The sequence below is a fragment of the Watersipora subatra genome, chromosome 7 (genome assembly GCF_963576615.1).
Source record: "Watersipora subatra chromosome 7, tzWatSuba1.1, whole genome shotgun sequence".
In the NCBI taxonomy this organism is placed as follows: domain Eukaryota; kingdom Metazoa; phylum Bryozoa; class Gymnolaemata; order Cheilostomatida; family Watersiporidae; genus Watersipora; species Watersipora subatra.
In genome coordinates this window covers 16,816,118-16,888,206 of record NC_088714.1, presented here as the reverse complement: position 1 = coordinate 16,888,206, position 72,089 = coordinate 16,816,118, and the positions used below count along the sequence as shown (strand labels likewise).

The window sequence follows — 72,089 nt, the reverse complement described above, 5'->3', positions numbered from 1 at the left end:
TACGACTCTCATTTTAGTTTAGTTGCTACTGTGTGAAGGAGATGGCATGCAGTCATATCACAAGGACTGGCTAAAAATGTATTTAAAGCTGCTGCTCTGAGTACATACTATTTGTTACTAAGTGGAATATAGATCTAAATCTGGAGAGTACCATAGAATTTAGCACTGCGTTAACAAAAACTGCTTCTTACACTAAAACAACAAATTTATACAGCATGTTTGCAAGCATCCAACCCTGATTGGATTTGAATGTCATAACTCAAATGGTTGCTAGTAACTATAGCTAAGGAGAAAGGTAAACCTTAATGAGGCACCCTTGGTCCATCGTACATTTAGTACCATGAATCTAATTATTTTGGTGTTTTGTAGAACCAAAGATGCCTGTGAAGAGCAATGCTAGAAAAGGCAGACTAAAAAAGTAACCCTCCAGATTTACAACTTGGAATATGGCTTGATAATGGTTGCTTGTTGCTGTGTTTAATATGGCCACTTTATTTCAATAAATGCCTCCAACTTTTACTACTCTGAAATATATATTATTCAATAAATGGGAGATGACTCTGTACTTAACTTTTCTTTCAAATAGTATTAGCAAACATCAAACAACATGTCATCAAAGTATTATACAGTAAAAACTGTAATTATAACAGCAGTTTTGAATACTCATGGCAACATGCTAAATGAAACCAGGTGTAAAACAGCCAGTCAAAAATGAATTTAACTCTTGGTTGAACTTAAAGAAACTTTTAGTATAATGCTAAATAAATTAAAAGCAGGTTTTAAAATTCAAATTCACTAATATGCATCCCTACTGAAAATAAAATGAAAAACTTCAAAAAACCACAAGCTTGAACATCATCAGTAGAATGACAAGTTTATATATAGACATCTCAGAGGGTACTTCAAAACAACCTCGAGATTTGTATGGCGTTCCAGAGAGAAATAAAAAGTATTTGTTCATAGCGAGAGCACAAAATTGCAAAATGGTTGTTATGTAGAGCATGCTAAATCCACACATGACTTTGCAAATTCACCCTTTCAGTTGGGCATTTGGCTAATATAGTTTTACTTTGTTGCATGTATTGATAGGGAGTAGTAGAAAGTATTACACAATATAGCCCTCGAAGACCTTGATACAAACGTTTGCCTTTGGTGAGCTATAAATTATAGGGATATGTTGATGCAGTGTTGTAGTAGATGTAGACATGTACATTCAATCCAAAGCTTTTGTGTTAACGACGAAATTTTCTCAGGTGAATTAATCATCTACCCAAGAGTTGTCCTTTTCATCCCAAAATGTACTATAATATAAAAATAGTTGATATTGAAGGCTTGTTTTGAATTTTTGATTTTAAAGTTTTACGACACATTAGGGTAGCAGTTTTAGATCAACGTACATACTAAATGTAATTGTAAATATTACTTATTCTCAAATGAAATAAAATATTTTCTGATGCACAACTCTCTCCTTCGTATTATTTATTAATATACAATTTTGAAGCTCCAATTACTTTACCTATAGTTTAAAGGATCCTTAATATGATTCAAAATTAGCAAAGAGTAGCCCATAATAAGAAGTGTATGACTGTCTGTGGTAATGACTAGAATATCCAGTATAGCCAGTTGGCCAGTCGATTAAGTTAGCCAGTATACCTTCATGGACATTGATTTAGCTCTTTGAAAGAGTAAGTGACTATATGCTCTCGTAACATTTTTTTTCCATTCTGTCCAGCTCATATATTAAGCTCATTTTCTTTAAAAAAAATAAATTTCAAACAATAATTTCATTATCTTTTTGTTGTGTATTTTGTATTTTCTTTTCTAGTTGGACAATTATTTAATTTAAGGAGTTATATAATGTGGCACTGAAAACTACTATATATACAGCCGCCATAAATTTATTTAGGAAGTTATACAGCGTGACCCTTGAAGACTACTAGATATACAGTCGCTATACATTCATTTAGGAAGTTATACAGTGTGGCACTTCAACACCACCAGATATACAGTTGTTATCCATTCATTTAGTAAGTTATACAGTGTGACACTTCAACAGTACTAGACATACAGTTGTTATACATTCATTTAGGAAGTTATACAGTGGAACGCTCAAAAACTACTACAAAAACTACATGTACATTTATTTAGGAAATCATATGGAAGTTATTTTGTTTCTGTGGCATTTTTTATCGAGGATTTCTAGATCTCAGTCAAATTTATAAATATTTCAAATAAAAAAACATGATATTGTTCCAAAAAGGTTTTCTAGGAAGCTGGCTTTTAAATTGTTAAACTTAAACATTGTTGTGAATTTTATCATTTTTTCTGTCTAAACATGAAAATGTATTTTAATATATTATGGTATAATCACACAGATAATTTTTTATTATTATGAATGAGGTTTATCATTAAAAAAATTTACATATTATTTATTATGAGTTGTACTAGATTTGCCAACAAACAAGCAGTGTAGCTAAAAATTAGTGAAAGCAGAATGCTGGCTGTTGGCTTTTGGCTGTATATATATATATATACAGCCAAAAGCCAACAGGCTCCCTGGCATATATATATATATATATATATATATATATATATATATATATATATATATATATATATATATATATACATATATATATGTATATATATATGTATCAATGGATCAATCAGTGAGACTAATGCCTTAATCTACAGTACAGCAACCGTCATCTTGGCGGAGATGGATATTAAGCCAATGCCAACAAGGCTTCAAGCCATTCCATCCTGGCAGCTGAGGCTACAAAATAAGATCAAGGACTTGCGCAAGAAAGTTAGTAGGCTCAGTGAGAGATCTAACCCCAGTTTGGAGCGTCCAAAAAGGGAAGCCACAATAGAAGCTCTAGAATCTGCCAAACAGCGGCTAGTAGCACTCTCGGCACGACTGAAGCGGTACACCAAAGAGCGAGATAACAAGAGAATGAACAAACTGTTCATCAATAATCCATCTAGAGTATATTCCCAGTTCAAAGGTGAACTGCAGAGGCCAATGTCTGAGCCTCCCCGATCTAGCACTTCAAAGTTCTGGAAGGACATCTGGGAGAAAGAGACCACTCATAACACCACTGCAAATTGGCTGAAGAGGCTTAAAGAGAACCAACAACACACTGTGGCTCAGCAAGGACTCACCATCAGCAAAGACGACATTAAGTGCAGAGTGCAGCGTATGAAAAACTGGGCAGCACCTAGCCATGACATGATTGAAGCCTTCTGGTTAAAGAAATTGACATCACTTCACACTAGAATGGCTAAGCAGATGGAATACCTAATAGAACAAGGTGACCATCCAGAATGGCTGACCAAAGGACGAACTGTGCTTCTGATAAAAGATCCAAAGCAGGGGCCGATTCCCAAAAACTATCGACCAATAACGTGCTTGCCCACCACTTGGAAACTGCTCTCAGGAATAGTTGCAGACAAACTGGAAGAGCACATGAGTCACTATATGACCAGTGCTCAGAAAGGAATTGGGGGCAACACCCGAGGAGCTAAACATCAGTTACTGGTGGATCGGACGGTCTGTCAAGACAGCAGGAGAAGGCAAACCAATCTTGCCATGGCTTGGATTGACTACAGAAAGGCCTATGACTCAATTCCACATAGTTGGATACTTGAGTGCCTCAGTATGTACAATGTTTACCCTGCTCTTGTGGCATTCATCAAGATGTCAATGACCAAATGGAAGACGGAACTGGAGGCTAATGGCAAAAAGCTGGCGAGTGTACAAATTAAGCGAGGCATCTATCAAGGTGACTCCTTATCACCGCTGCTCTTCTGCATATGCCTAAACCCTCTAAGCAATATGCTGGAGGAGACTCAATATGGGTACCAGTTTAAGAGTGGCACCAAGATAAACCACCTCTTCTACATGGATGACATCAAGCTGTACGCTAACAAAGAAAGGGACATTGATTCGCTCATACACCTCACTCAGGTATACAGCAAGGACATCGGAATGACCTTCGGTATTGAGAAATGTGGAAGGCTAATTCTTAAAAAAGGCCATTCTATGCTCACAGATGGCCTAAGAATGCCAAATGGTACCATCAAAGATATAGAAGAAGGGTACAAGTACTTGGGGATTATGCAAAGCAACATCAACCACGAAGCCGAGGTACGTCACAAAGCCATTTCCGAATACAAGAAACGCCTTCGGCAGGTCTTACGGAGCCAGCTCAATGCCAAGAACCAAATCATGGCAATAAATACCTACGCACTGCCAGTAATAAGATATCCAGCAGGCATAATAAAGTGGACTGAGGAAGCCATCAAAGAAACAGATATAGCAACTCGTAAACTGCTGACCATGCATGGAGCACTCCACCCAAAATCTGATACTATTAGATTGTATCTTGATAGGAAAGATGGCGGTAGGGGGCTCAAATTGTACAGCAGACAGTGAAAGAGGAGGAGCGAAGCATCAAAGCATATGCAGCCTCCATGGCCATCTCAGATAATTTGCTAGCTGAATTTCAATCGGCTGCTCTCACAACGGACCTATGCCCTGATGATGAGGAAATTGACTGGCATACGAAACCTCTTCATGGTGCTTACCACCAACAAATATCTAAGGTTGGCGATCTTCACCAGACATATATGTGGCTGAACAAAGGAAACCTAACGGCCAATACAGAGTCGCTAATCATGGCAGCCCAGGAGCAAGTGCTCCCAACAAGGCAACTCCAAACGAAAATCTATCACACTAGAAACGATCCTAGATGCAGACTGTGCAAAGATGCACCTGAGACCATCCAACACATCATCAGTGGATGCAGACAGCTAGCAGGGAACGCATACACTGAGCGGCATAATCATGTCGCAGGTATTGTGTATAGAAGTCTATGTGATGAGTATGGCCTTAATAAACCACAACACTGGTGGGAAGCTCCTGGTAAGGTCAAGGAAAATGACCGCGCTAAGATCCTCTGGGACTTCTACATCCAAACTGACAAGCATGTCCTAGCAAACCAACCAGATATAGTGGTGGTAGACAAGGAGAACAAGAGGGCTACTATAATAGATATAGCAGTACCCAATGACAACAATATAGCCAGCAAAGAAAAAGAAAAGGTAGAAAAATATCTCCCTCTTGGAGAAGAAATTGAAAAATGCTGGAATGTAAGAACAACCGTAATCCCAGTAGTGATTGGGGCACTGGGCGCAATAACACCGGCGCATAAAATGTGGCTTGCCCAAATACCAACAACAATCAACTCAGGTGAGTTGCAGAAAAGTGCGCTATTGGGAACTGCTAAGATCTTGAGACGAGTGCTCAAACTCCCAGGTCTCTGGTAGGAGACCCGAGTTAGAGCAGAATTTACCACCCATACGGGGTATCCGGGGTGAGGAAACAATTTTTTTATATATATATATATACATATATATATATATATATATATTTGAAAAATTATTGCGATAAAAGTAAACTTTTAGTATTTGCGTTACAAATCTGTTTCGTGCGAAGCACTCCTCAGACGCAATTGTACTAAAATCTATATATAAAATTTGTATATATATATATATATATATAGATATATATATATATATATGTATATATTTATATATGTTTATATGTATATATAAGTGATACTAAAGGTATGTATGGAGCAAAATATCAAACAAAATGATATTCGATAACTTATTACCATATGCTAGAATGATTGTTCTGCAACTGTATGTGGTGATATAACTGTAAGCTTTGCCGACTGTTTTGCTAGAGTCATTCCAGACTTGATGAATGTGTGAATCTATATATATACAGTGAAACATGGATAACTCGCCCTCGGATATATCGAACACATGGTTAACTCGAATGGATTTGCTTGGTCTGTTCCCACGCAATGATAAATGGCCTTATATAACTCGACCTCGGCACCGTTAACTCGAACAATTTTTTGCCGAATTCACAAACGTGGTTCCCGTTCAATTTATTTCAAAGGAGTTTCCACTAGTTGCGGAGCTGAGACTACTCTGCTTTCTTAACAAAAGTGCTTTTTATACGCGTATAGTGTACATATAATTTCTCCCGTACCGTATAATGGAACCGAAAAAGAAATCGTATAAAAATGATTAATAGGGTAGCTAAGACGTTCGCTTAGTTACGGCCAAGCTATAAACGTTAGAAGGTATTAGCGATAAAAATTTAATAAAGATACACACAGCCAGGGCTGTATTGTTCTATGAAGCAGCCTCTGCTGTGCAGAGGCAAATTTTCAGCACCCAGAATGGCCAAACGGTGATTTTCTTGTTGTTTAATGTCGACAATGTTCGGACAAAAGTGCGAACGTATCGTGCAGAGCCCGTTTTCAGGATATTACTAGTGGTTGCAAACCTAGCGAATCCATTTCGGCACCATTTTTTACTGCTGAGAAGGGAACGGAAAACAGACGTTTCGGTTTTGTCGATTCTTGATTCACATATTTAATGATAACGATTAAGTTTAAATGTGCTAGATGCTGTTGAACAGATGAAGAGTTTTGATTTTGACGACTACCATAAGTTCGTGTTTTCAAAACATTTACTTCCATTTAAGATGAATATTTTGATAGTTATTGGAAGCCAATTACTTATGGGATCATGTAGAGTAATTCTTGGTTGGCTTTACTAGTCTTATTGCAGTTTTACGAAATATTCTGACGATAGTCACTGGACTGATTACAATTTACAAATGATATTTAAAATGTTTTCTTTGTTATTATTGTTATATTGACGCTGCGCGAAGCAGACGTGTTTAGAACTTGAAATCTTGTAACTTCCAAGAAAAAAAGAATTTTTGCCGCGAACTTTCTTCTTATTGCTCATATATCGAGTATGCTTGCTAATTTTTTCGCACTATCTTTACGTAAAACCATCTACTTCATTGCAAAGAAATCAACTCAGGATTTTCTGAGGCTGCATACATGTAACAGTTGATTTAAACTTTTCGTAATTTTGTGTTTTTCTTTCTTTAATATCTGCTTGACAAGCTCTAGTCACGTATTATATGTCTATAATTTATTTAGTGAGCTATGTTATTATTTATATTTGCATGGAAATATTTATTTTATAGTTTCTATTTTATGCTCACTCGTTGAACCTGTTTATCCATGCGTAAAGGTTGTACCATCAGCATCAAACCTGATCATCCAAGGCGTGAGAAGAATCTCTAACTTTGTTATATTCAAAATCTACCATCTTCAAATTTAAATAATCTTTAGGAAAGAACTCTGATATCACATTGAACTTTGAGTCACTCAGTGACTGGTGCTCTTATTATAGATCTAGGTAGCTTAAGTTAGTTTCATTGTTCTACTATTATTTCTTCTCAGCAGAATCACAAACCTTCTAATATTCAATTTTAAATAATTTTTAGTCTTTTATTTATACATTTGCTGTTTAGAGTTTATTATCAAATCTTAATCAATAATCATAATATTTTTCTTTCTTACCCCTGGCACAAGTTTACATACCACATGACATTTATTCAATAATGCGTACGAAAGGTGATACACAGAAATCTTCATGATTTTTGAGAAATCTTTTTAGTATTATGCTTGCTTGTATAAGTTGCAATAATACAATTAAAACTGCTCTCAAATTGGGTTTCTTGTGTTCTGTAAAATTTTTTCGATATTTTTGGTAACCCATCCCGCTGGCTGCTCGGGTCTACAGCCCTTACGAGTCGCCTAAGGGGGCTACTCAAGATATTGGCAGAGGCATCCTAAAAATGAAAAATACAGCCCTGGACACAGCATGCAAAATACATATTGTAACAGTGATTATATGCGGATACATAAAGATGAAATGTCACAAATAGGCTCGTGGCTTGGCGTCCGCTACCACAGACACCCGCTTTACGATGGCATCACGCAAGCAAAGAAAAGCATGGAAACCTTCTGACAAACTTAAATTACTCGCGGAAATCGAAGCAGGACAAAAGCTATCAGCATTACCAACAAGAGAAAATCTTCCAAAAAGTACAGTGTCAACATGGATTAAACAAAAAGAAAGAATAAAATCGTTATGTGACCAAAATTCATTAAGGCTAAGAGATCGTTCAACGTCGCATGATGATTTGGAATGTGTATTATTGACTTGGTTTAGACAAGTGCGTAGTGAAGGCGTACCTATCGATGGGCCAATTTTGTCAGAAAAGGCCAACAAGTTTTTAAGGACTATAATAACTGTTTAAAATGTATTTCTACAATATGTCACACTGTTGATCTTTGTCAAAAAAATACCTTGTCACAGACTACAGTTGATAAGTTTTTTAAATGAAACAACTGATCAGATGTAAAGCATGCTTTTTTACATTGGTCATAAATGTTTACTTATGTCCAGTTTTAAAAATTATCAGAAAGAATAGATATTTTTCTATTGGGCTGAGATTTGTTTGCAGTTTTAGGTGATGTGACTGACAAAACGTTTTAAGATTAAAATTGGCAAAATTGATCTCGAGTAAAATACTCAGAAGAAAAAATGTCTTCTGAGCGTTTTAACCGCGATTAGGTTTTGCCAATTTTAATCTGAAAAAGTTCTGGCAGTCACATCACCTAAAACAACACACAAATCTCAAGTGTATAAAAATATCTATACTTTCTGACAAATACTTTAAAATTCTACATCAGATGCCCTTTAACTTACAACAAACAACCTATACTTTAGTTTTATATATACATGTAGTTTGTATATGTATCTACTGATAAATACATTCACTTGTGACTGTGCTCTGATAACTGGAACGCTCTGATAACTCAAACACTTTCGCTCGGTCTTGTGAAGTTTGAGTTATCCATGTTTCACTGTATTTCTAAAAGTCGGTGTGTGCGTCCAAATATAGATATAGCTATAGCTATAGAGCTAGCTGTATCTATTATAGCTATAGCGCACACTGATTATTTTACTAATGCGGCCACACGGTACGATGCCCTTTTTAAAAGGTATTTTTCGTAAGGTTCACTTACTATATCTGGGGTTGACGCTAATTCTTCTCGGGCGGACAACTACATTGTCTCGGTGGGAAGAGTCTGCGTAGAATAGAAATGTCTGCGTATTCAAAGTTTTGAAGGATAACATCTGGTAGAGCAGTAACCTTTTTTATACACACTCACTTCTATGCAAAAATTGTTATTATTAATTCAACATATTCAGGATTTTTATTTTGTATTCTCAGTTTATTTTAATTGTATTAATATTGCATCATCTTTTATTGTAATCGTAGCAAAACTGACTTAATTTAGCTATTACTTGCTAATTATTTGAAATTTACATCTAAATTCCTCGTTATAGCCGTTTTATTTTTTAAAATTTATTTGACCTGCAAGAAACATTTTCTTCATGATATGAGAAAATGTGAGTTTAAAAGTTGTTCAACCAAGTTTGAAAACCTCTACAGTTGTTTTAATTTTCTCTCCTAATTTATTTCAATTACACAAAACACTTTTCCCATTATATATAGTTTGAAAGTTAGAATGGCAAATGTTGTTATATGTTAAATACAAATCAATTTTCTGATCAAAAACCTTTTTATTACTCGGGCCACGACGGGTAGCACGGCTAGTACTAAATATATTGGTAGTATTTCCAAAAGTATAGAATTATCTTCGCTTCATTAAATAAAATAAACTTGATAATGCAAATTATAGAGATGTATATTTCACAACCATAAACCTCTTATATAAAACAGTGAACATGTTTGAATCTGTCTGTTTTCACACTCGTATTCATTTCTAAAAGCAAATAAATATTAAAGTTCATCACTCCGGTAAATATTATTACTAAGTCTGCTTACTTTAGTCATTTCATAAAAATTAGAAGCAGTACACTTTGGCAGTTATCAATAGCCAACCATTTATTTCGAAACAACAAATAAAAACCAAAAGGAAAAATTAAAAACAATTCGTGATACGACAGAAAAAACTAGCTCAAGTCAAAAGTTAAAAACAATTTCACTGGCTGCAAACAAAACCAGTTAAATTCGTGGTTTAAATCTTCACCTATCGTTGTTGGTGTTGCCATAGCACCCGCCGTAAGTAAACATCTCACACCTCTGTGTGTCTTCATTATATATAGTAGTATCTTTGGACGTATGACCTGCAGGGTCCAGAGTCAGATTTCATGGTACACATCGGTGCAACTAAAATAACAATGGTTTGTTATAGACTATAAATTATAATCGAGAGCTTATCATTTAGAATTAAATCATTGAATTATGTCTAAACCAAAATATATAGTTTTGTACCTTCCGCTACTTCACTTTCTTCATCAGATTTGTCCTCTCCTTTAACAACTGCTCCAGCCTCTTGCTGTTCAGCGCTTTAAACAAGCATGAGAGTGTCTCTCTCTTTCTGGTATTGTGCCAGATCTGAAGACATTTTATTATAGGGGTGAAATATAAAAGAAATTAGGCTTGAGAGAAGAAAAACTTGTCACAGAAAAAGCCTTTCTATTGTGACACAATATTTGCGCTTAACATTTCGATCTCGCAAAACTTTTGTTTGACAACTTTATCTAGTACCTAATTTTTAATGCACTAATAATATGAAAAATGCTTCCATTGAACAAGTTTTAAATTTTTTTAATCAACAAACTAGTTTTACTTAAAAAGCAGCAACAAAGTGTCGAGTTTACTAGAACAGTTTAATTAGAGATCAAACGTGGAATCATCAGAATACTATAAATATCATATAAATACATTACACCTACAATTAAATTAATGTTATTATACTCAAAGTCTTAGAGATATAATAAGGTGACACGTGCATCATGTTTGTTCCTTTAATTCCATAATATTGGTAATACCTGTTATGGTGGTCTGGCCACACAAATCATTCTCATAATTCCTCAATTTCTCTCATAGAAGCTTTAAATGGTGACACGTTGAAAATAGGGAGGTAAAAGTATTTCATCATGAATACTTCACACTTGTTAGTCTCAGAGTTGTGAAACCATCTGGCTACAGCACCGATACAAGAACCCTTCTCTTTAGGTAAAATGCAGGTATCATCACAGGATGCTTGACATTCCTGCATAATCCTAAAAGAATAAATCAATCGTCTCTGAATCTAAATAAATTGGTCTTCTCTATTAACAGAATAGAACAACTCTTAATTACAAAAAAATATGTAGCCATGCACATATGTTTATACACTTACTCATAGACCTAAAATGTTTATAAAAAATCATAAACATATTCAAACTAAGTTGTTTGCCTCTTAACAAACTCCCAAAAGTCACTATTAGATAGCGGCTCAGTTATGTCAGACAATACGATAAAGTGAGTAATAGAAGATCGAGTAAGACATCTGATTTGCATAAAGTTGTTGCTGTTCCCTCCACATTCACCATAATAGAAAAGCTGACACCTTCCTGTGGCGGAGTTAAAATAGTAACAGGGAAGACGAGCTGAACAGTATCCAACGTTGAGAGGTCTGCTACACTGGTTCATACAAGAGTTTTCACACTCATATTTAGTTCTAAAATGAAATATTTAATGAAGTTTATAACTTCAATCAATACTACCAACAAGTCTTTTATTGCTTTATTTACGGTATAAAAATATGAGAATTATTGTTTTTAGCATTTATCAAAGATCCGCCAATAACTTTGTAATAAGTGCCAAAATATGAAGAAGGAAAAGTTTAGACAACAAGGAAAATGACTGCAAAAGAGACTAGCTCGAGTCACTCTCTACCTGAAGCTGTTGGTGTTTCCAAGGCATCCACCATAAACAAACATTTCACACCTCTGTGTGTCTTCATTATAGTAGTATCTTTGGACATATGACTAGCAGGATCCAGAATCAGCTCTCATGGCGCACATCGATGCAACTAAAACAACAATTGTTTGTTGTAAACTCAAAATTATAATCAGGAGCTTATGATTTGAAATTAAATCATTGAATGATGTAAAAACAAAAATATATAGTTTTGTACCTTCCATTTCTTCACTTTCTTCATCAGATTTGTCCTCTCCTTCAACAACTGCTCCAGCTTCTTGCTGTTCAGTGCTTTTAGCCACCATGAGAGTGTCTTTCTCTTTCTGGCATTGTGCCAACTCTGAAGCCATCTTGTTATAGGCCTAATGTATAAAAATGACAGGCTTGAGAGATAAATAATGTGCCACAGAAAAAGCTCTAGATTGTCGCACAATACTTGTAATTGACATTTCATTTTCGCAAAACCATGGTTCGAAAACTTTACCCAATTTCTAATGCTATAACATTATTAAAAATTTTATCATCAACCCAGTCTTAGATTTTCTTATCAATAAACTAATTTCACTTATGAGGCAGCAATAAAATTTTGAGTTTACTAGGAGAGTTTAACTAAAAAGTGTGGAATTGTCAGAGTATTATAGTATTATATAAATATATTACATTTATAAAAAGAATAATACTATTATACTCACAGTTTTGGGGATATAATAAGGTGACATGTACATCATGTTTGTTCCTTTAGATCCATAATATTGGTAATAACGATAGTTGTTGTCTGCAAATAAAACATTCTCATAATTTCTGAGTTTCTCTTACAAGAGCTTTAAATGGGGACGTGTTGAAGATAAAGATGTACAAAGATTTAAGCATGTTAGCAAATTTCGTTACAGGTCAACACTATAGTAATCTAATATACTTACCATTTTGATAATTTGATATGGATTCATCTGCTCCTTTTCTTTCAGCCACACCCTATAATATATGCACCCCTTTTGTTATTAGTTGTGTTATGCTTGCAAGCCTTGACTTTAATTTAGCTGCCATAAAAACTAAGTAATTTTTTGTTCTAACATTGTCTGATGAATTACACAACTAACTGCTTTACATAATTTTTTGTTTATACTTTTGTATCAGCTGGCATAAGTTTTTCTAAGATTACCAATGTTTAAACTATTCAAATATCCATGATTGTAATTAGTAAAATAGATTAGTCATTCTAAATTTTGATAGTGCTGCTTGACCTTTTAAACTTCTTTAAGGTTTGAGTTATCGAGGGGAAGCCAAAGACATCTAAATAGAGTACAGCAATTATGTGCTGACGGTAGGCCAGAGAAGGGTCACTTTCAATTTAATTTAATCAGTTTACTTTGATGTCACAGTTTAATAAATTACACTGTTAAATTCAGTGGGCTTTAGAAACCTACGCACAAGCCCAGACTTTACATTGTAAACCCACTCTTGCATGTTATCTTTTGAAGATTAATAAAACTGGGTGGAGCAAAATGAGATTGATGTCATAGAAACTATCTGTCTCACTTTCACTCTGAATGCATGAATAAAGTTGACATAAACGTGTGTTACAATAAAGTGAAAGAGAGGACAGGGGTACATCTCTCAGCCTTATCATTATCAGCCTTAAAGAAGTCTTTTCACAAAAAATTCATTTTCATTTAATATATGCAACATTACCATTCTAACTTTTAAACTTTATATTGTGTGAAATGTGTTTTGGACAGTTCAAATACACTAAAAAGTACAAAACAACTGTAAGACTGTTTAAACGTAAAATAATTAACAAGTAATAGCTAGATATTCTACATACAAGTTGTATTAAAAGCTTTGATGAATGAAACTAGTACAGATGTGGAGCAGTGAAGCTCTACTCGAGTTAGAGTTTTGAGTTTAGAGTTAGGGTTTAGAGTTACCAGCCACAAAACTTTCAGCTTGGAAACTTCTTTACGCTTCTTTTTGTTATGCTCCAAAGCTTATTGAATAAAAAGCATTACAGCAGATAATACAAAAGTCCGCGTACAAAGTATTTAGCTTTTACAGATTTAGCGATTGACCTTAGTAAGAACCAGAAATATGATTGTAACAGCACATTTAAAACTGAAATGACAAGTTTTAAAAGTACAAATTAAAAAAGGTAATGGATTTTGAAATAGTGTTTGGAAAACTTTAAAATAAAGAAATCCAAAAATTAATATTAACTAATAATAAAAAGTACATATATATTTAGTATGTGCCAGCAGAATAAGGTAGTTGAGAATGATAAGAACAGCTTAGCCTAGTGGCTACGCACCAATGGTTATAGACTTGCGATTTGCATACACGAGTTAAATTCCAGTAACATGAGGACTTTTCATTGTTAAGTTTTAAGTGCAATAACTGGCCACAACTATGACAGTTAAACAAACCAACAAAATACCAACATACAGCAATACTTATATATATAGGTTGGCTATTGTTCGTCCATCTGTTCCCGTTTATGACATGAAGCTCAGGGTATAAGTGCTTATATTTGCAATATTTTTCTTTAGCTGAGGGTTGTGGCTGCTTAGGTCAGTAAGTTTAATCTAGTTTGCTATGCAGAATGTTATAAGTTAAAGATCATACAAAGTAGCTTTTTAAAAACTAGGCACAATTATTATGAGGCTTCAATTCATGGCCAAGAGCTTCGTGCGTCTTTTTACTAAATCTTTGAAATACCTACATGTATGTTGTGTTCATTGAAACATGCTCAAGTTTCACACTGAGTTATTGTATAAATATATTGAAAAACTTACTATTTGTATTACAGCAATTTATTATATTTCTGGGTAACCTTTTATTTGGCGGTGTGCCACAGCTCAAAATAGTTTAAAAACTGCTGCTTTAGAAGACATACTTTCGGTACCAAAGTTTTGTGAACACAATGTGTAATGCAAGTTTTATTCCTGGGATCTATAACTGCCCTTGAAAAATCATTATGTCAATGATGATGGGTGTTTCCATAAGTTATAAATTAAACTTTTATATACATTTGTAGCAGCTTGTTTTCATGACTCTAACCAAGGTGTGAGGCTGCCTACGATATGTGTCTCAAACTGATTAAATAGATAAGGTTGGAAACGCTGGAACTAATTAAATGGAGGATGTGTGACCATTTCTTGTGCTTCCTTCACTGTTGATCATTAATATAGGGTTTCTAATACCTTTCTAATTTTTAAACATCCCAATTATCACAGCTGTGATCGTAAACTGGCGCGTAAAAATCTCAGATTAAAATGATGACGCAGTCTGTTACAATTATAACAGCAACCAGCTATGAGGCTCTACCAAAGTCTAAGAAGTTCTAGATAATTTTTATTTTATTAGCAAAAATGCTCACCACATTCTGCCCAACTGAAAGGATGTACAATATATATGAAGCACCTAATATTTAACAGTTTTGGCTAGAATTACATTAACTACCATATTATTCTAAAAGGAAACTTTTTAGAGATCTTACCTGGTCAACTATTCATTAGCTTGAATATTTTTGGTGAGATAAAAACTGTTTGTTTTGCTAAATCGTTTATTTAGCTAGAATTCTTTCACATAAACTTGTAAGACTGTTAGTCTACCAATATTGATTCTACAGCCTTACACAAGCACTTTACAGTTAACATAAGAGATGATCAAGCTAAGATGTTAATCAACAACCAAGCCAACCATAAATAGTTTGTAGAACCTTAAAAGAACAGCTATAAAATAAAAGATATTTTGATAGGTACTATGTTTATTTATATAACAAAACATGCCGAAAATAAATAAAGGTACATTGTTTTGTATGCTTAAATAATCATAAGAGATGCAACTACATTGGTCTCAACTCTAGATATAATCATAACAAAACTTTATTACAACAGACTTTAGCATCTGAATTGGTTTAATTTTAAGCTCAAGCAAGTTAGAGACCACTTGTTTAATACTTTTTAAGCAAATTTAGCTTAAAAAAGGTGCAGTTTAAAATCAAGACAACTACCTAGCTTATAAATGACTACCTCAAATATACTCTTTAGAAAATGCTATGAGCTGGCTATAACCACTTAGAAAACATGTAGATATAGAGCTGCTACTATGGCTTCTATTTCTTAGCTTGCGTTTAGCTTCTCCTAGTCTTTCAACATTTACGCAAAAACACACAAAAATGGGTTTCAGAATTTACTAGCTATAGGTATGTGGGTAGTTTCCTCCAATTGACCGAATTCAGTAATTTAAATTATTAAACTGCAACATCAAAGAGGGTAGTTTTCTCTATTTGACCAAATTCAAGAGTTTAATTTGTTAAATTGCAACATCAAAATGGGTAGTTTTCTCCATTTGACCGAATTCAGCAGATTAAATTATTAAACTGCAACATCAAAGTAAACCAATAAAATTAAACTTAAAATAACTAACCTCTTTGACATGCCATCAGTACAAAATTATATGAAAGATTCGCCCTCTACATAGCTAACAATGGAGGTTAAAGGTCAGACAGCACTATATAAACTGAAACAGGGAGTCTAGTATCAGTATTTTACAAGTCAGTCAGCCTCACGAGTCAACATGAAGATTCAACTTGTTATTTTAGCTATTGCTGTTATTAGCAGCATCAGATCAGCTCCTCAAAATGAGGCAGCGATAGAAGGTCAAGAAGAAGAAATGGCTGTGGTAAGTTTTATAACTGAGTAGGCTATATAAAAAATTACTTAACTTGCTATGACAAGGAAAATTAATACAAATTTAGGCAGAAATTATAGTAGTTAAAATGGAATCTTGGACTGAAGCATAACACAATTATTAAGGAGGTATATATTTTAGGGTGTGGCCGAAAGAAAAGGAGCAGATGAATCCATATCAGATTATCAAAATGGTAAGTACATTTATATCATCATATTACCGCAGTTTTAACCTGTAAATAGGTTGGCTACACGGTCAAGTCTCGCTACATCTTTATGTTTAGCATGTCACCATTTGAAGCTTTTATAAGAGAAACTCAAAAATTATGAGACTGTTTTATTTGCAGACAACAACTATCCTTATTACCAATATTATGGATCTAAAGGAACAAACATGATGTACACGTCACCTTATTATATCTCCAGGACTGTGAGTATACTGGTATTAACTTAATTATAAATAGAACATATTTATATAATATTCAAATTATACTTTAACTACTTGATGTTTGCTTCAAAATAATGATATACCTTTTTAATTATTTCAGCATGTTTTTGCTGCCGATCAATGAAATTACTGTGTTAATAAAAATGTCACTGTTTATTATAGAGAACAATTCAAGGTATGGCGATGTTTAAAAAAGTTGAATAAAATCATTTGTTAGTGAGAAATGTTTTTTGTCGTTGCCCATTATTCTTGAACTCTGACTTTTTTTATCTGTATTAGGCTTACAACAAAATGGCTACAGATCTGGCCCAATGCCAAAGAGAGAGAGACAGTCTCATTGTTGTTCAAAGTGCTGGGCAACAAGAAGCAGAAGCAGTTGTTGAAGAAGACGAATCTGATGAAGAAAAAGAAGAACTGAAAGGTAACAGGCTATTTATTTTAGTTTTAGTGTCATTTAAGATTTGCTAGCAAAAGATAACATTTTTCCCTATTACATTTGATCTTTTTGAAAACATGAAACAATTGCTGTTGCCTGTTTCAGTTGATTCGATGTGCACCATGAAAGCTGACTCTGGACCCTGCAGGTCATATTTTCAAAGATACTACTATAATGAAGACAGGCAGAGGTGTGAAATGTTTGTTTATGGTGGATGCCTTGGAAACACCAATAACTTCAGGTAGATGTTGACTTGAGCTAGCATTTTTGCTGTCATTTTTCTTGTTGTCTAACGTTTTCTGTCATATTTTAGTGGTTATTTCAAAGTTATTGGTAGATCTTTCATAACTGCCAAAGAATAATAACTTATATATTTTTATACCGTAAATAGAGCAATAAAAGACTTGTTGATAGTATTGATTGAAGTTATAAACTTCATTAACTATTTTATTTTAGAACTGAATACGAGTGTGAAAACTCTTGTATGAACCAGTGTAGCAGACCTCTCAACGTTGGATACTGTTCAGCTAGTCTCCCCCGTTACTATTATAACTCCGCCACAGGAAGGTGTCAGCTTTTCTCTTATGGTGGATGTGGAGGAAACACCAACAACTTTATGTAAGTTTAATAGCTTAGTGCATTTTATTTTGGTTTTTGTGATACACTAATTCAATTTCGTTTTGTAAGAAAGTGCTTTATCTAGTGACTTGAGCAGACTACTCTACATGGAATCAATCATTATTTTTTCATAATTATTTTAGGACTATGCAGGAGTGTCAGGCCTCATGTGATAATACATGTGTGCTACCTAAAGAAAAAGGCTCTTGCAGTGGTGCTGTAGCCAGATGGTATCATAACTCTGAGACTAACAAGTGTGAAGCATTCATCTTCAGTGGCTGTGGAGGAAACGCTAACAACTTCCTGTATGTATACTTGGTTCTTAGAAAAAAATCTTTAGATAAAATCTTTGCTGTTTATATTAGATTGATATGACTATTTAATTTTTATCTCGAAGCATTAAGAAAATCACATAATTCTACTTGGTTATATTGTTCCAGCCACTCTCACTACGATTTGAACACTCCAATGAGTAAGTGTTTGTAAGTTAAAATAAAAAAAACAAAAAGCGATATTCTGACGCATTGTAGTCTTGGGTAACTGAATGTTTATAATTTACGTAATTTTATAATTTATATTTACGACTCTTATTTTAGTTTAGTTGCTGTTGCATAAGAAAGATAGAATGCAGTCATATCACACAGACTGGCTAAAAATACAGTTCAAGCTGCAATGCTGATGACTTGCTAATCTTTGCAAAGTGGAATATATATCTGAATCTGTAGAGTTTCGCAGAATTTAGCATTGCCTTACAAAAACTCTATACAGCATGTTTACAAACATATCTGACTCCGATTGCATTTGAATGTCACAACTCAAATGGATGCTGGTAACTCTAGCAAAAAAACAGGAAATACTCGGTTTGACATACCTTGTCAATATTGCAATATTGCCACTATTATCTACAAAGTAGAATATAGCTTTAAAGTTGCAAAGTACAATAAAATATAGTAATGCCTTATAAACAGGCGACATAAATTATAAAGGTACATCTATTCAGAATACTGAAAAACTTAATTGATGCTGATCATACCGATAGTTAACTATGTATATGTAACCTTAATTTGAATGTTACAACATAAATTAATGCTGGTAACTATAGCAAAAGAGAAAGGTTAAACTTTATATGACATTTCTTATCTATATTGCATTTAGTACTCACCATGAATCTAATTATTTTGGTGCTTTGTAGAACCAAAGATGCCTGTGAAGAGCAATGCTAGAAAACAACAGACTAAAAAGAAACTCTTAAGATTTACAGCTCGGAATATGACTTGCTAATGATTGCTTGTTGCTATTTTTAATAAGGCTACTTTATTTCAATAAATACGTCAAACCTTTACTGTACTAAAGTATATGTTATTCAATAAATTGGCGATGACTCTGGGTACTTGGATTTTCTTTCAAATAGTATTGTAAATATCAAACAGCATTTCATCAAAGTCTTACCTCATTGAAGCTATAGTCATAACAACAGTTTTGATTAATTATGACTAGATGCTAAACAAAACCAGATATAAAACAGCCAGTAAAAAATGAAGTTAATTCTTGGTTAGACTTAAAGAAACTGTTAGTACATTGCTAAATAAATTTAAAGCAGGTTTTTAGAAGTATATTCAAATTCACTAACATATATGTCTGCTGAAACTGTTAGTAATCACTGCTATAATAAACGTCAGTAGATAAAATTGTCAGTAGAGCAAAAAAATTATACATGGACATTTCAAAGTGTACTTCAAAATAACCTTGAAGTTTGTATGGTTTTCTAGAGAGAAATAAAAAAATATTTGTTAATAGCGAAGGCACAAAATTTCAAAATGGTTGTTATGTAGAGCATGCTAAATTCACATAACCTTACAGATTCACCCTTTCATTTGTGCAATTGGCCAATATAGTTCTACCTAATTGCATGCTTTGATAGAAAGTAATGGAAAGTATTACACAAAATAGTCCTTGAAGACCTTGATACAAGCGTTTGCCTTTGGTGAGCTATAAATTATAGGGCTGTGTTGCTGCAGTGTTGTAGTACATGTAGATGTGCACATTAAATCCAAAACTTTTGTGTTTAAAACTAAACTTTCTCAGGTGAAATGGTTATCTATCAAAAATCAAAGTTTTCGTTTTCATCCTGAAATGTACTACAGTTTAAAAAATTTGTTTGCACACATAATTTACACTGAGGACTTGTTTTGATTTCTTGCTTTCAAAATTTTTACTGAAAATTAGGGTTTCAATGTTCAGAGCGGCCTACATACTAATTGTTACTGTAAATATTACTTATCTCTAGTAAAAGAAAATATTCTCTGATACACAATCCTTCTCTCCCTCATATTATTTATTGGTATAAAATTTTGCAGATCCAATTATTTTACCTATCGCTTAAAGGATCCTTATTAGGATTCAAAATTAACAAAGAGTAGCCCATAATAAGAAGTCTATGACTGTCTGTTGTAATGGCTAGAATAATGTAAGCCATTATACCTTAATAGACGTTGATTTAACTCTAATTCATTTTCTTTTTAAGAAAATTAATTAGAGACAATAGTTTCATTTTCCTGTTTTATTTTTTCCTTTTTCTTTTTCCGCTATACATTCATTTAGTAAGTTATACAGTGTGACTCTTCAACACTAATAGACATACAGTTGTTATACACTCATTTAGGAAGTTATACACTGTGGCACTTCAACACTACTAGACATACAGCTGTTATACATTCATTTAGGAAGTTATACACTGTGGCACTTCAACACTATTAGACGTACAGTTGTTATATAATCATTTAGAAAGTTATAAAGTGTGACTTTTCAACACTAATAGATATACAGTTGCTATACATTCATTTAGGAAGTTATACAGTGTAACACTTCAACACTAATAGACATACAGTCGCTATACATTCATTTAGGAAGTTATATACTGTAACACTTCAACAGTAATATACATACAGTTGTTATATATCCATTTAGGAAGTTATACAGTGTGACACTTCAACACTGCTAAATATACAGTTGTTATATATTCATTTAGGAAGTTATACAGTGTGACTCTTCAACACTACTAGACATACAGTTGTTATACATTCATTTAGGAAGTTATACACTGTGGCACTTCAACACTATTAGATGTACAGTTGTTATATAATCATTTAGGAAGTTATAAAGTGTGACTTTTCAACACTAATAGATATACAGTTGCTATACATTCATATAGAAAGTTATACAGTGTGACTCTTCAACACTACTAGTCATACAGTTGTTATATATTCATTTAGGAAGTTATACAGTGTGACTCTTCAACACTACTAGACATACAGTTGTTATACATTCATTTAGGAAGTTATACACTGTGGCACTTCAACACTATTAGACATACAGTTGTTATATAATCATTTAGGAAGTTATAAAGTGTGACTTTTCAACACTAATAGATATACAGTTGCTATACATTCATATAGGAAGTTATACAGTGTGACTTTTCAACACTACTAGTCATACAGTTGTTATACATTCATTTAGGAAGTTATACAGTGTGACACTTCAACACTAATAGACATACAGTCTCTATACATTCATTTAGGAAGTTATAAAGTGTAACACTTCAACACTACTAGATGTACAGTTGTTATACATTCATTTAGGAAGTTATACAGTGTGAAACTTCAACACTAATAGACATACAGTCTCTATACATTCATTAAATTCATACAGTCTCTTACTGTTCAGTGCTTTTAACAAGAGTGTCTCTTTTTCTGGCATTGTGCCAAATCTGAAGCCATCTTATTATAGGCCTAATATATAAAAATCAGGCTTGAGTGACGAACATTTTGTCACAGAGAAAACCTTTCTATTGTAGCACAATACTTGTAATTGGCATTTCGATTCCGCTATAACCTTTTTTTGACAACTTTACCCAATTTCTAACATTATAATAATATAAAAAATGCTATCACTGAACAGGTCTTTGATTTTTTTCATCAAAAAACTAATTGCGCTTAAGAGGCAGCAATTAAATGTCGAGTTTACTAGAACAGTTTGATTAAAAAAGTGTGGAATTGCCAGAATACTACAAATATAATATTAATATATTAAATTTATAATTAAAGTAATGCTATTATGCTCACAGTTTTGGTGATGTAATAAAAGGTAGAAAGATTTAAGCATGTTAGCAAACCTAAATACAGGTCAACACTGAAATAATCTAATACACTTATCATTTTGATAGTGCTGCCTGACCTTTTAAACTCCCTTCAGGTTTGAGTTATTGAGGGGAAGCCAAAGACATCTAAATAGAGTACAGCAGTTGTGTGCTGATGTAGGCTAGAAATGAGTCACGCTCAATTTAATTTAATCGGTTTATATACGTTGATGTCATAGCTTCAGTGGGCTTTAGAAACCTACGCACAAGTACAGACTTTACATTGTAAACCCACTTTTGTATTTTATCCTTTGAAGATTAATAAAACTGGGTGGAGCAAGATGAGATTGATGTCATAGAAACTATTTGTCTCACTCTCACTCTGAATGCACAAATAAAGTTGACATAAATATGTTGGGTGAAAGAAAGGACCGGGGTACATGTTTCAGCCTTATCATTTTCAGCCTTAAAAAAGTTTTTTCACAGAAAATTTGTTTTTATTTAACATATACAACAGTACCATTCTAATTTGTAAACTTTATATTACACAAAAAGTGTTTTGTACAGTTCAAATAAACTGAAAGAATATAAAACAAATGTAAAAATGTTTAAATGTAAAATAATTAACAAGTAATAGCTAGATATTCTACATTCAAGTTGTATTAAAAGCTTTGATGAACTAGTACAAACATATAGCAGTGAAGCTTTACTTGAGTTATAGTTTAGAGTTACCAGCTTGGAGTTAGGGTTTAGAGTTACCAGTTTAGAGTTACGGTTTAGAGTTACCAGTTTAGAGTTAGGGTTTAGAGTTACCAGTTTACAGTTGAGTTTAGAGTTAGGGTTTAGAGTTATCAGTTTATAGTTAGGGTTTAGAGTTACCAGTTTAGAGTTAGTGTTTAAAGTTACCAGCTAAGAGTTTAGAGTTAGTGTTTAGATTTACCAGTATAGAGTTAGGGTTTAAAGTTACCAGTTTAGAGTTAGGGTTTAGAGTTACCAGTTTAAAGTTAGGGTTTAGAGTTACCAGTTTAGAGTTAGGGTTTAGAGTTACCAGTTTAGAGTTAGGGTTTACAGTTACCCGTTTAGAGTTAGGGTTTAGAGCTACCAGTTTAGAGTTTAGAGTTAAGGTTTAGAGTTACCAGTTTAGAGTTTAGAGTTAGGGTTTAGAGCTACTAACCACAAAACTCTCAGCTTGGGAACTTCTTTACGCTTTTTCTTGTTATGCTCCAAAACTTATTAAATAAAAAGCATTACAGCAGATAATACAACGGTCGACGTAAAAAGTATATAGCTTTTACAGATTTAACGATTGACCTTAGTGGGAACCAGAAATATGAGTGTAACAGCAAATTTGAAATTGAAACAGCACATTTTAAAATTATAAACTTAATAAAAGGTAGATGATTTTGAAATAGTCTTTAAAATACTTAGAAAACAAACACAAAAGATAATAGTAACTAATAATAAAAAGTACATATTTAGTGTGCAATCAAAGTAAAGCAGTTGGAAATGATAAGAATGGCTCAGTCTAGTGGCTACGCACTTATGGTTATAGACTTGCAATTTGCATAGTGAGATGAATTCCAGTGAGATGAGGGCTTTTCATTACTAAATTTAAATTGCTATATTCGGACAAAAGTGTGACAGTTAAACAAACCAACAAAAGACCAACATACACCAAAGTTTATATATATAGGTTGGCCATTGTCTGTCTATCCGTTCTCTGTCAGGACATTAAGCTCAGAGCATAAGTACTTGTACTTGCAATATTATTCTTTAGCTGAGGGAGGTGACTGATTAGGTCAATGATTTTGATTCAGCTTGCTACACAGAACATCATAAGTTAATGACCATACAAAGAAATTTTTAAACAGTTTGGCAACACTCTTCTGAGGCTTCAAAACATGGCCTTGAGCTTTGTGAGCCGTTTTACCAAATTTTTGAAACACTTATGTTGTGTTCGTTGAAACACACCTAAGTTTCACTCTGAGTTATTATATAAATATACTAAAAAACTTACTATCTGTATTACTGCATTATAGTGTAATTTTGGGTCAATTTCTATTTGGTGGTGTGCCACAGCTCAAAATAGTTTCAAAGCTACTGCTTTATAAAAGACACAATTTCAGGTAACAAAGTTTTGTGCACACAATGTGTAAAGCAAGTTTTATCATTTGGATATATAACTGCCCTTGAAAAATCATTATGTCAATGATGATGGGTGTTTCTATAAGTTATAAATTAAACTTTTATATACATCTGTAGCAGCTTGTTTGCCTGACTCTAATCAAGGTGTGAGACTGCTTACGATATGTGTCAAACTGATTAGTTAGATAAAATTGAAAATGCTGGAACTAATTAAATGGAGGATGTGTGACCATTTCTTGTTCTTCCTTTGCTATTGATCATTAGTATGGCGTGACTGCTTTAACGTTTCTAATACCTTGCTAAATTTTAAAATCCTGAATATCTGAGCTGTGACTGTAAACTGGGGTATGAAACGCTCAGATTAAAGTGATGACACAGTCTATTACATTTATAACAGCAACCAGCTATGAGGCTTCACCAAAGTTTAACATGTCTTATATAATTTTTGTTTTATTGGCAAAAATGTTCACGACGTTCCGCCAAGCTGAGAGAATGTACAATATATGGCACATTTAATATTTAAAAATTTTGACTAGAATTACATTAACTACCGTAGTATTCAACAAGAACATCTTTAAAGATTTTACCTGGTCAATCATTCATTAGCTTGAATTTTTTAGTGAGATATTAACTGTTTTATTTTATTAAATCATTAATTTAACTAAAATTCATTAGAATCTACATAAACTTATAAGACTGTTAGTCTGCCCAAATTTATTTTGCAACATGCATTATTGTATTTTACTCTTCCCAGTTTTTCAACATTTAAGCAAAAACACACAAGAGTTGGTTTTAGAATCTTTGTATCAATATGTAGTTAGTTTCCTCCAATTGACCGAATTCAGCCGTTTAAATTATTGAACTACAACATCAAAGTGAACCAATCAAATTAAATTTAAAATAATTAACCTTTTTGATGTACCATCAGTACATAGTTATATTAAAGACTCGCTGTTTACATAGCTAACAATTGAGGTTAAAAGGTCAGACAGCACTATATAAACTGAAACAAGGGAGTCTATCATCAGTATTTTACAGGTCAGTCAGCCTCAAGAGTCAGCATGAAGATTCAACTGGTCGTGTTAGCTATCGCTGTTATTGGAACCACCAGATCAGCTCCTCAAAATGAGGCAGCAATAGAAGGTCAAGGTGTAGAGATGGTTGTGGTAAGTTTTTATAATTGAATAGGCCATATAAAATATCACTTATTTGCTATGATGAAGAAAACTAAAACAGATCTAGGCAGAATTTATTGTAATTGAAATAGAATCTTGGTCTGAAATATAACACAGTTAATAAGGAAAGACTTGCATACTTTAGGGTGTGGCTGAAAGAAAAGGAGCAGATGAATCCATATCTGACTATCAAAATGGTAAGTACATTTATATCATCATATTACTGCAGTTTTAACCTGTAAATGAGTTTTCTACACACTCAAGTCTAGCTATATCTCTATGTTTAGCATGTCACCATTTGAAGCTCTTATAAGAGGAACTCAGAAATTAAGAGAATGTTTTATTTGCAGACAACAACTATCGTTATTACCAATATTATGGATCTAAAGGAACAAACATGATGTACACGTCACCTTATTATATCTCCAGGACTGTGAGTATGCCGCTATTAACTTAATTATAAATAGAACATATTTATATAATATTCAAACTATCCTATAACTATTTGGTGTTTGCTTCAAGACCATAATACACTTTTTCAGTTATTTCATTTTGTTTTTGCTGTTCGTCAATGAAATTACTTTATTAATATAAATTTCATTGTTTATATTAGAAAAGAAATAAAGGTGAGGTGATACTTTTGTTCAAAATTACTTGCTAGTAAGAAAATGTCTTTGTCATTGCCCACTATTTTTGTAGTCTGACCTTGTCCATTTGTATTAGGTTTATAACAAGATGGCTTCAGATCTGGCACAATGCCAAAAAGAGAGAGACAGTCTCATTGTTGTTCAAAGTGCTGGGCAACAAGAAGCAGAAGCAGTTGTTGAAGAAGACGAATCTGATGAAGAAAAAGAAGAAATGGAAGGTAACAGGCTATTCATTTGAGTTTTAGTATTTTCTAAAATTGCTGGCTAAAGATATCTATTTTTCTCTATTGCATTGAGTTTACAAAAAACATGAAACAATAGCTGTTGCCTGTTTCAGTTGCGCCGATGTGTACCATGAAAGCTGACTCTGGACCCTGCTTATCATATGTCCAAAGATACTACTATAATGAAGACAAACAGAGGTGTGAGATGTTTGTTTATGGTGGATGCCTTGGAAACACCAACAACTTCAGGTAGAGAGTGACTCGAGCTAGTCTCTTTTGCAGTCATTTACCTTTTTGTCTAAACTTTTCCTTCTTCATATTTTGGCACTTATTACAAAGTTATTGGCGGATCTTTGATAAACGCTAAAAACATAATTCTCATATTTTTATACGGTAAATAAAGCAATAAAAGACTTGTTGATAGTATTGATTAAAGTTATAAACTTCAATAAACATTTCATTTCAGAACTAAATACGAGTGTGAAAACTCTTGTATGAACCAGTGTAACAGACCTCTCAACGTAGGATACTGTTCAGCTCGTCTCCCCCGTTACTATTATAACTCTGCCACAGGAAGGTGCCAGCTTTTCTATTATGGTGGATGTGGAGGAAACACCAACAACTTTATGTAAGTTTAATAGCTTAGCGTAGTTTATTTTGCTTTTTTGTGATACACTAATTCAATTTTGTTTTGTAAGAAATTGCTTTATCTAGTGATTTGAGTCGACAACTTTAAATGGAATAAACTATGTTTGCTTTATAATTATTTTAGGACTATGCAGGAGTGTCAGGCCTCATGTGATAATACATGTGTGCTACCTCAAGAAAAAGGCTCTTGCATAGGTGCTGTAGCCAGATGGTATCATAACTCTGAGACGAACAACTGTGAAGTATTCATCTTCAGTGGCTGTGGAGGAAATGCTAACAACTTCCTGTATGTATACTTAGTTCTTAAAAAAATCTTTAGAAAACTTTTTGGCTGTTTATATCAGATTGATATGACTATTTAATTTTTATCTGGAAGCATTAAGAAAATCACATAATTCTACTTGGTTATATTGTTCTAGCCACTCTCACTACGATTTGAACACCCCAATGAGTAAGTGTTTGTAAGTTAAAATAAAAAAAACAAAAAGCGATATTCTGACGCATTGTAGTCTTGGGTAACTGAATGTTTATAATTTACGTAATTTTATAATTTATATTTACGACTCTTATTTTAGTTTAGTTGCTGTTGCATAAGAAAGATAGAATGCAGTCATATCACATGGACTGGCTAAAAATACAGTTCAAGCTGCTATGCTGACGACTTGCTAATCTTTACAAAGTGGAATGTAGATCTGAATCTGTAGAGTACCGCAGACTTTAGCACTGCCTTACAAAAACTCTATACAGCATGTTTACAAACATATCTGACTCCGATTGCATTTGAATGTCACAACTCAAATGGATGCTGGTAACTCTAGCAAAAAAACAGGAAATACTCGGTTTGACATACCTTGTCAGTATTGCAATATTGCCACTATTATCTACAAAGTAGAATATAGCTTTAAAGTTGCACAGTACAATAAAATATAGTAATGCCTTATAAAAAGGCGACATAAACTAAAAAGCTACATTTATTCAGAATACTGAAAAACTTAACTGATTCTGATCATACCGATAGCTAACTATGTATATGTAACCTTAATTTGAATGTTACAACATAAATTAATGCTGGTAACTATTATAGCAGAAGAGAAAGGTTAAACTTTATATGACATCCCTTGTCTATATTGCATTTAGTACTTACCATGAATCTAATTATTTTGGTGTTTTGTAGAACCAAAGATGCTTGTGAAGAGCAATGCTAGAAAAAACAGACTAAAAAGAAACTCTTAAGATTTACAGCTCGGAATATGACTTGCTAATGATTGCTTGTTGCTATTTTTAATATGGCCACTTTATTTCAATAAATACGTCAAACCTTTACTGTACTAAAGTATATGTTATTCAATAAATTGGCAATGACTCTGGGTACTTGGATTTTCTTTCAAATAGTATTGCAAACATCAAACAGCATTTCATCAAAGTCTTACCTCATTGAAACTATAGTTATAACAGCAGTTATGAATAATCATGACTAGATGCTAAACAAAACCAGATATAAAACAGCCAGTAAAAAATGAAGTTAATTCTTGGTTAGACTTAAAGAAACTGTTAGTACATTGCTAAATAAATTTAAAGCAGGTTTTTAGAAGTATATTCAAATTCACTAACATATATGTCTGCTGAAACTGTTAGTAATCACTGCTATAATAAACGTCAGTAGATAAAATTGTCAGTAAAGCAAAAAATTATACATGGACATTTCAAAGTGTACTTCAAAATAACCTTGAAGTTTGTATGGTTTTCTAGAGAGAAATAAAAAAATATTTGTTCATAGCGAAGGCACAAAATTTCAAAATGGTTGTTATGTAGAGCATGCTAAATCCACACAACCTTACAGATTCACCCTTTCATTTGTGCAATTGACCAATATAGTTCTACCTAATTGCATGCTTTGATAGAAAGTAGTGGAAAGTATTACACAAAATAGTCCTTGAAGACCTTGATACAAGCGTTTGCCTTTGGTGAGCTATAAATTATAGGGCTGTGTTGCTGCAGTGCTGTAGTACATGTAGATGTGCAAATAAATCCAAAACTTTTGTGTTTAAAACTAAACTTTCTCAGGTGAAATGGTTATCTATCACAAATCAGAAAGTTTTCGCCTTCTTCCTGAAATGTACTACAGTTTAAAAAATTTGTTTGCACACATAATTTACACTGAGGGTTTGTTTTGAATTCTTGCTTTCAAAATTTTTACTGAAAATTAGGGTTTCAATGTTCAGAGCGGCCTACATACTAATTGTTACTGTAAATATTACTTATCTCTAGTAAAAGAAAATATTCTCTGATACACAACCCTTCTCTTCCTCATATTATTTATTGGTATAAAATTTTGCAGATCCAATTATTTTACCTATAGTTTAAAGGATCCTTATTATGATTCAAAATTAACAAAGAGTAGCCCATAATAATAAGTGTATGACTGTCTGTTGTAATGGCTAGGATAATGTTAGCCAATATACCTTAATAGACGTTGATTTAACTCTTCGAAGGAGTAAGTGCATATATATTCTTTAAAAAAAATTTTTTTCATTATGCTCAGCTCATATACTTAGTTCCTGTTTTTTTTTAAAAATTAAACTACGAATATGAGCACAGGAAAATCTTTTTTGAAATAAAAAAGACAAAAATGAAATTATTGTTTGTAATTCATTTTTCCTAACTAAATGATAATATACATGTTAATACACAGTGTAAGTCTCTAATTCATTTTCTTTTTAAGAAAATTAATTAGAGACAATAGTTTCATTTTCCTGTTTTATTTTTTCCTTTTTCTTTTTCCGCTATACATTCATTTAGTAAGTTATACAGTGTGACTCTTCAACACTACTAGACATACAGTTGTTATACACTCATTTAGGAAGTTATACACTGTGGCACTTCAACACTACTAGACATACAGTTGTTATACATTCATTTAGGAAGTTATAAAGTGTAACACTTCAACACTACTAGACATACAGTTGTTATACATTCATTTAGGAAGTTATACAGTGTGACACTTCAACACTAATAGACATACAGTCTCTATACATTCATTAAATTCATACAGTCTCTTACTGTTCAGTGCTTTTAACAAGAGTGTCTCTCTCTTTCTGGCATTGTGCCAAATCTGAAGCCATTTTGTTATAGGCCTAATATATAAAAATCAGGCTTGAGAGACGAACATTTTGCCACAGAGAAAACCTTTCTATTGTAGCACAATACTTGTAATTGGCATTTCGATTCCGCTATAACCTTTTTTTAACAACTTTACCCAATTTCTAACATTATAATAATATAAAAAATGCTATCATTGAACAGGTCTTTGATTTTTTTCATCAAAAAGCTAATTGCGCTTAAGAGGCAGCAATTAAATGTCGAGTTTACTAGAACAGTTTAATTAAAAAAGGGTGGAATTGCCAGAATACTACAAGTATAATATTAATATATTAAATTTATAATTAAAGTAATGCTATTATGCTCACAGTCTTGGTGATCTAATAAAAAGTAGAAAGATTTAAGCATGTTAGCAAACCTAATTACAGATCAACACTGAAATAATCTAATACACTTATCATTTTGATAGTGCTGCCTGACCTTTTAAACTCCCTTCAGGTTTGAGTTATTGAGGGGAAGCCAAAGACATCTAAATAGAGTACAGCAGTCGTGTGCTGATGTAGGCTAGAAATGAGTCACGCTCAATTTAATTTAATCGGTTTATGTACGTTGATGTCACAGTTTCAGTGGGCTTTAGAAACCTACGCACAAGTACAGACTTTACATTGTAAACCCACTCTTGTATTTTATCCTTTGAAGATTAATAAAACTGGGTGGAGCTGGATGAGATTGATGTCATGGAAAATATTTGTCTCACTTTCACTCTGAATGCACAAATAAAGTTGACATTAATATGTTGGGTGAAAGAAAGGACCGGGGTACATGTTTCAGCTTTATCATTTTCAGCCTTAAAAAAGTTTTTTCACAGAAATTTTGTTTTTATTTAACATATACAACAGTACCATTCTAATTTGTAAACTTTATATTACGCAAAAAGTGTTTTGTACAGTTCAAATACACTAAAAGAATATAAAACAAATGTAAAAATGTTTAAAAGTAAAATAATTAACAAGTAATAGCTAGATATTCTACATTCAAGTTGTATTAAAAGCTTTGATGAACTAGTACAAACATATAGCAGTGAAGCTTTACTTGAGTTATAGTTTAGAGTTACCAGCTTAGAGTTAAGGTTTAGAGTTACCAGTTTAGAGTTAGGGTTTAGAGTTACGAGTTTAGAGCTGAGAGTTAGGGTTTAGAGTTACCAGTTTAGAGTTACGGTTTAGAGTTAGCAGTTCAGAGTTAGGGTTTATAGTTACCAGTTTACAGTTGAGTTTAGAGTTAGGGTTTAGAGTTACCAGTTTAGAGTTAGTGTTTAGAGTTACCAGTTTAGAGTTAGTGTTTAAAGTTACCAGCTAAGAGTTTAGAGTTAGTGTTTAGATTTACCAGTATAGAGTTAGGGTTTAGAGTTACCAGTATAGAGTTAGGGTTTAGAGTTACCAGTTTAGAGTTTGGGTTTAGAGTTACAAGTTTAGAGTTAAGGTTTAGAGTTACTAGTTTAGAGTTAGGGTTTAGAGTTACCAGTTTAGAGTTAGAGTTTAGAGTTAAGGTTTACAGTTACCCGTTTAAAGTTAGGGTTTAGAGCTACCAGTTTAGAGTTTAGAGTTAAGGTTTAGAGTTACCAGTTTAGAGTTTAGAGTTAGGGTTTAGAGCTACCAGCCACAAAACTCTCAGCTTGAGAACTTCTTTACGCTTTTTCTTGTTATGCTCCAAAACTTATTAAATAAAAAGCATTACAGCAAATAATACAACGGTCGACGTAAAAAGTATTTAGCTTTTACAGATTTAACGATTGATTTTAGTGGGAACCAGAAATATGAGTGTAACAGCAAACTTGAAATTGAAACGGCACATTTTAAAATTATAAACTTAATAAAAGGTAGATGATTTTGAAAAAGTCTTTAAAATACTTAAAAAACAAACACAAAAGATAATAGTAACTAATAATAAAAAGTACATATTTAGTGTGCAATCAAAATAAAGCAGTTGGAAATGATAAGAATGGCTTAGTCTAGTGGCTACGCACTCATGGTTATAGACTTGCAATTTGCATAGTGAGATGAATTCCAGTGAGATGAGGGCTTTTCATTACTGAATTTAAATTGCTATATTCGGACACAAGTGTGACAGTTAAACAAACCAACAAAAGACCAACATACACCTAAGTTTATATATATAGGTTGGCCATTGTCTGTCTATCCGTTCTCTGTCAGGACATTAAGCTCAGAGCATAAGTACTTGTACTTGCAATATTATTCTTTAGCTGAGGGAGGTGACTGATTAGGTCAATGATTTTGATTCAGCTTGCTACACAGTTTATCATAAGTTAATGACCATACAAAGAAAATTTTAAACAGTTTGGCAACACTTTTCTGAGGCTTCAAAACATGGCCTTGAGCTTTGTGAGCCGTCTTACCAAATTTTTGAAACACTTATGTTGCGTTCGTTGAAACACACCTAAGTTTCACTCTGTGTTATTGTATAAATATACTAAAAACTTACTATCTGTATTACTGCATTATAGTGTAATTTTGGGTCAATTTCTATTTGGTGGTGTGCCACAGCTCAAAATAGTTTCAAAGCTACTGCTTTATAAAAGACACAATTTCGGGGCAACAAAGTTTTGTGCACACAATGTGTAAAGCAAGTTTTATCATTTGGATATATAACTGCCCTTGAAAAATCATTATGTCAATGATGATGGGTGTTTCTATAAGTTATAAATTAAACTTTTATATACATCTGTAGCAGCTTGTTTGCCTGACTCTAATCAAGGTGCGAGACTGCTTACGATATGTGTCAAACTGATTAAATAGATAAAATTGAAAATGCTGGAACTAATTAAATGGAGGATGTGTGACCATTTCTTGTTCTTCCTTTGCTATTGAACATTAGTATGGCGTGACTGCTTTAACGTTTCTAATACCTTGCTAAATTTTAAAAATCTTAATTATCTGAGCTGTGACCGTACACTGGGGTATGAAACGCTCAGATTAAAGTGATGACACAGTCTATTACATTTATAACAGCAACCAGCTATGAGGCTTCACCAAAGTTTAACATGTCTTATATAATTTTTGTTTTATTGGCAAAAATGTTCACGACATTCCGCCAAGCTGAGAGAATGTACAATATATGGCGCATTTAATATTTAAAAATTTTGACTAAAATTACATTAACTACCGTATTATTCAACAAGAACATCTGTAAAGATCTTACCTGGTCAATCATTCATTAGCTTGAATTTTTTTAGTGAGATATTAACTGTTTTATTTTATCAAATCATTAAGTTAACTAAAATTCATTAGAATCTACATAAACTTATAAGACTGTTAGTCTACCCAAATTTATTTTACAACATGCATTATTGTATTTTACTCTTCCCAGTTTTTCAACATTTAAGCAAAAACACACAAGAGTGGGTTTTAGAATCTTTGTATCAATATGTAGTTAGTTTCCTCCAATTGACCGAATTCAGCCGTTTAAATTATTGAACTACAACATCAAAGTGAACCAATCAAATTAAATTTAAAATAATTAACCTTTTTGATGTACCATCAGTACATAGTTATATTAAAGACTCGCTGTTTACATAGCTAACAATAGAGGTTGAAAGGTCAGGTAGCACTATATAAACTGAAACGAGGGAGTCTATCATCAGTATTTCACAGGTTAGTCAGCCTCAAGAGTCAGCATGAAGATTCAACTGATCGTGTTAGCTATCGCTGTTATTGGAAGCACCAGATCAGCTCCTCAAAATGAGGCAGCAATAGAAGGTCAAGGAAAAGAGATGGCTGTGGTAAGTTTTTATAATTGAATAGGCCATATAAAATATCACTTGAATTGCTATGACAAAAAAACTAAAACAGATCTAGGCAGAATTTATTGTAATTGAAATAGAATCTTGGTCTGAAGTATAACACAGTTAATAAGGAAAGACTGGCATACTTTAGGGTGTGGCTGAAAGAAAAGGAGCAGATGAATCCATATCTGACTATCAAAATGGTAAGTACATTTATATCATCATATTACTGCAGTTTTAACCTGTAAATGAGTTTTCTACACACTCAAGTCTAGCTATATCTCTATGTTTAACATGTCACCATTTGAAGCTCTTATAAGAGGAACTCAGAAATTAAGAGAACGTTTTATTTGCAGACAACAACTATCGTTATTACCAATATTATGGATCTAAAGGAACAAACATGATGTACACGTCACCTTATTATATCTCCAGGACTGTGAGTATACCGGTATTAACTTAATTATAAATAGTACATATTTATATAATTTTCAAACTATCCTATAACTATTTGGTGTTTGCTTCAAGACCATAATACACTTTTTCAGTTATTTCATTTTGTTTTTGCTGTTTGTCAATAAAATTACTTTATTAATATAAATTTCATTGTTTATATTAGAAAAGAAATAAAGGTGAGGTGATACTTTTGTTCAAAATTACTTGCTAGTGAGAAAATGTCTTTGTCATTGCCCACTATTTTTGTAGTCTGACCTTTTCCATTTGTATTAGGTTTATAACAAGATGGCTTCAGATCTGGCACAGTGCCAAAAAGAGAGAGACAGTCTCATTGTTGTTCAGAGTGCTGGGCAACAAGAAGCTAGGGCAGCTGTTGAAGAAGACGAATCTGATGAAGAAAAAGAAGAAATGGAAGGTAACAGGCTATTCATTTGAGTTCTAGTATTTTCTAAAATTGCTGGCTGAAGATATCTATTTTTCTCTATTGCATTGAGTTTACAAAAAACATGAAACAATAGCTGTTGCCTGTTTCAGTTGCGCCGATGTGTACCATGAAAGCTGACTCTGGACCCTGCTTATCATATGTCCAAAGATACTACTATAATGAAGACAAACAGAGGTGTGAGATGTTTGTTTATGGTGGATGCCTTGGAAACACCAACAACTTCAGGTAGAGAGTGACTCAAGCTAGTCTCTTTTGCAGTCATTTACCATTTTGTCTAAACTTTTCCTTATTCATATTTTGGCACTTATTACAAAGTTATTGGCGGATCTTTGATAAACGCTAAAAACAATAATTCTCATATTTTTATACCGTAAATAAAGATAAAAGACTTGTTGATAGTTTTAATTGAAATTATAAACTTCATTAAATATTTCATTTTAGAACTAAATACGAGTGTGAAAACTCTTGTATGAACCAGTGTAGCAGACCTCTCAACGTTGGATACTGTTCAGCTCGTCTCCCCCGTTACTATTATAACTCCGCCACAGGAAGGTGTCAGCTTTTCTATTATGGTGGATGTGGAGGAAACACCAACAACTTTATGTAAGTTTAATAGCTTAGTGCATTTTATTTTGGTTTTTTGTGATACACTAATTCAATTTCGTTTGGTAAGAAAGTGCTTTATCTAGTGATTTAAATTGACAACTTTAAATGGAATAAACTATGATTGCTTTATAATTCTTTTAGGACTATGCAGGAGTGTCAGGCCTCATGTGATAATACATGTGTGCTACCTCAAGAAAAAGGCTCTTGCATAGGTGCTGTAGCCAGATGGTATCATAACTCTGAGACAAACAACTGTGAAGTATTCATCTTCAGTGGCTGTGGAGGAAATGCTAACAACTTCCTGTATGTATACTTAGTTCTTAAAAAAATCTTTAGAAAACTTTTTGGCTGTTTATATCAGATTGATATGACTATTTAATTTTTATCTTGAAGCATTAAGAAAATCACATAATTCTACTTGGTTATATTGTTCCAGCTACTCTCACTACGATTTGAACACCCCATTGAGTAAGTGTTTGTAAGTTAAAATATAAAAACAAAGAGCGATATTCTGACGCATTGTAGTCTTGGGTAACTGAATGTTTATAATTTACGTAATTTTATAATTTATATTTACGACTCTTATTTTAGTTTGGTTGCTATTACGTAAGAAAAATAGAATGCAGTCATATCACACGGACTGGCTAAAAATACAGTTCAAGCTGCAATGCTGATGACTTGCTAATCTTTGCAAAGTGGAATATATATCTGAATCTGTAGAGTACCGCAGAATTTAGCATTGCTTTACAAAAACTCTATACAGCATGTTTACAAACATATCTGACTCCAATTGCATTTGAATGTCACAACTCAAATGGACGCTGGTAACTCTAGCAAAAAAACCAGGAAATGCTCGGTTTGACATACCTTGTCAATATTGCAATATTGCCACTATTATCTACAAAGTAGAATATAGCTTTAAAGTTGCAGAGTACAATAAAATATAGTAATGCCTTATAAACAGGCGACATAAACTAAAAAGGTACATCTATTCAGAATACTGAAAAACTTAATTGATTCTGATCATACCGATAGCTAACTATGTATATGTAACCTTAATTTGAATGTTACAACATAAATTAATGCTGGTAACTATAGCAAAAGAGAAAGGTTAAACTTTATATGACATCCCTTGTCTATATTGCATTTAGTACTCACCATGAATCTAATTATTTTGGTGTTTTGTAGAACCAAAGATGCCTGTGAAGAGCAATGCTAGAAAACAACAGACTAAAAAGAAACTCTTAAGATTTACAGCTCGGAATATGACTTGCTAATGATTGCTTGTTGCTATTTTTAATATGGCCACTTTATTTCAATAAATACGTCAAACCTTTACTGTACTAAAGTATATGTTATTCAATAAATTGGCGATGACTCTGAGTACTTGGATTTTTGTTCAAATAGTATTGTAAACATCAAACAGCATTTCATCAAAGTCTTACCTCATTGAAGCTATAGTCATAACAACAGTTTTGATTAATCATGACTAGATGCTAAACAAAACCAGATATAAAACAGCCAGTAAAAAATGAAGTTAATTCTTGGTTAGACTTAAAGAAACTGTTAGTACATTGCTAAATAAATTTAAAGCAGGTTTTTAGAAGTATATTCAAATTCACTAATATATATGTCCGCTGAAACTGTTAGTAATCACTGCTATAATAAATGTCAGTAGATAAAATTGTCAGTAGAGCAAAAAAATTATACATGGACATTTCAAAGTGTACTTCAAAATAACCTTGAAGTTTGTATGATTTTCTAGAGAGAAATAAAAAATATTTGTTCATAGCGAAGGCACAAAATTTCAAAATGGTTGTTATGTAGAGCATGCTAAATTCACATAACCTTACAGATTCACCCTTTCATTTGTGCAATTGGCCAATATAGTTCTACCTAATTGCACGCTTTGATAGAAAGTAGTGGAAAGTATTACACAAAATAGTCCTTGAAGACCTTGATACAAGCGTTTGCCTTTGGCGAGCTATAAATTATAGGGCTGTGTTGCTGCAGTGTTGTAGTACATGTAGATGTGCAAATAAATCCAAAACTTTTGTGTTTAAAACTAAACTTTTTCAGGTGAAATGTTTATCTATCACAAATCAGAAAGTTTTCGCCTTCTTCCTGAAATGTACTACAGTTTAAAAAATTTGTTTGCACACATAATTTACACTGAGGGCTTGTTTTGAATTCTTGCTTTCAAACCTTTTACTGAAAATTAGGGTATCAATGTTCAGAGCGGCCTACATACTAACTGTTACTGTAAATATTACTTATCTCTAGTAAAAGAAAATATTCTCTGATACACAATCCTTCTCTCCCTCATATTATTTATTGACATAAAATTTTGCAGTTCAAATTATTTTACCTATAGTTTAAAGGATCCTTATTATGATTCAATATTAACAAAGAGTAGTTCATAATAAGAAGTGTATGACTGTCTGTGGTAATGACTAGAATAATGTTAGCCATTATACCTTAATAGACGTTGATTTAACTCTTCGAAATAGTAAGTGCATATTCTTTTAAAATTTTTTTCGTTTTGCTCAGCTCATATTCTTAGATAATTTTCTTTTAAAAAATTGAACTACGAAAATGAGCACAGGAAAATAATTTTTGAAATGAAAAATACGAAAGTGAAATTATTGTTTGTAATTTATTTACTCCTAACTAAATGATAATTCACATGTTAATACACAGTGTAAGTCTCTAATTCATTTTCTTTTTAAGAAAATTAATTAGAGACAATAGTTTCATTTTCCTGTTTTATTTTTTCCTTTTTCTTTTTCCGTTATACATTCATTTAGGAAGTTATACAGTGTGACCCTTCAACACTACTAGATATACAGTTGTTATATATTCATTTAGTAAGTTATACAGTGTGGCACCTCAACACTACCAGATATACAATTGTTATATATTCATTTAGGAAGTTATACAGTGTGACAATTCAACACTACTAAATATACAGTTGTTGTACATTCATTTAGAGAGTTATACAGGAAATTGTACCAAAGTTACTTAAGCTTCTAGGACTTTTTCCATCAAGTGTTTCTAGATTTAGGTCAAACTTAGGCATATCTTAAATAAAAAAGCATGACATTGATCCAAATAGATTTTCATGGTGGCTTGTTTCTAAACTGTTAATTCAAATATTGCAAATTTTTATTCATTGCTAATCATTAATCTTTAATCATTCGTTTTGTCTAAACTTGAAAATGTTGTTAACAAAATATTCACTCAGGGAGGTTTTTTATTATGAAAAAAGTTTATCCTTAAAACACTTTACAGACTATTTATTGGGAGTTGTGCTAAATTTGCCAACCAGCAGTGTTGTTAAAGATCCTTAAAAGCAGAATGCTGGTTGTTAGAAAGACATTGTCCCTTCGAATAGCCAAATATTTAGTAAATGGTTGTGTAATATATAAATGTAAATATATATACTAGCTGTGCCACCTGGCGTTGCCCGTGTAATAGAAGAGTATTTGGACAGAAAATTGATTTGTATTTAACATATCACAACATTTGCCATTCTAACTTTCAAACTACATATCATGAGAAAAGTTTTTTGTCTTATAAACAATGAGAAGTAGAGAGAGTTTTGCTATTAGGCAGTTTAATAATGTGAGCGAACAGCTTCTCGTGACGTTATGCTATGACCCACGGCATACGTAAAGCAGTTAGGTATTGTTGTTATATAACGCCTTATATTGCCTAGTTAACAATTCGGCTTCTGTAGTCCAGTGGACTAGGTGTAAGATTTGTGAACGGCTGGTCCGAGATTAAATCCACTTCGTCACGAGGTATTTATTTTAAGATCTATAGCCCAGATTTCGGACGATCACCCGGAGTTTGAGAAATATATATAGGTATATATTTCTCAAACTCCGGGCATATAAACTCAAATATATATATACCTATATATGTATATATAGGTATATATATATTTGAAAAATTATTACGAAGAAAGTAAACTAAAAGTATATATATATATATATTCTATGATCTAGGGCAGGGGTGTCAAACCCATTTTCACCGAGGGCCTCATCAGCGTAATGGCTGTCCTCAAAGGGCCAGATGTAACATAGAATTGTAATGAAATGTAATCGAATAATGTAAAATAACTTAAACTAGTCTTTGATATTAAATAACTCTGACTTTATTACTTAAAGTTGCAAACAGAACAGCTGCACAGCAAAACATGCAGAACACTTGTTTTCGAACAAAAATCAGAAAAGTTACACAATACCCATCAACATGGGCATACTTTCAGTAAAATCAAAAATTGTGAGCTGCTAAGAACATAAATTTGTCGGCATACACACGTTAAATCTGCAAACACTAAATAATTGCAACACAAAATCAATATGTAAGCAGCAAAAAATCAAAAAATTATTTGTTATTTGCTGAAACAAAGTTAGACTTGCACCAAAGAAATTACAAAATATACAGTGTTTGACTAAAATTAGCAATTTATTACATACAATACAAAGTTATGAATATTATTTATACATATACAGTTAGTCATGAACATGAAAATCACGAAACTATAATTTCGAATTTTTCCTCGCGAGTATTATCTTCAAAGCATAGCAAATCTACATTCCAATATAACTCAAATAAACTGTCATAAACATGTTTCAAACAATAACAATATGTTCAGTAACTCTGTTCTTGACTTTTCAGATTTCTTGTGCCGCTCTAAGAATGAATATGATCCTATCGAGATTGAATGATAACTTTTGTCTGACTACGGTTGACAGCCTAAAAAGCGCATTTTTATTCGAGTGTAACGATTCAAATTGACAAAATTAAAAGTTAGTAAAAACTTTGAAACATTAAAAATAATGTTTCAATTTAATTTATGCAGTCTTTCACTGTCTTACCCCTTTTGAATCTGCATATTTACTTCTGGAGTTGAAAAAAATTGATCGCGAACGATAAATTTTAAAGTGACGGCGATGATTTTCGGTTCAGTTAGATGTCGCAATGGGCGTAGTAATTTAGTTATAACTTTTGCCAGAGAGATCATTAAGGCATATATGTACATTTGTTTGATTGGCCAGAAATTTTTTTTTCTGACTAATCAAAATTATTCTTATGTAATGTAACAATAACAACACAAGGAATAGATAAATTTCAGAGACAAGATAACTCGCGTTGGTGTGTGCCTAGCAACGTTATAAATACGGGAGAATGAGTTTCGTTTGAATGAGTAATTAAGCCCTCGCGGGCCACATAAAATGAGGTAGCGGGCCACATGTGGCCCGCAAGCCATGTGTTTGACACCTGTGATTTAGGGTATTGCATTTATAATTAGTGCTTAGTAGAAACTCTTCAAATATATCGTGGGGAGGGGGTAATTGACCTGGGGGTATATAGCCTAAGGGGGTAGGTGACCAGGGGGTAAATGACTGGGGTAGATGGCCGGAGGGGGGTAAGTGACCTGATACGGAGAGTAAGCGCCCAACGCGTGACGTAGACGTTGTGCTGTCAGCACTGGGATATTCTTGTCTAGAGAGAAAATGGCTAAAAGAAGCTGATGATCGGTCACTATTGTGAACTTGCGTCCATAGAGAAATTGGCGGTACTTTGTTACCCCATATATTATAGATAAAGCCTCTTTTTCAATCTGTGAGTACTTCTTTTGATGAACGCTTATGGTTTTAGAGGCATGGCACAGAGGCCTCTCTACTCCATCTTTTACTTGCAGAAGTACAGCACCGATTCCATATTGAGAGGCATCGGTGGCAAGAATCAGAGGTCTGCTGTCATCGTAATGAGTAAGCTGTGTAGCATCGACAATGTCTTGCTTTAGTGTGTGAAACGCTTTGTCATGTTCAGGTCCCCACATAAACTTAATGTCTTTGTGTAGACACTCATAGAGTGGAGCAGCCTTTTCAGGTAGGTTAGGTATAAACCTACCATAGTAGTTTATTTTACCAAGAAATGCCTGCAGTTCTTGTAGATTAGTAGGGCAAGGCAATTGTTTGGCTGCATTGACTGCAGACTCCGAGGGGGGCTTGCCATTTTTGCCAATGACATAACCCAAATACTCCACAGAATCTTTGAAAAAATCACACTTATCGTGTCTAATGCGGAAGCCATACTTCTGAAAGCGTGTGAGCAGTTTCTCAAGATTAGCCAAATGAGGTACTTCATTTTCGCCTGTTACAATTAGATCATCAAGATATGCTGCGACGCCTGGTAGGTCAGCAATCATAGCATCCATGCAGTACTGAAATTGTGCCGGACTAGAAGCAACACCAAAACACATTCTATTGTATTGAAATAGGCCTACGAGTGTATTCATGACACACAGCTTCTTCACACTATCATCAAGTTCAAGCTGATGATATGCATCTGCCAAGTCAATCTTTGAGAAATGTTTACCTCCAGTGAGTTTTTCAAGAAGTTCATCCAGCTTCGCCAGAGGATGCTGGTCCACTGATATCTGTTGATTTAGGGCTTTGAAGTTGCCACATATGCATACTTTGCTGATGGGCTTAGATACCACAACTATTATAGGCGCTGCATAGTGACTGTAGTCGATATGTTTCAAGACATCATTCTTAACTAAGCGTTCTAATTCTTGCTTTACAGCTTCTCGACGAGAAAAAGGTATACTTCTAGGTTTGAAGAATGCCGGTTTTGCATCAGGCTTTAGGTGAATAGGTATTTTGGTTTTAGTGCACAAGCCTAATCCATCTTTGAAAACATCAGGATATTTAGCAGAGAGCTCAGAAACTCTTCTGTGTCCTAGCGATTAGTCAATAACAGCTCGCGTCTGATGATGTTGATTTAGATCTGCTGAACCCTGTTCAGGTAAGCCAAATGTGTCACTCCAATCTAATCTAAAAAACTGGTGCTATCATTGGTGTCAACAACAATTAATTGAAGATCAGTCTTATGTTGTTGCCCTACCTTCACATTAACAGTGCAGACACCTTTAACTGGAAGTTGGTGGTTTCCATAGCCTGTCAAGCGTGCTGGCACAGCAGTGAGTGGAGGTGAACCAAGTTGTCTGTAACCTTCTAGGCTAACCATGGAGCATATAGCACCAATGTCCCAATGAAATCTAGCTGTCCGGCCATTGACTTTTGTGTCTATCCAAATCTGCTTACCAACTCGCTCAGACACACTAAACACAGACTCATTTACAGCATTAGTCAATAGTTGTTCCGCGGGGAGATCGACTTGTATTTCAGATTGGCAGATGGAGCTTATGTGCCCAGTACGTTGGCAGTTTCTGCATACAAGGTGTCTTTTAGAACATTGTTTTCTATCATGTTTTACATAGCAGTCAGGGCATGACTTGTTGCGTTTGTTTTGAATTGGTTGCCCTTGACCTTTGTGTTGGATTCGCTTCTGTTGATACTCGCCTGTCACCTTGTTTACAGAAGCTAGAAGAACCTCATGAGGCTCACCTGAGATTATTTTCTCAGTTTCTGTGGTTTTCACATACATTGAGGCTTTCTTAAGAACATTTTCTAGCGTAGGGTCAGGTTTAAAGAAGACATTGTCGTCGAACATCTGGACACACGGTTTTTTTGATTATCATTTCACGTATCATTTCATCAACATAACTTTGCTTACAGCTGCCACGCTTGCATGTAAAGTGGCAATCACGAGCTAAACCACGAAGTTCAGCGGCCCAGTCTGCATAGGTTTGTGCTGGTTTCATTTCGCATTGATAGAACGTATATCCCGCAGCCTGAACATGAGTGGTATCGTTGAAATGGCTTGTGAGTTTGCCTGTTAGTTCATCGTATGATTTAGTAACGATGTCTTCTGAACCAAATAGATTCTTTAGTAGCTCATAAGTTGTCGGTCCTACCCATGACAGCAAACATGCACGTTTTTGGTCATCTTTTGTCGTATTATAAACCAAGAAATGTTGGTTAAAGCGCTCTATATAAACATCCCATTTCTCTGCTTCTCTAAAAATTGCTCAAACTTTGGTATTGATGACGATTTTGGTCTTGTTCTGTTGCTCTGTTCGTTGACTTTGAGCAGTTCCATAAACTGCTGTTGAAACTGCTGCTGCTGCTGTTGCATTGCCTCTAGAATGGCTTTTACATTCTCATCAATTTTGTCAACTGTTGACAGCTAAATATAATCCAATGTTAGTTGACTGTAGTTTGTAGGTAAGGTTCCTGTATTCCACTTCTGTCACCAGTTGTTACATCTTGCAGTAAGAAGCAATAAGCAATGTAACATAATTAGACAGCTTTATTAGCAACTGAACCACAGTTAACACTAGCCAACTCAACACTGAAAAAAGTTAGCCAGCCAGCTAGTAAGTAAGCCAAAATATAGGGGATGACTCATCCTAAGCTATTAATAAAACATTAGCTGCATCTGTCCGGGCGGGAACAATACTGAACTCTAGTGATAGTTCGGACATATCAACGAGTACTACAGAACTACAGCTACTATAGAACTTGCACGGGTACTCCGAGCGTTGCGATAGGCGACGGTGAGAAGAACGCGAACATGGTATATTACAAAAACCACACCATTTCATTCACTTTTAGAAACACTTTTAGTAGCAGTTCTGGCCTGTTCTAGCCGTAGCCGTGTTCGCTCAGCAGTTTCTGTTTGGCAAAAAGGCTATCATGTGGGCACTATGTTTTATTATTGTAAAGTGCTAATGCTGTATCAGCCTTGACATCATACTGTATGTGCTGTTATACATGTAAATTTTACTGATAATAAATTTTATCAACACAACCACATTACTACGGCACTGTTTGTTATAGCCAGAAAAGGCTATCCGATAAAATATTAAACTGTAAAATGACCCCAATGGCCTTTTTTTCAAAGCTCCCATAACAGTACAAGAAAGTGTTCTTTTCAATTTAGAAAATAATTAAAGAGGAGACTATAACAGAACTTGCGATGACTTATTTTCTGGTATGCTGAGTGAATGATTAGGCAGTGCTTGATGCAGTAAAATATATTTGCAAAATTTAAAAACTAGTTATTTGTTTTCCTCAGACTATTAGGGTTGTTTTGATATATAGTTTTATGTATGCATTACCAAATCTTTCCAAGTTATGAAGAATTTAATCCAGTGTTACACTCATTTGAACAGGCTGACAACGACTTTCTGACGCCACTGTAGAAACACGTTGTAAGAAATGGTTAACATTTCATAAGCATTGTTTAGAATGAGGTGCAAAAAAAGATAAATTCATACATCATGTTTAGGAAAGTACTTGATTTTTATTTTATATGCAATCAGTTGTGTAGCCTCTCTTTAAATTCTAGCAAAAAATATATGTTAGTAGCTCTAGCAAAAAAAAGCTAAAAAAACCTTGTTCGAGATGCCTTGTCAAGATATTGTTTTTTTGCTATTTTCACAAGTCATACTCTTATTGTAGTTAATTTATTTTTATTTGTAAAACCAAAGAGGACTGTGAAAAGCAATGCTAGAAAACACAGACAAAAGAAAATCGATCCTAACTCATTGCGCACTCATCTTCTTGCTTGCCTTCTTTAAGATGGCACAATAATATTAATAACAGTAACAGTAATAACAATAATAATAATAGTAATAATAATGGTTGCCTATTGCGATGTTCAAAATGGTTTATATATATTAATAGATACCTCAAACTTCCTCCATACTGAAATGTATATAGTTTTATAGAAGGAAGATGGCTCTATCTATTGAAAACTTCCACAAACACCAAACCATTAAACAGGATTTATCAAAGCCATACTTTTCCCTCTACCGGTTTATTGAAAATTGTGCCTGTAAAGGGAATATCTTTAATAACCATTACTAGTAAAGAGCAGAAGCAAGTATGAAGCAATTATTCAAAACAACAAAGTCAAGTCTTATTTGAAAATGAAAATTTTTTTGCTAAATTACCAACTTGAGTTGCCACAGTTGTGAGATCCTCTAGTATAGGGGTATCCGGAGCAGTGTGGACACAAATCAAAAAATGTCAGGCCAAAGAAACTGCAAAGTAGAAGTGCTAAAAATATCTAAAAGGCCTAACTAAGCAGGTTACAAATGCTATGTAGCAAATTAATTTACTTTTGACTTGTTTTTTTAAAATGGAGTAAAGATTTTTAATGTACTTACATGTACTTTATGAATAGTTAAAAAAAGATAATTTATACGGTAAACGTTTATCAATAATATCATCAACATAATAATCCCTATGAGCAAAAAGGGGCATATCTCAACAAACTATGATTAGGTCGATGTAAAGTGATAGAAAACAGACAATTGTTATAGAGGCTAAAATAGTATTAGTTAGGTGTGTAGGTAAACAACAGCAATATAAACAAATAATTAGGGCACACCAAAGACTACAACAAAATTAGTTTTTGATTGCCTAATAATACAATCAAGCTTCATTTACAATTACATACTAAAGCCTCATTCAGTATAATTAACTTGACAATTTCTCAAACTATAAAACATTTGCTATTTGCTATTTGCTAGTCATTTTTTAAACACTGATTTTATTGTAAACCTCTTTGTTGGCTTTGCCGTAGTGCTACTAACTTCTTTCTACTTCCTCCTACTAACTAAGCTTTTATTTGTTTTGAAAACTTTCAAGTTTATCATTTTTCATGGCTGAAACTTAAATGTATCATTACATCAGCACAATAATTGTTATGCTACCCAATAACTATCGTGGTGTACTTTTAAAATAAACCAAACAAGTGTCAATAAACTTTTTAGAAATTTAATTGGGTTTCAAAGGACAGCAATCAAACAGTATACTATACCAATGGCTTAAACTGATGTCACTAACAGAGATGGTAAAGGTCTTATTCTCCCATTATTTGCAGAAATCGCTGCAGCCAAAAACCAAACAACAATACTGTTTTACTTTTGCAACGAGTGTAGATAACTTTTTTGTTTCAAAAGCTTTCACTATCTCATCACTGTTCTAGTACCTACATGTATGTGACTTATAAACCTTTGTGTAAATTTAGTTTTTCAGTATACATTAGAGTTATACTAAAATGGTTGCTGAGCTCAAAATAGTTTTAAAATGTAAGCATCAGATGGTTCTGAACAAAACAAGTTTTGAAATTAAATAAGTAGTCTGACAGTGCATTTAACATGATACATAGGAAATGGCATTAAAGGCATTGATAACAGGGTTGTTGTTTGCTGTTGCTGTTGTTTGTTGCCATATCAGACACAGTTGAACAATATGCCTACAGAACAAATATAATTTTTCTCCTTCCAAGAAAGGTCATATGCCAAACTTTACATAACAAACTACAAAATTTCAGTATCTAGTGTGTCACAATACCTGGCCTTACACAACAACTATTTATAAACACAAAAAATATTAGTTAATTCGTAGTATTTGAATATTATACTAAAAGTGGACTAATATTCCATTTTGTTAGTCCCAAGGCTAACATTTATGTTCTTGTTAACTTGTATCAGTGGTCAGTATGTTTTTGGTCTCAATCTCCTTTAAGATTTTGTTTTAGTTGTTCAGATGAGTTTTCGAACATCCACCATACCTTACCGATAGATGTTTTAAGTAACAGTCTAGTCTGATTGGCAACAGCAACACCATCTTACATTAAGTTGGTCTTCCTACCACATCAGAACTTTCAGGATTATGACATGCTTGATGCTTGATAGATAAATCAAGGTAGCCTGCCATTTTTTCCAGCTTTTTTCTTGGCAGAGATTTTGATTGCTTGGCAGTCATACAACAAGCTCCGCAGTCTAAGCCTTTGAGCAAAAAATATAGCGAAAATCTTTAAACTTTTTCTCACAACCTAGTAACTTAAATTACACAAGTGTTGCACCTGTGATGTAAAAGCATATCATTAATAAACTCTATCATACATGCTGTCATATTTAGGCATCTGTTCTGCGGTGGGGACATTGGTAGCAAACTACTTGCTCTCCATCAAATGAGCTTCAACTCGTGATTATGACTCAAACTTTTATATTTCATTGCCAAGTTTCAGCAATTTATGTAGGAAAATGTTATCAGGAAACCAAGTTGCAAAAAGCGAGAGCCGAGCTTACTTCATATCTGTTGCTCACATTGGTGTACCTTTGTAAACTTACATGTAAATGATAGGTGGCTAAATGAGCTTTAAAACTGTGTAGATATTCTTTACCTTAAATAAAAGGCAAAATTTGAGCTAAATTTAGACTATTTTTAAATATTTAAGTTAATTATAAATTTAAAAATGTACATGCATAGTTTTGAGACTTTGTTTGTTTTGTAACATATTGTAAATTTAGTTTTATATAGAATAATTTTTCAAAGATCTTGCTACAACTATGTAGATGTTTATATGCAAAACGATAAAACCTTTATTAATTAGCATCACCAAATAGAAAAATAACTTGGTTACCTAATACTAGTGGTGCATACATCGGCTCTAGTTTTAAAATATATCGAGAATATATGTTTAACATTGAATGATATAAACCTAATCTAGCTACATTATAGATAAATAACGAGTTTTAATAAGGGTCTTAAACAATAAATAAAGCATCTGATAGCATTTCAAACGAACGGTATAACAAATACCTCTAAACAAGTGATATCTGCTGGCCACTATGATGGACAACCTCTATTTGAATGCCCCCTTTACTTGAACATCACCTCTAATAAAATGGCACTGTAGAAAAAAAATAGAGAGCCATTCTTCGATTGAACACCACCTCTATTTAACCACCACTTTGGTATTCTTTGATCTTTACAACCCACGATAAAAAGTGATCAGTAGAAAAGTGCTTACAAAATGGTGCTAATAATTTCATAATAATTGTAACAGTCCTCAGAATAATTATAATACTACTAATAATGTTACATCAGTAACAATTTTTTTGTTGTTGCTGTAGTGGTTGCTACGATTTTAGTGATGGTGAAGATGAGAAGATCGATTGTCACAATCATCAGAACTGCACTCTGATTCTAACTCTCTAAGATTTAAATCTGATCAATTGTTTCCAGATTCATCCAAAATGTGGTCTGAAATCCTACCTGAAAATTTTAAAGTATTTTGATGAATAATGAGAGTACTCTTCAGGAACACCGTACAACGTAATAGCAACGTGTTTGATGTCTGTATTATACTTAGTAACAATGATCAACTGTAGGCATTTGAAAGCATATTTGTATTTTACAACTATATTTGACAGTACTGCATAAGAACTTATTTTACTCATTGATATGTTTGGACAGCATTCGGCCAAAACTGGCTTTTTATGAGCAATACAAAATCAGCTATGAGCGCTGATCTATCGAAAACTGAGGTTGGATAATGGCAATGATGCTATCATATAATATGCTAAACTTCTGAAAATTTATAGATTATGTAATGATAATTATCTATGAAATGTTACAAATATATGTTAAAAACAGACAAAATAAACAAACTCTATCTATAATAAATGCAGAAACAAAAATTAACTATTTTAAAACAAAAATATTTGCATCGTTTGCTCGACCAGATGCCTTATTATTTTTGTTTGCATTTGAATTCATTTCAGTTTCCTCTGGCTGTTCTATACCTTCCACAGTGTTTTCTAACCTATTGAGGTTAGAAAAAACTGCGAGCAGTGTCCTTTTCAACACTGCTGAACTAGTCAATTTAGTGTCCAAACAATCTCTTAGCAGATCAAAACCTTTATGCCCTGCCATTTAAAATACATACTTTTTGCATAAATAACAAGAAACATTCACAGATTGCACATGTGCGCTACACACAAATTCTAACCTCAAAAAAGTAGAACAGACTTTATTATAATTACTCCGGCCAATCATTGAAGTCTATTTTCTAACTTCAAAGCTTTTCGGTTTCTTCTTTAAAACTTGGAAAGAAATACCATTGAAATAATAATGACTATATATTCAATGATAAATAATAAATTATAACTGTATCCAGTTAGTGTTTTACATTTCTGTGTCGTAAAAGAGTTGACTTCATCTTCCCAAAAATTTGACCAGCTGTTTGAAAAATATATTGCCGCCTTTTATTTGAACGTGACTTTTAATAAAACGCCCCTATAGGGAAAGGGTTGAAAAATGGAGCCTCATGGAGTGCAAATAAAGGATTCATGGTATTTATGTACAACATTTTATTCGCACTAGTACTCATCAACAAAATAATGATTTTCATTACATGACAAAAAGGGAAAAAATGAACAGCAATAATCAATAAATGAAAAGAGCAACTTTCATATAATTATTGGGGTCTGGTCTTTTTAATGAGTTAAGACCTGAGAAGTTGAGACAAGTTAAGAGCTAAGACCTGAAAAGTTAAGACCTGAAAAGTTAAGTTAAGACCTGAAAAGTTTTTTTTAAATTCATTTTTCCATAAATATTAATAACATTAATGCTAAAGCATTAAATGATTTCCTTCGGCAACTTCTTTAATTCATCTACGTGACTCATTTGGATAGTTCCAGAAACTTCCATCATTTAATGGAATTTAACTTATTTCATCACTACTCTCAGGCAAGAGAAACTAGTACAAATATGGCCCAGCAAGTTGTATGCCACACAAGTTTTTTAGCAGTTTAGATGAGTTGATAATGTAAAGGCACAAAACCTGGACATTGCTAATTGGCATAAAACAAAAAACACCTATAATAGCAGCTCAGCCATGCTCAGCATTTTTTAATTGAGTTGTAATAAAATTTTATTAAATAAAAGTGATTTTTGCTGGACCAATTATAATAATCTCCATTTATTAGGCAATCAATTTTTTTTATTGCTAGGTTATCAATCCATAAGCTATTTTTTGCAAAAATGAGATAACTTGCATTACAGCTCATACATGATTTATATTCCTAACAGAATATGTTTAGAACACTGGTAAACTAAATCAACTTAACAGCATTGACTCTCAAAAAATTAATGTAACCACTGATTAATATAACTACTAATATAACTAGTAATATAACTACTAATATAACTACTAATATAACTACTAATATAACTACTAATATAACTACTAATATAACTACTAATATAACTGCTAATATAACTAGTAATATAACTGCTAACATAACAACTAATATATCTACTAAAATAACTACTATTGTAACTGCTAATTTAACTACTAATATAACTACTAATATAACTACTAATATAACTACTAATATAACTACTAATACAACTACTAATATAACTACTAATATAACTGCTAATATAACTAGTAATATAACTGCTAACATAACAACTAATATATCTACTAAAATAACTACTATTGTAACTGCTAATTTAACTACTAATATAACTACTAATATAACTACTAATATAACTACTAATATAACTACTAATATAACTATTAATATAACTGCTAATATGACTAGTAATATAACTGCTAATATAACAACTAATACATCTACTAATATAACTACTAATATAACTGCTAATATAACTAGTAATATAACTGCTAATATAACAACTAATATATCTACTAATATAACTACTAATATAACTACTAATATAACTACTAATATAACTACTAATATATCTACTAATATAACTGCTAATATAACTACTAATATAACTACTAATGTAACTGCTAATGTAACTACTAATATATCTACCAATATAATTACTACTAGGAATTCCACTGTCATACAGCCCACAACCAAAGTGATATTGGAAAAAAGAAAGGGTACTGATGGTTGAGAAATGCAATATTAGCAGTCGAATGGCACTGCAGTGCAATAGGATAACTGCAATGGTAGCTGTAATGTATTGGGTGTAGGTGTTATTATATACAACAAACAGCAATAATGAAAGGAAAAGATTATATTTTTATTCTCTCCCCGTGCAATAGGAGAAATGCAATATTCGCCAATATTAGAAGTAAAATGCACTGATATTATTAGAATAACCAATATTATCAGTATAGTAATAATATAAAACCAATGCACAATTTGTTTTACATTTCAAAACGTCATAGCTAGCAATATCAAGAAGTTGTGATAATTATATAGATTTTTTTTAAATCTGTACTACTTAGTCATTGTTCTGTTACAGTAGTCATCCAAACTTATAATTAAATATTGTGATAATCTCATAAGAATCGTTAAAAAAAATATCATTCTCATTTCCTTTACTTACACTGCGTTGGACATCAGTTAGAATACCAAAGTACTCAAAAGTGTCTAAAATGTCAGTTACTTTGAAATCGGCAAGAATGAAATGATTTCAGCACTCCTACGTTATTTACAGAAAATTTCGGCAATTCGACAATGCAATAGACTGGTGAAATGTGCAAATTATTTTTCTGTGAAATGCGCATGACTTAATTGTTCTATTCTCTGTCGCTCAGGGTTTCAATTTCCGGTCTTAACTTTGATAAAAGTAAGGCTTAGCAAGTTTTAATAACGATTTTTGGCCAAATAAATCTGTCTATTTGTGTATAATCCTTTTAGATGGATAAGTTTTAAGATACTGGCTACACTTTTCAAAGGCTTGGTAATATATTTGAATAGGTTTATATATGTTTCGTATCGTTATTATACTTAAACGACTCTACAAAACAATGGTTAAAATTGTTGATGAGATTTCGAAACGAGGGTTTGCGACGTTGTTGATGAATAATTTTTGTAAATTGTGTGCACATGCATCTGTCATAAAATCTCTCAAACTTCGCTCCACTCATTTGGTCGTAAAAATATAACTACTAATATAACTACTAATATTACTATCAATATAACTACTAATATAACTACTAATATAACTACTAATATAACTACTAATATAACTACTAATATAACTATAATATAATTACTAATATAACTACTAATATAACTACTAATATAACTACTAATATAACTACTAATATAACTACTAATACAACTACTAATATAACTACTAATATAACTACTAATATAACTACTAATATAACTACTAATACAACTACTAATATAACTACTAATATAACTGCTAATACAACTACTAATATAACTACTAATATAACTACTAATTTAACTACTAATATAACTACTAATATAACTACTAATATAACTACTAATATAACTACTAATTTAACTACTAATATAACTACTAATATAACTACTAATATAACTACTAATATAACTACTAATATAACTACTAATATAACTACTAATACAACTACTAATATAACTACTAATATAACTACTAATATAACTACTAATATAACTACTAATACAACTACTAATATAACTACTAATATAACTACTAATATTACTATTAATATAACTACTGATATATCTACTAATATAACTACTAATATAACTACTAATATAACTATAATATAATTACTAATATAACTACTAATATAACTGCTAATATAACTACTAATATAACTACTAATATAACTACTAATATAACTACTAATATAACTATAATATAATTACTAATATAACTACTAATATAACTACTAATATAACTACTAATATAACTATAATATAACTACTAATATAACTACTAATATAACTACTAATATAACTACTAATATAACTACTAATACAACTACTAATATAACTACTAATATAACTACTAATATAACTACTAATATAACTATAATATAACTACTAATATAACTACTAATTTAACTACTAATATAACTACTAATATAACTACTAATATAACTACTAATATAACTACTAATATAACTACTAATACAACTACTAATATAACTACTAATATAACTGCTAATACAACTACTAATATAACTACTAATATAACTACTAATATAACCACCAATGTTTAATGCTTACAACTTTTTGGCATGACAACTCTTTCAAGGTTTCATTGCATCATTCTCTTAAATTATTACACTAACAGCTGAAAATGTTTACTATCAACATCAATACAGTTTTTAGAACTTTATCGATTAGCTGTTTATAAATTATGACAGATGAACCACTGTTTTACCGATAATATTTAATATTTAGTCTGTACTTTAGTATCCAGAGTTATCCATACATATTTACCGTAATCTTTAATAGCGCGGCTTCATTGTGGTGGCTCTAAATGTACATAAAATTATAATAAATAAAAAATTAGAAGTTTTTTACTTTTTAGCTATCTGACAGTTTTCTAATGAGCATACAACCACAATTGATAGTTTTTTACATTAATTACATATTTTTTATATTTTCATCAGTACTAGAAATTGTAGTGTCTTAGTTCCCACACATTGTATGTTTTCATTAGCATGCCGAGAAAACCATTATGTTGGTCATTATGTTTAGTCAGCCTATTTACCTTGGTTGCATTATTGTCTCATCAAGTTTTATGGCACATTGTATGCCTTGGATATATGTACATAATACAGTTCTTGTATAGACAGCAACCAAGCAAGTGCCTCTCTAGTTCTGATTATCATGCACAATATTGGCGACGAGGATTAAACTAACGCTTTGATTAAACCATTGGATTACACACCGCTGATCTGCGATAGAGACTGTTTACTGACCATGGCTATGGCAGGGCTTCCAGCATTTTCAGAGGGAGAGGTGGATGGTTATGTAGAAAGGCTAAACAGTTATTTCATTGTCAGCAAGACTAAAGATGAACACAAAGTGCATGTGTTGGTCGCGGGTCTACCTGCAGGCACGTATGGTGTACTGCGGGACTTGTGCAGTCCAAGAATGCCTAGTGAGATGGCTTTCGATGAACTGACAAAACTTCTCAAAGATCATTACGGAGGCTCTACAAATCCTATATTAGAGCGCCAAAAGTTTAGGCAAGTGGAGAGGAGGCCAGATGAGAAGGTAAATGAATACGTAGTAAGGCTAAGAAAAGCAGCGAGAGGGTGTGACTTTAAAACAAATCTCAGCGAAAACCTTGTCGAACAGTTTCGAAGAGGTATCAACCATTCTCACATTGCTTCATGTCTTGTTAGAATACCTAATGATAAACAGTTTGACTTAGACACAGTGCTTAAGATGGCTGTAGAGGCAGAGTTGTATGCTGATGGTAGCAGTGGCACAGCGAGTAAAGACAAAACCGAAGTCCTATCTGATGGTATACACAGGATTGGTAACACAACCAATCGTCAGCCTCGACAGGGTAAAGACAAAGATGTCATCTGCTTCCGGTGCAACCGCAGAGGCCATATTGGAAGTGACCCATCCTGTCAGGCTCGAGGTAGAACTTGTAACACTTGTAAAAGACGAGGGCATTTCTCGGGCTCGAAATACTGTACAAACAGCTCATCAACACAGAAAGTATGTACAGTTGGTAGTGAGGAGACAACTCCAACCGAACGTAGCAATACTCAATTTCAGGAGAATCAACTATTTACAATTGGTGAGGCATCAACGTCGACAAAGTGTAGCCAACAAATAGCTGGAGTTTCAAGTGGCATGCCAAAAGTACAACTGTCTGTAGCCGGAAAGACTGTGACATTTTTGATCGATTCAGGAGCTTGCGCCAACATCATAGACATTAAGACATACGATGGGATACACAAGGATGCAACACTGATTCCTACTAGCCGTGAACTGTTTGCTTATGGAAGTAACACCAGGCTAGACCACAAGGGAGAAATAAACACTAATGTTGCATGTGCTGCTAATGGTAGAGTAGTGAGTACAAAACTATATGTATTTAGCAATGCTACCATGTGTTTATTGAGCTATGAAACTGCTAGAGATTTAGGTATTTTGTCTATCAATGACAATGTTGTATATGCTGTTAGTGGTTGTCACAAAGATATAGTAGATAGATTTCCCAAGGTTTTTGAGGGTGTAGGGAAATTAAAGGATGTTTCTGTAAAGTTTCATGTAGACCATAGTGTGCCTCCTGTAGCACAGCCTGTACGTAGGTTACCTTTTGGATATAGAGAAAAGGTTAAACAGAATTTAGACAATTTGTTAGCCAATGACATCATTGAGCCAGTGGAGGGGGTGGGTACTTCTTGGGTGAGCCCACTCGTATGTGTGATGAAAGACTCTGGTGAGATTAGGCAAACCATTGACATGCGTCTGGCAAATAAGGCCATCCTTCGTGAAAGACACCCTGTCCCTACTGTTAAGGAAATGCTTGCTGGGTTAAAGGGTGCGAAAGTGTTTTCTAAGCTAGATCTCAATCAAGGTTTCCACCAAGTTGAGCTTGACCCTAACTCACGTGACATAACAACATTCATTACTCCATTTGGTCTTTTTAGATATAAACGTCTAATACAAGGTGCAAATGCTAGCCCTGAGATATTTCAGCATGTAATAAGGCAGACACTGGTAGGTTTGGAAGGGGTGCAAAACTTAGCAGATGATATCATTCTATATGGGTCTAGCGCTGAAGAGCATGATAGACGACTGCACAGCCTGCTTTGTAGGTTAGAACAAGTAGGACTGACACTGAATGGAAAGAAATGTGCTTTTCGAATGTCTTCTATTAGATTTCTAGGGTTCATTGTTTCAGCTGCAGGTATCTCTGCAGACCCTAGTAAAGTTGAGTCTATAGTCAACTTTAGGCGACCAGATAATGTGACAGACTGTAGGAGTTTTCTTGGCTTGGTAAATTTTGTGGGCAGATTTTTGCCAAATCTTGCTACAATTTCTGAACCACTACGACGCATAACACACAAAGACCAGGCCTTCAAATGGACCAATGAACAGCAAAAGGCATTTGAGCTCATCAAAAATGCAATGTCACAAGCACAAACATTAGCACACTTTGACCCCCAAGCTGCTACTCGAGTTGTAGCAGATGCAAGTCCCTATGGTCTCGGTGCTATCCTTATTCAGACACAAGGTGCCTCTGAGAGGATAGTTAGTTACGGTCATAGAAGCCTCTCTGCAGTAGAAAGGAAATATAGTCAAACGGATAAAGAGGCCTTAGCATTGGTGTGGGCATGTGAACATTTTATGCTGTATTTGTTAGGCACTGAGTTTGAGCTAGTGACTGACCATAAGCCTCTTGACTTTATTTTTAATAGTGCATCGAGTAAACCAACCCCTAGAATTGAGCGGTGGGCACTAAGGCTGCAGTCATTTAGGTATAAGGTAGTCCACAAACCAGGAAAATGTAATCTTGCCGACCCCCTGTCTAGACTGAGCATCTCAACCAATGCAGAGTACATGGGGAAGCAAAGCATAGCCTCAGTTGTAGCCGAACAATACATAAACATAATCGCTAGGGAGTCTGTACCATGTGCTCTAACATGGAGTGAAATTGCCTCAGCGACTAAGGACTGTCTAGAGATACAGTCAGTTATTAGAGCTGTTGAGCGGAGTGATTTTAAGAGTTGTGCGCTCTCCTATCAGAGTATCAAAGAAGAGCTGAGTGTGTGTGGTGGTGTGCTACTACGTAATAACAAAATTGTTGTGCCGCTAAGCCTTAGACCTAGGTGTGTTGAACTAGCTCATGAGGGCCATCAAGGCATAGTGAAGTCAAAACAAAGACTGAGATCCAAACTGTGGTGGCCTAAAATGGATTATGAGGCAGAAAAGTTCTGCAGAAAATGCATGGACTGTGTAAAAGTGTCCGCCCCAGATCCTCCAGAACCTATGTCAATGAGCAAGTTTCCTAGCAAGCCATGGCAGCAGCTAAGCTGTGACCTCTTAGGCCCATTACCTGATGGAAGGTCAGTGATTGCTGTTATTGATTACTACAGCAAATACTTTGAGTGCGCATTCCTTAGATCCACTACTGCAGACAAAGTTATCGAGTTCTTAGATACAGTATTTTCAAGGTTCGGGTTCCCTGACAGCCTTAGAACAGACAATGGCCCACAGTTTGTGTCAGATGTCTTGCGGAAGTATATGCATGACTGTGGAATTCGGTGGGTGTCTACAACACCTCTGTGGCCCCAGGCCAACGGTGAAATAGAAAGGACCAATAGAACACTACTGAAAACTTTAAAAATTGCAAAATTGAACAACCTTGATATGTCAGTTGAGCTGCGAAAGTTTCTCATGGCATACCGCTCAACACCCCACTCGTCTACAGGTGTTGCACCTTATACACTGCTGTTTGGTAGAGACATGAAAACAAAGCTGCCTTCCGTGCAGACTACTAGTGCTGACATTGACAGGACATTACACGATAAAGCAGCAGATAATGATGCATTGAAAAAGTTGTCATCTAAGCTCAATGTGGAAGGAAAAAATGGGGCAGTCGAAAACCAAATCACAGTAGGTGACAGTGTCTATCTAAAACAACCAAAACAAAGCAAACTAGATGCAAACTTTGGTAATGAAAAGTTCTACGTCACAGGAAGGGTAGGGTCAGAAATTGTATGTGAGAATGCTGAAAGTGGTAGTGTAGTGAGACGAAATGTGTCTTTTGCGAAGCGATGTGTAGAATCTAACGATCACAACTGCGCCCAGTCTGGCCAGTCTGAATCCTATGGGGGTGGGTTTGCTGGTAAGTGCACTCAAACCCAACCACTGGTTCAAAGGTCAAGGGCTCCACCTCTTAGGTTTGGCAATCCTGTATCACACTGAGGCTCATGTAGTAGTAGTGCTTATAAACACAGTTATACATTTATATCTTCATATTTTAGCTTAGGTGTGCCGCAATTAGATTTAGCTGATGCTTACTTGACATTTATGGTGAATGGTTTTTTCAATGCTGTATATCAAAATTTAAATTAGCCAGTTGAGTGAAATTAAATGCTATTACATTTACCGTGTTTATTTTCCAAAGAAGGAAAGGATTGTAGTGTCTTAGTTCCCACACATTGTATGTTTTCATTAGCATGCCGAGAAAACCATTATGTTGGTCATTATGTTTAGTCAGCCTATTTACCTTGGTTGCATTATTGTCTCATCAAGTTTTATGGCACATTGTATGCCTTGGATATATGTACATAATACAGTTCTTGTATAGACAGCAACCAAGCAAGTGCCTCTCTAGTTCTGATTATCATGCACAATAGAAATGTCTAAATAACTATAAGCTTTTTTCATTAGCTCAACGTAAATTGAATAATTGCACATGATTTCTACTTTGAAGTCATAAAACCCCTTTACACATATGCAAGTAAACTTCATAAGTACAGCAAAAGTCAGTGAGCACAAAATTGATATTTAATTGTTTCTTCACAGATATTCATATTTTTTGGCAGAATACTACTCACATATAAACTTATTTTAATTTTCTATGTCAGAATTTATTTTTAAATTTTGAGTGTGCCTTATTGACTAACTAGCTGTATTACCGGCGTTGCTCGAGAAACGAAATTATTTTAGTATTTTCAGACAAGTCATTTCCGCACCACCCAAGTAGTAGACAAATAGCGCATTACCCATTTTTTAAGGTGGTGAGTTCCCCAGTAGGCATATAAACCACCAATATGTATACATTTTTATGGTAGTTTTATAAATCTTCATATGCAGCACATACATTATATGCTACCTAGATGTTGTCTCAGTGATCAGAAATCACTCAAGCGTATTTGACTTTTTATCTAACACGCTTCGGAGTCAACCATGCTCATAGAGTGTTCTAGTTTTGTATTAATTTTTTCCCTTCACTATTACCTTTTCACTTCACAGTTTTGGTTCACTAATTGGTTAGGTTTAGAAGGAAAAGTGTGTAAGTTAGTACACAAAGCGAGCACTGGTAGGAACTTTTGTGATTTTTGTGTGCGTTTGCGAACTTCGTCTTATCTGTCTGTTGAGAAAAGGAAATTGCGCTTATTAATGTATTATATCGCTATTAAAATAAAGGTTTATATACAAACTGCAAAATATTTATCCAAACAAAAATGTTTTAATTTGAACTAAAAAACCACGCAAAAGATTTTTTAAGCAAACAATGATGTAGTTTGTATTTAATGATTGTGGAACACAAGGTATCAAATGAGAATCCAAAACACCTAATTTACCTGTGTAAAAGGCTCCTGAGCAGTTGGAATAAATTAGTAACTAAATTTACATAAAAAAATAAATAGCAGATATGGAAGCTAAAAAATGTTGATGAAACCTATATAGTTTGGTAACGTATATAATCAGTACAAAAATTGTCAAATTAATAGTTCGAGATAAATTATAAGCTTTGACGGAAAAAGACGAAGAAGCATCATGTTGCATATACTTAGGATATTATTATTAGCATATTAGCATACACATATGTGCTAATATAACTAGTAATATGGTTACTAATATATCTACTAATATATTTACTAGTATAACTACTAATATAACTACTAAAATAACTACTAATTTAACTACTAATATATCTACTAATATATCTACTAATACTAGAAATTCCACTGTCATACAGCCCATGACCAAAGTAATATTGGAAAAAAGAAAGGGTACTTACTGATGATTGAGAAATTCAATATTAGCAGTCAAATGGCACTGCAGTGCAATAGGATAACTGCAATGGTAGCTGTAATGTACTGGGTGTGGGTGTTATTATATGCAACAAAAAGCAATAATGAAAAGAAAAGATTATATGTTTATATCTCTACCCCTGAAATAGGAGAAATGCAATATTGGCCAATATTAGAAGTCAAATGCACTGATATTATTAGAATAACCAATATTATTAATATAGTAATAATATAAAACCAATGCACAATTTTGTTTACATTTCAAAACGTCATAGCTAACAATATCTAGAAGTATTAAAAAGAATATTGAAACTTAGTAATAGTAATACAGTAATAATAGAAAACCAATGGACAATTTTGGTTACATTTCAAAACGTCCTTGCTATCAATATCAAGAAGTATCAAGAAGAATATCCAAACCTATAATTAAATATCGTAATCTCATAAGAGTCGTTAGAAAAAATATCATCGTCATTTCCTTTACTTACACTGCGTCGGACATCAGTTAAAATACCAAAGTACTCAAATGTGTCTAAAATGTCAGATACTTTGAAATCGGCAAAAATGAAACGATTTCATTACTCCTACGTTAATTACAGAAACCTTCGGCAATTCGACAATGCTATAGACTGGTAAAATGTGCACGTTTTTTGTGTGACATGCGCACGACGTAATCGTTCTATTCCCTGTCGCTCGACGTTTCAATTTCGGGTCTTACTTTAATAAAAGTAAGGCTTAGAAAGTTTTAATAGCAATTTTCGTCCAAATAAATCTGTTTATTTGTCTATAATCTGATCAGATGGGTAAGTTTTAAGATAATGACGACGGTTTACAAAGACTTGGTAACATATTTAAATAGCTTTGTATGTGTTTTGTATCATTGTTATACTTTAATGACTCTACAAAACGAAGGTTAAATTTGTTGATGAAATTTTGATACAATGGTTCGTCTCATTGTTGATGAATAATTTTCGGGATTTGTGCGCGCATGTGCATTTGTCATAAATCTCTCAACCAATCGCTTCGCTCTTGTTTGGTTGTGGGATAACTACTAATATAATTACTAATATAGCTACTAATGTAACTACTAATATAACTACTAATATAACTACTAATATAACTACTAATATAACTACTAATATAACTACTAATATAGCTACTAATGTAACTACTAATATAACTACTAATTTAACTACTAATTTAACTACTAACATAACTACTAATATAACTACTAATATAACTACTAGTATAACCACCAATGTTTAATGCTTGCAACATTTTGGCATGATAACTCTTTCGAGGTTTCATTGCATCATTCTCTTAAATTATTACACTAACAGCTGATTCTGTTTACTATCAACATCAATATAGTTTTTAAAAATTCATCGATTAGCTGTTTATAAATTATGACTGATGAACCACTGTATTACCGATAATATTTAAAATTAAGTCTGTACTTTAGTATCCAGAGCTATCCATACATATTTACCGCAATCTTTAATGACTCGGCTTCATTGTGGTGGCTCTAAATGTACATAAAATTATTATAAATAAAAAATTAGAAATTTTTTACTTTTTGAATATTTGAGTTTTCTAATAAGCATACAACCACAATTGATAGCTTTTTACATTAATTACATATTTTTTATATTTTTGTCAGTACTAGAAATGTCTAAATAACTATAAGATTCTTTCATCAGCTTAACATAAATCGAATATTTGTACATGAATTTTACATTGAAATCATAAAACCACTTTACACGTATGCAAGTAAACTTCATAAGTACAGCAAAAGTCAGAGAGCACAAAATTGATATTTATATGTTTCTTCACAGGTATTCCTATTTTTTGGCAGAATAGTACTCACATATAAACTTATTTTTATTTTCTATGTCAGAATTTATTTTAAAATTTTGAGTGTGCCTTATTGACTAACTAGCTGTATTACCGGCGTTGCTCGAGAAACGAAATTATTTTAGTATTTTTAGACATGTCATTTCCACACCACCCAGGAGGTAGACAAATAGCGCATTACCCATTTTTCAAGGTGACGGGTTCCCCAGAAGGCATATAAACCACCACAATCTTATAAGAATCGTTAGAAAAAAATACCTTCGTCATTTCCTTTATTGGACATCAGTTAGAATACCAAAGTACTCAAATGTGTCTAAAATGTCAGATACTTTGAAATCGGCCAAAATGAAACGATTTCAGTACTCCTATGTTAATTACAGAAACCTTCGGCAATTTGACAATGCTATAGGCTGGTGAAATGTGCACGTTTTTGTGTGTGAAATGTGCACGTTTTTTTTGTGTGAAATGTGCATGACTTAATCGTTCTATTCCCTGTCGCTTGACGTTTCAATTTTGGGTCTTAACTTTGATAAAAGTGAGGCTTAGCAAGTTTTAATAACGATTTTCATCCAAATAAATCTGTCTATTTGTGTATAATCCGATCAGATGGGTAAGTTTTAAGATAATGCTGACGGTTTACAAAGACCTGGTAACATATTTAAATAGGTTTGTATGCTTTTTGTATCGTTATTATACTTTAACGACTTTACAAAACGAAGGTTAAATTTGTTGATGACATTTTGATGCAAGGGTTCGTCTCATTGTTGATGAATAATTTTCGGGATTTGTGTGCACATGTGCATTTGTCATAAATCTCCAAACCAATCGCTTCGCTCTTGTTTGGTCGTAGGATAACTACTAATATAACTACTAATATAACTACTAATATAACTACTAATATAGCTACTAATATAACTACTAATATAACTACTAATATAACCACCAATGTTTAATGCTTGCAACATTTTGGCATGATAACTCTTTCGAGGTTTCAATGCATGATTCTCTTAAATTATTACACTAACAGCTGATTTTGTTTACTATCAACATCAATATAGTTTTTAAAAATTCATCGATTAGCTGCTTATAAGTTATGACTGATGAACCACTCTACTACAGATAATATTTAAAATTTAGTCTGTACTTTAGTATCAAGAGCCATCCATGAATATTTACAGCAACCTTTAATGACGCGGCTTCATTGTGGTGGCTCTAAATGTACATAAAATTATTATAAATGAAAATTTAGAATTTTTTTATTTTTTAAATATCTGAAAGTTTTCTAATGAGCATACAACCACAATTGATAGTTTTTTACATTAATTATATATTTTTTATATTTTTGTCAGTGCTAGAAATGTCTAAATAACTATAAGCTTTTTTCATCAGCTTAACATAAATCGAATAGTTGCGCATGAATTCTACTTAAAAGTCATAAAACCCAATTACACGTATGCAAGTAAATTTCTTAAGTACAGCAAAAGTCAGTGGGCACAAAATTGATATTTAATTGTTTCTTCACAAGTATTCATATTTTTTGGCAAAATATCACTCACATATATACTTTTTTTAATTTTCTATGTCAGAATTTTTTTTAATTTTTGCATGTGCTTTATTGACTAACCAGCTGTACTACCCGGCGTTGCTTGAGAAACGAACTTATTTTAATATTTTTTGGAAATAAGTCATTTCCATACCACCCAGGAAGTAGACAAATAGCGCATTACCCATTTTTAAGGTAGCGGGTTCCCCAGTCGGCATATAAACCACCAAAAATGTATACATTTTTATGGTAGTTTTATGAATCTTCATATGCAGCATACATTATATGCTACCTAGATGTTGTCTCAGTGATCAGAAAGCACTCAAGCGTATTTGACTTTTTATCTAACATGCTTCGAAGTCAACCATGCTCATAGAGTGTTCTAGTGTTGTATTAATCTTTTCCTTTCACTATTACGTTTTCACTTCACAGTCTGGACTTTGGTTTATTTGTTTTTTCTATCCGTTATAATAAAAAAGTGTTCGCAAACGGATAAGTGATAAAATTAGATTTAAAATATGTTAAAACAAAGAGTTGAAATAAACAGTAAAACTAATTGTAAAATATTCATACAAACAAAAAAAATTCTTTAAACAGAATCAATTGAAGAAGTTATTTAGATTCAAAGAAATAACATAAAAACCGTGAATGAAATAAGTTTTGTAATATTTGTGGACATGTCATTTCCACACCACCCAAGATGTAGACAAATGGCGCAATACCCATTTTTTTAAGGTGGCGGGTTCCCCAGTAAGCCTATAAACCACCGAACATGTATACAATATTTAATATCTCAAAAATTTTATTGTTGTACACAAAGCTTATTACATGGCAATGAAAGTATAAATTCTCTAAAACATTTCATAAGCGAGGCAGTTTGTGCCAATTCAAAAAATTTGCAGAAAAAATAAGACATCAGAAAAGGTGTTTAAATGTGAAATAATTAGCAAGCAATGGTTAAATTTAGTCTGTTCTACCACAGCGCTTGCAAAATATGAATTGATAAAAATATGATATACAAAATGAAAAAGCAAAATATCATGAATAATAACAATCAAAAGTTGCTGTTGCTGAGGAAGATATCCTTGAAAATTTGCCGAGCATACGGCTAGTGTATCACTGAAGCACTCAAGGGTAAACGATGTTCTTTGTCTGACCAAATGGCAAGAGAGTGTATAGGCCATTTTAACTGCCTACTCGGGATAGCGCATCATACAACTGTCCATGTAAAAAGCAAGATGTTAGGAGGTGAAGGCCGACAGTTTTTAGTGTTTGACCTTGAAATTTGTTGATAGTCAAAGCAAATGACAGTCTAACCGAAAACTGTATACGTTTAAATTCAAACGGCTCACTTATCGGAACTAGCGGTATTCTAGGGATAAAAACTTTTTCACCTATCGCAGCTCCGGTAAGCACAGTAGCACAAATAAAATTTGATGATAGATTTTTGATGATCAATCTTGTTCCATTACAAAGTCTAGATAAATCCAAATTTTGAAGAATCATAACTGGGGCACCAACGCATAGTTGAAGATTATGAGGAGGCATACTGGCAGGCTGTAAAGAGTTCAAGAACTTTGTAGGATAATTGACAGAGTCATTCTCTTCAACAACACAGTCTATGATAAGGAATTAGGTCGAAGTCCCAGGAATTTGTTCAAGAGGTATTTGATTGATGTGATCAACAGTGTCATTTTAGGTGCCCGAGTTACCCTTTCTTTCAACCATTGGTGATGAAGATAGTTTTCGTGAATATTGGGGTACACTTTTTGTAGTAAATTGTCTTATGTGTTTACAATAAATCCACAATTTTTAGAAAGAGAGATTAGCTCATTGCTAACTAGTAGCTGTCCATCACCAATATTTAAAAGTTGTGCAGAAAACTCCCCCAAAGTGTCATCCCCTCCCAGATGCACTCTCATATTTGTCGTTAGTTTACAAACTTCTACACAACGCCATATATAAGAATACTTTAGGAAAGCCTTGAGTTCATCAGCTGGAGTTCCTCTAAGTATGACCGGTAGCGTTTGACAAAAACCGCCAGCAAGAAGTACACATACACCACCCATAAGTTTGTCACTGTTATAAAGGTCTTTGTGTGATGATGTGTGATCCAGAGCGTCCAATGTTGCTTTATGTGCTATCGTGCATTCATCCCAAACAATTAATTTTGTGGTCTATAACAATTGAGCCAATCCATTACCTTTACGGATGTTGCAAACAGGATTCTCCAGGTGTTCTATACACAATGATAGTTTAAACATGGAATGAGATGTTCTTCCATCTTCCAGCAACGTAGCAACTATACCTGAAGAGGCGACTGCCAGTTCGACTTGTCGGTTTGATCTTATTTTAGCAAGCAAAAGATTGAGCAAGAATGTTTTACCGTTCTACCTGGAGCGCCAAAGAAAAAGATCGCTTCACGCTCATCATCCATAGCTTTTAAAACTTTTCCATAAACTAAATTCTGATCAAATGTAAGGCTGGTTTCTGCGCTGCTAACAAATCAATCTAAGTTTGCCATGTGATAGTTGGTTTTTCGTAGCAATTCTGTCTGTAGAAGCAGGTTTAAATCTTTGCATGTCGATGTGAACCCGAGTTGCTCTAGCATCTTACCAGAAATGTTAATGATTTTGTCTTCTAACAAAATTAAAGCTTTGTTGGAAACTTCGGCTGAAAAATCTAAAGAGATTGGCGGTTGAAGTTGATTAAATTGTCTGAGAACATCATTACTCATGCTTTCTCTATGATCTAGCTATAATTGTTTAGGATCAGACAGATTGCAACTAATAAGAATAACCGCAAACAAACAATAATAATAACAATAATGAAACAGACTTTAAAAACTAATATTATAAACCTCAAAAGTTATAAGTTTAAGAATGTAATAGAATGTAAGTCTTGATATATATATATATGTATATATCTCTCTCAAACTATGTCAATGTGTATAAATATAAGATAGCGATGAATAACTGATACTGATATAGGATGTTTATGAGTGAAATATATACTATAATATATAATATAATATACATATAATAAAAATCTAGATATATATTTCTCAAAAAATATACCTAGATTTACAAATGTGTGTGAATATAAAATAGTGGGGAATAACTGATACTTGTAATATTACATGATAAATCTTACAGTAAAACTTACAGATAAAAGAAAAGGAAAAGATGTCGAGAAAAGGAAATTGCGCTTGTTAATATGCTATATCGCTATTAAAATAAAGGTTTAATAACAAATTGCAAAATATTTATCCAAACAATGATATTTTAATTTGAACTAAAAAAACAATGTAAAAGATTTTTTAAACAAACCATGATTTAGTTCGTATTTAATGATTGTGGAACGCAAGGTATCAAATGAGAATCCAAAAAATCTAATTTACCTGTGTAAAAGGCTCCTGAGCAGCTGGAATAAATTAGTAACTAAAATAAATAGCAGATATGTAAGGTACAAAATATTGATAAACTGTATATAGTTTGGTAACGTATATAATCAGTACAAAAATTGTCAAAGTAATAGTTCGAGATAAATTATATGCTTTAACGAAAAGAGACGAAGAAGCATCGTGTTGCATATACTTAGGATATTATTATTAGCATATTAGCATATACATATGTGCTAATATAACTAGTAATATGATTACTTATATATCTACTAATATATCTGCTAATAGGGTGTCAGGGTAGCTTAGTGGTATCATCTTTGACTTTCAGCGATGGGGTTGGTGGTTCGAGCCCTGCTTAATGCCAATCTGACAAAAAGCTCTCAGCAAGCTTTCAACCCTAAATTGCTGGGTCTTTTGGATCAATACCATAACTTAGAGCCCCCCCCCCCCCGTGTACCACACTGACTATGTGGGCACGGTAAAGATCCATCTCTGTCCTTCGCACATTTGACAAGTGAAATGGCTACGTGGCTCTGTCAGATTGGACGTGTTGCAAAATCTATCCCTTCAGGTTAATCTAGCAGTTCCAGAACAAACCCTTGATAAGTGTTAGGACCACCCAAGGTAGCTTATAAAAAACCTAGTCTTGGCGGTGTGTTTCTCTTCTAGAGAACACTACCAAGCATTGTATTGTCACTACATGACAGAAGCATACCATTATTATTTTTTGTTATTATCTACAAATATAGCTATAATATATCTACTAATTTATCTACTAGTATAACCACTGGTATAACTACTAATATAACTACTAATATAACTACTAATATAACTACTAATACAACTAGTAATATAACTAATAGTATAACTACTAATATAACTACTAATAAAACTGCTAATATAACTAGTAATATAACTACTAATATAACTACTAATATAACTACTAATATAACTACTAATACAACTACTAATATAACTAATAATATAGCTACTAATATAACTACTAATATAACTACTAATATAACTACTAATATAACTACTAATATAACTACTAATATAACTACTAATATAACTACTAATATAACTACTAATACAACTACTAATATAACTACTAATATAACTACTAGTATAACTACAATATAGCTACTAATATAACTACTAATACAACTACTAATATAACTACTAATATAACTACTAATATAACTACTAATATAATTACTAATATAACTACTAATATAACTACTAATATAACTACTAATACAACTAGTAATATAACTACTAATATAACTACTAATATAACTACTAATATAACTACTAATATAACTACTAATTTAACTACTAATATAACTACTAATATAACTACTAATACAACTACTAATATAACTACTAATATAACTACTAATATAACTACTAATATAACTACTAATATAACTACTAATATAACTACTAATATAACTACTAACATAACTACTAATATAACTACTAACATAACTACTAATATAACTACTAATATAACTACTAATATAACTACTAATATAACCCCCAATGTTTAATGTTTGCAACTTTTTGGCATGACAACTCTTTCAAGATTTCAATGCATCATTCTCTTAAATTATTACGCTAACAGCTGAAATTGTTTACTTTCAACATCAATATAGTTTTCAGAACTTCATCGATTAGCTGTTTATAAATTATGACTGATGAACCACTGTATTACTGATAATATTTAAAATTAAGTCTGTACTTTAGTATCCAGAGCTATCCATACATATTTACAGCAATCTTTAATAGCGCGGCTTCATTGTGGTGGCTCTAAATGTACATAAAGTTATTATAAATAAAAAAATTTAAATTTTTTACTTTTTAGCTATCTGACAGTTTTCTAATGAGCATCTAACCACAATTGGTTGTTTTTTACATTAATTACATATTTTTTATATTTTCATCATTACTAGAAATGTCTAAATAACTATAAGCTTTTTTCATCAGCTTGACATAAATCGAAAAATTGCACATGAATTCTACTTTGAAACCATGAAATCACTTTACACATATGCAAGTAAACTTCATAAGTACAGCAAAAGTCAGTGGGCACAAAATTGATATTTAATTGTTTCTTCACAAGTGTTCATATTTTTTGATAGAATACTACTCACATATAAACTTATTTTTATTTTTTATATCAGAGTTCTTTTTTAAATTTTGAGTGTGCTTTATTGACTAACTAGCTGTACCACCCAGCGTTGCTCGAGAAACAAAGTTATTTTAACATTTTTGGACATAAGTCATTTCCATACCACCCAGGTGGTAGAAAAATAGCGCCTTACCCATTTTTAAGGCGGCAGGTTCCCCAGTAGGCATATAAACCACCGAACATGTATACAATATTTAATATCTCAAGAATTTTATTGTTGTATACAAAGCTTATTACATGGCAATGAAAGTATAAATTCTCTAAAACATTTCATAAGCGAGGCAGTTTGTGCCAATTCAAAAAATTTGCAGAAAAAATAAGACATTAGTAAAGGTGTTTAAATGTGAAATAATTAGCAAGCAATGGTTAAATGTAGTCTATTCTACCACAGTGCTTGCAAAAATATGAATTGATAAAAATATGATATACAAAATGAAAAAGCAAAATATCATGAATAATAACAATCAAAAGTTACTGCAGCTGAGGAAGATATCCTTGAAAATTTGCCGAGCATACGGCTAGTGTATTACTGAAGCACTCAAGGGTAAACGATGTTCTTTGTCTGACCAAATGGCAAGAGAATGTATAAGCCATTTTAACCGCCTATTCGGGATAGCGCATCATACAACTGTCCATGTGAAAAGCAAGGTGTTAGGAGGTGAATGCCGACAGTTTTTAGTGTTTGACCTTGGAATTTGTTGATAGTCAAAGCAAATGACAGTCTAACAAAAAACTGTACACGTTTAAATTGAAACGGCACACTTATCGGAACTAGCGGTATTCTAGGGATAAAAACTTGTTCACCTATCGCAGCTCCGGTAAGCACAGTAGCACAAATAAAATTTGATGATAGATTTTTGATGATCAATCTTGTTCCATTACAAAGTCTAGATAAATCCAAATTTTGAAGAAGTATAACTGGGGCACCAACGCATAGTTGAAGATTATGAGGAGGCATACTGACAGGCTGTAAAGAGTTCAAGAATTCTGTAGGATAATTGACAGAGTCATTCTCTTCAACAACACAGTCTATGCTAAGGAATGAAGTCGTAGTCCCAGGAATTTTTCAAGATGTAGTGGATTGATGTGGTCAACAGTGTCATTTTAGGTGCCATAATTACCCTTTCTTTCAGCCATTGGTGCTGAAGATAGTTTTTGTGAATTTTGGGGTACACTTTTTGTAGTAAATTGTCTTCTGTGTCTACAATAAATCCAAAAATTTCAAAAAGAGAGATTAGCCCATTGCTAACTGGTAGCTTTCCATCACCAATATTTAAACGTTGTGCCGAAAACTCCCCCAAAGTGTCATCACCTCCCAGATGCACTCTCATATTTGTCATTAGTTTACAAACTTCTACACAGTGCCATATATAAGAATCCTTTAAGCAAGCGTTTAGTTCATCAGATGGAGTTCCACTAGGTATGACCAGTAGGATTTGACAAAAATTGCCAGCAAGAAGTACACATACACCACCCATAAGTTTGTCACTGTTACAAAGGTTCTTAAGTGTGTGATCCAGAGCTTCCAATTTTGTTTTATGTGCCATTGTGCATTCATCCTAAACAATTAATTTTGTGGTCTATAACAATTGAGCCCATCCAGTACCTTTACGGATGTTGCAAACAGGATTATCCAGGCGTTCTATATCCAATGATAGTTTAAACATGGAATGAGATGTTTTTCCATGTTCCAGCAATGTAGCGGCTATACCTGAAAAGGCGACTGCGAGTTCTACTTGTCGGTTTGATCTTATTTTAGCAAGCCAAAGATTGAGCAAGAAAGTTCTACCAGTTCTACCGAAAACGTCCAAGAAAAGTTTGCTTCACGCTCATCATCCACAGCTTTTAAAACTTTTCCATAAACTGTCATCTGATCAAATGTAAGGTTTGGTTCTGTGCAGCTAACAAATCAATCTAAGTTTGCCATGTCATAGTTGGTTTTTCGTAGCAATTCTGTCTGTAGAAGCAGGTTTAAATCTCTGCATGGGGATGTGAACTCGAGTTGCTCTAGTCTCTTACCAGAAATGTTAATGACTTTGTCTTCTAACAAAATCAAAGCTTAGTTGTAAATTTCGGCTGTGAAATCTAAAGAGATCGGCAGTTGAAGTTGATTAAATTGTCTGCGTACATCATCACTCATGCTTTCTCTATGATCTAGCTATAATTGTTTAGGATCAGACGAATTGCAGCTAATAGGAATAACCACAAACAAATAATAAAAATAATAACAATAATGAAACAAGCTTTAAAAACTAATATTATAAACCTCAAAAGTTATAAGAAGTTTAAGAATGTAATAGAATGTAAGTCTTGATATATATATATATATATCTCCAAATATGTAAATGTGTATAAATATAAGATAGTGAGGAATAACTGATACTGATATAGGAAGTTTAAAAATGTAATATATATTATAATATATAATATATATATATATATATAATAAGAATCTAGATATATATTTCTCAAAAAATACATCTAGATTTACAAATGTGTGCGTAAATATAAGACAGCGAGGAATAACTGATACTTGTAATGTTACACGATAAATCTTACAGTAAATCTTACAGATAATCTAATAGATAATCTTACAGTAATCTTACAAACGTTTGTTGTAAAATGTAAAATTAAATAAGAATTGCTAATTGGTTAGGTTTAGAAGGGAAGGTGTGTAAGTTAGTACCCAAAGCGAGCACTGATAGGAACTTCTGTGATTTTTGTGTGCGTTTGCGAACTTCATCTTATCCGTCTTTGAGAAAAGGAAATTACGCTTGTTAATGTACTATATCGCTATTAAAATAATGGTCTAATAACAAATTGCAAAATATTTGTCTAAACAAAGATGCTTTAATTTAATTTAAAGAAATCGCGTAAAAGATTTTTTAAACAACCAATGATTTAGTTCGTATTTAATGATTGTGGAATGCAAGGTATCAAATGAGAATCCAAAAAACATAATGTAGCTGTGAAAAAGACTCTTGAGCAGCTGGAATAAATTAGTAACTACATGTAAATTTAGATGTGAAATAAATAGCAGATATGTAAGGTACAAAATGTTTACAAAATGTATATAGTTTGGTGATGTACATAATCAGTACAAAAATTGTCAAATTAATAGTTCAAGATAAATTTTAAGCTTTAATGAAAAAAGACGAAGAAGCATCTCGTTGCATATACTTAGGATATTATTATTAGCATATTATCATATACATATATGCTAATATAACTACTAATATAACTACTAATATAACTGCTAATATAACTATTAATATAACTACTAATATAATTACTAATATAACTACTAATATAACTACTAATATAACTACTAAAATATCTACTAATATAACTACTAATATAATTACTAATATAGCTACTAATATAACTACTAATATAACTACTAATATAACTACTAATATAACTACTAATATAACTACTAATATAGCTACTAATATAACTACTAATATAACTACTAATATAACTACTAATGTAATTACTAATATAACTACTAATATAACTACTAATATAACTACTAATATA

The 72,089-nt window shown here is 32.9% G+C and overlaps 2 protein-coding genes across 2 annotated transcripts; both read left to right on the top strand.

Moving 5' to 3' along the window:
* Positions 1–16,303: 16,303 nt before the first annotated feature.
* Positions 16,304–28,207, top strand: LOC137400481 (papilin-like). The gene is made up of 16 exons (XM_068086806.1): positions 16,304–16,408; positions 16,559–16,610; positions 16,764–16,846; positions 17,144–17,285; positions 17,406–17,541; positions 17,757–17,918; positions 18,062–18,223; positions 18,359–18,390; positions 25,237–25,364; positions 25,519–25,570; positions 25,724–25,806; positions 26,097–26,238; positions 26,358–26,493; positions 26,711–26,872; positions 27,017–27,178; positions 28,067–28,207. Exons 1-16 carry the CDS (start codon positions 16,304–16,306, stop codon positions 28,095–28,097), a joined length of 1,770 nt encoding a protein of 589 aa, XP_067942907.1. The 3' UTR covers positions 28,098–28,207.
* A 5,475-nt stretch (positions 28,208–33,682) lies between these two features.
* LOC137400479 (carboxypeptidase inhibitor SmCI-like) lies at positions 33,683–36,603 on the top strand. Its single transcript, XM_068086804.1, has 8 exons — positions 33,683–33,787; positions 33,942–33,993; positions 34,147–34,229; positions 34,520–34,661; positions 34,781–34,916; positions 35,133–35,294; positions 35,439–35,600; positions 36,486–36,603. The coding sequence occupies exons 1-8, from the start codon at positions 33,683–33,685 to the stop codon at positions 36,514–36,516; spliced, it is 873 nt and encodes a 290-aa protein (XP_067942905.1). The 3' UTR covers positions 36,517–36,603.
* The last annotated feature ends 35,486 nt before the right edge of the window (positions 36,604–72,089 follow it).

Bases quoted from the DNA above. Each gene is read 5' to 3' on its own strand.
- LOC137400481 (XM_068086806.1), top strand. From the start codon at position 16,304: ATGAAGATTCAACTTGTTATTTTAGCTATTGCTGTTATTAGCAGCATC. The intron at 16,409-16,558 runs GTAAGTTTTATA...TATATATTTTAG, and splicing joins AAGAAGAAGAAATGGCTGTG to GGTGTGGCCGAAAGAAAAGG. The intron at 25,807-26,096 runs GTGAGTATGCCG...CATTTGTATTAG, and splicing joins CTTATTATATCTCCAGGACT to GTTTATAACAAGATGGCTTC.
- LOC137400479 (XM_068086804.1), top strand. From the start codon at position 33,683: ATGAAGATTCAACTGATCGTGTTAGCTATCGCTGTTATTGGAAGCACC. The intron at 33,788-33,941 runs GTAAGTTTTTAT...GGCATACTTTAG, and splicing joins AAGGAAAAGAGATGGCTGTG to GGTGTGGCTGAAAGAAAAGG. The intron at 34,230-34,519 runs GTGAGTATACCG...CATTTGTATTAG, and splicing joins CTTATTATATCTCCAGGACT to GTTTATAACAAGATGGCTTC.